The following is a 62032-nucleotide window of genomic DNA, read 5'->3' on the forward strand; positions in this document are numbered from 1 at the left end:
AAATTCAAACTGGGCCCTGACCCGGTTGGCGGTTGACCGTCCAAAGCTCGCGGTCGACCGCGATCCAGTGACAGAGACCAAAAAGTCCTACAGGGTCTCGCGGTCGACAGCGCCAAGTCCAGGCACAAACCCTGGATCGGCGCACGATCGCGGTCGACCGCGCAACACCCAAACAGATTTCTGCGCTATCCAAAACCTGTTCTGATCAAATCTCTTGCGGCGTGCTTCGAGAACCAAATCAAACAAACGTCGAGATAAAGGCCAAACAAATCAAAACAACGGCACAAATCCAAACACAATAGTTTTACGTGGTTCGGCAAATTGTCTACGTCCACGGGGCAAGAAGGGGATTGAGTTTTCACTAATAGAGAAGAAGAGTACAAACTGAGATTACAAAATGCTTAAACTAATCAACTAATCTCACCAACAAATCTCTTAATCTCTCCAAATAAACCCTCAAACAATTGCTCAGAAAAACTCTCCTTGTTCTGCGCTCCAATATCCCCAAACCAATCTCCAATCCAAGCCCAAAGAAACCCTAATTCGTATGTTGGTATTTATAGCAAACGCCAAACCCAAACTAAACAGGAAATTCAAACTGGGCCCTGACCCGGTTGGCGGTTGACCGCCCAAAGCTCGCGGTCGACCGCGATCCAGTGACAGAGACCAAAAAGTCCTACAGGGTCTCGCGGTCGACAGCGCCAAGTCCAGGCACAAACCCTGGATCGGCGCACGATCGCGGTCGACCGCGCAACACCCAAACAGATTTCTGCGCTATCCAAAACCTGTTCTGATCAAATCTCTTGCAGATTCTACAGAATCATGTGTTATAACTCACAAAATCATGAATTTTTAACTTTATAAAAATTATTTACCAATCGATAAAAATGACTAAAAACGGCCAAAAGTCGGGAGTTATAGCTCATGAAATCATAAAATTTTGACTCTACAAAATTATTTGTCAATTGATAGAAATGATAAAAATTAGCCAATAATCATGGGTTATTTCTCATGAAATTATAAGTTTTAGCCTCCAGGAAATTATTTGCTAATAGATAAAAGTGGCTAAATACGGCTCGCAATTATAGGTTATAGTTATGAAATCATGAATTTGGACTTTCAAAAATTATTTGCCCCTAGATAGAATTGACTAAAATTGCCTAAAATCATGGGTTATGGGTTAGAGTTTTATGAATTTTTGCATTTGCAAAATTATTTTCCAATGAATAGAAATGAGTAAAATGGCCAAAAATCGTGTGTTATACAGCTTATGAAATTATGAATTTTGGACTCCGCGTAATTATCTGTCGATGGGTAGAAACAACTAAAAATGACTAAAATTTGTGGGTTATACTTTATGAAATTATAAATTTTGGCCTCAGTGAAATTATTAGCCGATGGTTAAAATTAACTTAAAAATGCAACAAATTATGAGTTATATAGCTCATAAAATCATGAATTTTAGATTTTGTGAATTATTTTAGATTGATAGAAGCAATTAAAATAGCCTAAAATCATGGATTATAGCTTATGAAATCATGAATTTTGGATTCTAGAAAATTATTTGCGAAGCGTAGAAATGACTAAAAATAGCCAAAAATCAAGGGTTATAGCTCATAAAATCGTAAATTCTTACATCCTTAAAATTATTTGCAAATGTATAGAAATGACTAGGTTGGCTAAAATCCGTGGGTTATATAGTTTATAAAATCGTGAATTTTGGTCTCCACCAAATTATTTGCTGATGGGCAAAGACGACTAAAAATGGTTAAAAATATTAGGTTATAGATCATGAAATTATGAATTTTGGACTTCGTAATATTATTTTCAAATACATAGAATTGACAAAAATGACATAAATTATGAGTTATAGCTCAGGAAAGCGTGAATATTAGCATCTACAAAATTATTTGCTAGTGGGTACAATTGACTAGAAATAACCAAAAATTATGGGCTATAGGTCATGAAATCATGAATTTTGACCTTTGCAAAATTATTTGACTTTAGGTCAGAATGACTAAAAATAGCTAGAAATCGTGGGTTATAGCTCATGAAATCTTAAATTTTGGACTCTGTGAAATTATTTACCAATTGATAGAAACGACTAAAAATGGCCTAAAATCGTGCTTTATGTTTCATGGAATGCCAAAATCATGGATTATTACTCATGAAATTGTGAATTTTGACCTTCATAATTACTTATCGAATGTCATAAATGGCTAAAAATGGCAAAAAATTGTGGATTATAGCTAAAATCTTGAATTTTGGACTCCATAAAATTATTTGCTAATGGTCAGGAATGACTAAAATGGTGGGAAAAGACTAATGAAATCATGAATTTTGGCATCTATGAAATTATTTCCCGATATGTAGAAACAACCAAAAATGAAAAAGAATTGTGGGTTATAGCTCGTGAAGTCATGAATTTTGGATTCCACAAAATTATTTACTAATTGATCGGACCGCTAAAATGGGTAAAAATCAAGGGTAATAGCTTATGAAATTGTGAATTTTTTAACTCCGTGAAATTATTTACCGGGTGGGTAGAAACTAGTTTAAATGGCAAAAAAATCATGGATTATATCTCATGAAATTGTGAAATTTGTACTTTGTAAAATTATTTGCCAATGGTTAGAAACAACTTAAAATAGACAAATTTTATGGATTATTGCTCGTGAAATTATAAAAATTTTCATCTGCAAAGTTATTTGGTGATGGATAGAAATGACAAAATGACCTGAAATTATGGGTTATACCTCATGAAATTGTGATTTTTGACATTTAGTGAAGTTATTTGGCAATGAGTAGAAATGATTAAAATGGTCTAAAATCGTGGGTTATAGCTCTTGAAATCATGAATTTGGACTTCGTAAAATTATTTGCCGACCGATAAAGACGATTCAAATGGCCAAAAATCATGGGTTATAGCTCTTGAAATCGTAAAATTTGGACGCCATAAAATTATTTGTCGATGGATAGAAATGACTAAAAAAGGCCTAAACTTGTGAGTTATAGCTTAGGAAATCGTTAATTTTGGTCTCCGCTAAATTATTTGCCAATTGATAGAAAAGACTAAAAATGATCTAAAATTGTGAGTTTAAGCTCATAAATATTGAATTTGGCCTTAGGGTAATTATTCGGGTCAAAAATAATTTAAAATGACTAAAAATTATGGTTTATAGCTTATGAAATAGTAAAATTTAGCCTCAATAAAATTATTTGTCAATGGCCAGAAATGACCTAAAATAGCCAAAACTCATGGGCTATAACTCATGACATCGTGAATTTTGGACTCCACGAAATTTTTACCCAATTGATAAAAAATAATAATAATGACCTAAAACCATGGGTTATAACTCATTAAATTGTGAACTTTAGTTTCTATGAAATTATTTTCCAAATGTTAGAAATGACTAAAAATGGCAAAAAAATCATAAGTTATAGCTCTTGAAATCGTGAATTTTGGCATCTGCAAATTTTTTCCCTAATGGATGGAAATGAAAAAAGTGCTTAAAAATCGTGGGTTATGTCTCACAAAATAGTAAATTTTGGCAACCATGAAATTACTTGTCGATGGGAAAAAATACCTGAAAATGATAAAAAAAATGTAGGTTATATGTCATGAAACCATGAATTTTGGACTTCACAAAATTATTTAAAATGGATAAAAATGACATAAAATTGTGACTTATAGCTTAGGAAATCATGAATTTTAGCATCTATGAATTTATTTACCAATGGATAGAAAAGACTAAAAATGTCAAAAATTAAAGGTTATAGCTCATGAAATAGTAAATTGTTGGCTTATGAAATTATTTGCCAATGCTAAAAAATGACTTAAAATGGCTACAAATCATGGGTTATAGTTCATTAAATCATGAATTTTGGGTTCTATGTTCTTATTATTGAAGGTCATAAATGACTAAAAATGGCAAAAAATATGGGTTATAGTTCATAAAATCGTGAATTTTATCCCTATAAAATTATTTGTCAATGGTCAGAAAAAACTAAAAATTCCCAAAAATAATGGGTTATAGCCGTTATAGCACATAAAATTGTGAAATGTCGGCATCTGCTAAGTTATTTACCAAATGTTATAAACGACTAAAAATAGCAAAAAATCATGGGCTATAGCTCATAAAATCGTAAATTTTGATATCCATAACATTATTTGCTAATGGTTAGAAATGACTAAAAATAGCTAAACATCATTGGTTATGGCTCATAGAATTGTGCATTTTGACCTCCGTGAAATTATTTGCAAATATTTTATACGATTAAAAATGATAAGAAATAGAGGGTTAATCGTGAATTTTGGACTTACAAAATTGTTTGCCAATTGATGGAAACGAATAAAAATCATGAGTTATATCTTATCGTAGTGTGATTTTTTTGAACCATGAAATTATTAGTCAATGGGTAGAAATGATAAAAAAAAGTTTTAAAATAATGTGTTATAGCTCATGAAATCTTGAATTTTGGCCTCTGCAAAATTATTTGCCAACAGATATAAATGACCTAAAATTGCCACAATATGTGGGTTTAGCTCATAAAATCGTGAATTTTGGAATATGTGAAATTATTTGTCAATGGGTAAAAATAATAAAAAATGGTAAAAAATCATGAGATATAGCTATTGAAATTGTGAATTTTATCCTCCGTGAAATTATCTGTTGAGTAAAAATGGTAAAAACTCATGGGTTATAGTTCATAAAATCAACAAATTTCGACTACGCGAAGCTATTTTCCAATGGATTGAAATAACCAAAAATGACCTAAAATTATAAGTTATAGCTCATAAAATTATAAATTTTAGACTCTACGAAATTATTTGCTAATTGAATGAAATGATTAAAAATAGCCTAAAATCATGTGTTATATAGCTCATGCGATCGTAAATTTTGCCTCTGTAAAGTTATTTACCAATTGTAAAAAAGACTAAAAATGCCCACAAGTCGTAGGTTATAGCTCATGAAATCATAAATTTTAGTCATTGTATAATTAAATGTATAGCTCATGAAATCATAAATTTTAGTCTTTGTAAAATTAATTATCGATTGTCATAAATGACTAAAAATAGTACAAAATTATGGGTTATAGCTCACGAAATCATGAATTTTGGCCTTTATGAAATTATTCTCATTGGTTAGAAATGACTAAAAAATGATAAATATCATGGGTTATAGCTTATAAAATCACATTTTTTGGATTTTGCAAAATTATATACCAATTTATAAAAATTATAAAATTCAGTAAAAATCATGTGTTATAGCTTATACAATTGTGGATTTTGGACTCCCAAAATTATTTGCCATAGAAAGAAATGATTAAAAATATCCTAAAAGCATAGCTTAATTAATTTTACACTCTACAAAATTATTTGCCAATAGACAGCAATGACTTAAAATAGCCTAAAATTATGGGTTACGGGTCATGAAATCATGAATTTTGGACTTCGTAAAATTATTTGCCAGTAGATAGAAATGATTAAAAATGGCCTAAAACCATTAGTTATAGCTTAGAATGCCATGAATTTTAGCATCTATGAAATTATTTTCCGATGGGTAGAAAAGAGTCAAAAGTGCCAAAAATCACGAGTTAGGTTATGACATTGTTAATTTTGGCCGCCGTAAAATTATTTGCCAATAGGTAGACTTGACTAAATATGACAAAAAATCATGGGTTATAGCTAATGAAATCATGAATTTTAGACTCTACAAAATTATTTGTATATTTATAGAAATGACAAAAAATGGCCTAAAATTGTGAGTCATAACTCTTGAAATCAAGAGTTTTGGCCCTCCGAAATTATTTGACATTGGACAGAAGTGACTAAAAATGGCCTTAAATCATGGATTATAATTCATGAATTTGTGAATTTTGGCCTCCCAAAATTATTTTTCAATGGTTAGAAAAGACTAAAAATAACAAAAAATCATGAGTTATAGCTCATGAAATCGTGACTTTTAGACTTCGCTAAATTATTTGCCAAATGCCATAAACGGCTAAAAATAGCAATAAATCATGGGTTATAGCGCATGAAAACATGAATTTTTGCGTTTGAGAAATTACTTTCTGATGGTCAGAAACGATTAAAAATGGTCAAAAATCACGGGATATAGCTCACAACATCAAGAATTTTGACTTTTGAGAAATTATTTGTCGATAGTTAGATATGACTTAAAATGATAAAAAATAGGTTATAACCCATGAAATTATGAATTTTTGACTCGTAACAAATTATTTGCCAATAAGTAAAAATGACTAAAATGATAAAAATTTATGGATTATTTATAGCCCATGAAATCATGAATATATCACTAGTAGAAAATCAAGCATCCTAGACGTATTAACCTAAACGAAAATTTTCGTCTAGATTAATCTGTCTAGGTTGCTCAATCTAGACAGAAAATTCCGTCTAGATAGACAACCTAAACGGAAGGCCTTATTTTCGTTCTAGATTGTATCCTCCCCGACGGAAAATTTAGTCTTGGAATACAACGAGTTTTTCCGTGTAGGATGATAGGATCCCAAAATTTTCGTTCCCCGCCTCTCAAAATATTTCCGCCTTATTTTCCCCCTCATCTTTCAAACCCTTTAATTTTTCAATCCTTCGCCATCCTCCAATCCCTCCTTCGCCAAACCCTAGCTTCTCTCTCTCCTCTCAATATTATAAGGGAACAAAAAAGAAAGCCTCTCATCCACTACATTAGAAATCACTGTCTGATTTCATCTTCCTCGAACCAAGCATCAACACTGGCCCAGATAGTTTTTGAAGCATTTTCTCGAACAAGGAGTACATCCTTTGGGAGTGAAGCAGAAGACTACCAATATCTCTTATATACAGGACAATGGGAGCGGCTTTGGACACATGAACAAGAACCTGAACATCAATGTGCACATCATCTAGGGCTGAGCATGGTTCGGTCCAAACCGTAAAAACCGACCGAACCGACCCAAAAAAATCGGTTTTTTTTATGAGTAGGGTGGTTTGGGTCGGTTTGAAAAATTTTCAATCTGAACCGATCCGAACCGACCGAATATAGTGCAATACTACCCATTCTGATCTCAAACCCTACCCGACCTGTCCCCAAAGAGTCAAAGACTCAAACTCTAAACTCATTTTCTGGATCATTATGGGTTGAAAACAATATCAACTCAAACTCTAAACTCATTTTCTGGATCATTATGGGTTGAAAACAATATCATTATATCAGTGTTTAATGCTTCATAATCTCCTACTTTGTTGATATTTTTTTCTTTAACACAATTTGTTGTTTGATAAAAAGTTTGATGAAGTTAGAACCGAACAAACCGAACCGAACCGACTTGCGACAGTTCGGTTCGGTTTTGAATTATAGCGGTTCGGTTCGGTTGTTCAAATTTTGGTAAAAACCGAACCGAACCGACCGTTGCACACCCCTAACATCATCCCCATTATCAATGTGCACATCAATGTGCACATCATCCCCTGATTTCATGAACATATAAGATTCATCATGTTCAAGAGATGAACAGAAGAAATAAGTACCTTGTTCAAGAGACGCACTACAAGGTTATGATTCTTAGTTGTTTTTGATGGTTCTTGTTGCTTGGTTGCTGTTGAACTAGTATGAAATGGATGGGATATTATATTACTTGTGTTCTGGTTTTTTTTTCCTATGATTTTGTGTTGGCAATATTAAATGCTTACTTGGTTATTGAACTATTATGAAATGGATAGGATATATATTAACTTTTTTTTATTTTAATTATTTTGGGTTGGCGATATTAACTGCGTACTTAGCTGTTGAAGTATTATGAAATGGATGGGAATTATGGGATGTATATTGCTTCTGTTTTTTTTTTATGATTTGGGTTGGTAATGTTAAACGACAAAGAAAGTTGATAGAGTTTTCTTATACCTTCTTCTATTGTTTTGATTTTATATTCGTCTATTGTTTTGATTTTATCCTTGTGTAATTAGAATTTGTCTCATTGTCTTGAGTGTTTAAATTCTGTGTGTCCATCAAGAATCTTAAAACCGTAATCTCCCCTAGTTCCTAATCAGAAGGAAAATACCCCAAGTCCTTTCGATCAGAAGCAGCCTCAATTTTGCCCAAATCTCTGTGCAAAAATAACCCTGATCACCAAAATCTGCCAACCTGGATCTTCGCGGTCATCTTGAAGCCCAAAAAACAGATTTGGATTGTTTGAAGTTATGATTTGTGTCTCAGATTTGGCCAATGTTTGTTTGTATTTCTTTCTTTTCATCAAATTGTTATAGCTCGGAGACATGAACTCATAATGCCTTCTTCTTGTTTGAAGAAATTTCCTTAACCAATTTGAATTTGGGGCATGAATTGTTTGTTAATCCCCCCCCCCCCCCCCCCTCCCCGCCCCCCCCCCCTCCAAAAAAAAAAGATTCTTGGGCCAAATGACCTACAATTTTCCAACGCGCGCCTTGATTCTGACTGTGGGTTGAATGTTTACGAATCAAGACACATTTAGAGCTTTGAAATAAGCTTATGTAAATATGTGATAACTCAGCATGTCCAATTCTCTTACTATTTTATCGTGTTTCATTGTGCTAGTTATTTATATACCTTAAGATGAACACTTCAATATTTCGTGACTGCGTGTACAAGATCACTGTATTATGTGCATAGTACCTTGCAGGCTTCTTATGTGGTGTTATTCACGTGAATCTATTCATGTTCAGGAACACAGTGTGATCATAACTTATTGACATTAGTAGGTCTAATTCTTTAAGATTACCTTGTAGATTTTCGTTGTTGGTGAATTGAAGAATAGGCATGCCCATTATATTTCTCTTATAAGGGTAAATGGATGTGTTGCAGGCAGGTTTAACTGGCAATGTATGGGACATGTATGGATACTATGCCAGTCTTGTACCAATGGCCAGGGATGCTTTTCTGGTTGATGAATTGGTTAGAATAGACTGCCAGGGTAAGTATTATTTTGGTTTTGATAATTTTGCATGTATAGCCTCTAAAGCAGTAAACACTTATCAATTGATTTTGTTATGTTAAAAGCTAATAACATCATCATGCAAGCCTTTTAGAATCAAAATGGGTCAGCTATGCAGCACAACTTTATCTTCTTCTTAACCTGTCCAAGTTTATTTTCTTGCTACTATTGCCGTTCTTTTGGTAAACTAAGTGACTTGAGTAATTAATAGATTATAATTGAGGGGTTTACTTTGTATAATAGTATTAAATTAGTAGCGTGTATGGTCATTAAAACAATTGTGAATATGAAGTGTATTGAGCTATTAAATTGATTGGACATGCAGGACGACTGTTGATGATATCAGCTGGATTTTTATTGAAGGAACTTGCAGATGAATACAATTTATGTAAACAATTGTAAACAATTTATGTATCACTCGAATATTTTGGTGAATGTATTATTTGAATATAATTGGATTTGATATTGGAATATAATTAGATTGTGTTGGATATGAATATAATTTGGTGTTGTGTAATATTGTGCACATGCACATGTAATATTATATACCGTGCAAAGTAAATTCTGCAAAAAAAAAAACGTAGAATCCTAGACGGAATTTCCGTCTAGGATTATCCTAGACGGGTATTTTTTCCGTCTCGAAATATCCTAGACGGTATTTTGTTCCGTCTAGGTTAGCATCCTAGACGGAATTCCGTCTAGGATGATGCATTCTCGACGGAAACACACTAGACCAACATCCTAGACGGAATTCCGTCTAGGATAACTAATTTAGACGGAAATCTAGCTATCCTAGACAGAAAATTTCGTCTAGGATGCTTGATTTTCTACTAGTATATTGACTCTGCGAAATTATTTGCCTATGAGTAGAAATGACTAAAAATAGCCTAAAATATTGTATTATAGATCATGAAATTATGAATTTTGCCTCCTCGAAATTATTTGCGAATGGTTACGAATGGCTGAAAATGACTAAAAATTGTGGGTTATGGCTTATGAAATCATAAATTTTGGACTCAGTAAAGTTATTTGCTAATCGTTAGAAAAAATTAAAAATGACCTTAAATCGTGAATTATAGCTCATAAAATCATGAATTTTGGACATCACAAAATTATTTGCCAATGATCAGAAAAGACTAAAAATGGCCAAAAATCGTAGGTTAGCTCATAAAATCATAAATTTTGGCTTCTGCGGTATTATTTGCCAATGGTCCTAAATAAACTAAAAATAGCAAGAAATTGTGGGTTATATAGTTCATGAAATCATGAATTTTGATCTTCGCAAATTTATTTGTTAATGGTCAGATACAACTAAAAATAGTAAAAAATTATGAGCTATAGCTCATGAAAACAATACTTTTTTGACTCTGAGAAATTATTTGCTGATGAGTAGAACAACTAGAAATGACCAAAAACTATGAGTTATTGCTCATGTAATAGCGGAATTTGGATCCTGCAAATTTATTTACCAATGGATAGAACCGACTAAAAATGGCCTAATATCTTGAGTTTAATCTCATGAAATCTTGAATTTTGCACTCCACAAAATTATTTGCAAATTGATAGCAACGACTAAAAATGGCCTAAAATTATGGATAATTGCTCACGAAATCATATTTTCTAAAATCGTGAATTTTTGACTCCACGAAATTATTTCTCAATGTATCAGAACGACAAAATTAGCTAAAAATCATGGGTTATAGGTTGTGAAATTGTCAATTATTTACGTCATGCAATAATTTGCCATTGGATGGAAAGGAATACAAATGGAAAAGTCGTGAGGTAAAGCTCATGAAATCTTGAATTCAAGCCATCAAAAAATTATTTGCCAATGGACAGAAACTCATAAAATCATGAATTTAAGATTTCATGAAAATTATTTGCTAATGGATAGAAACAAAACTAAAAATGGCTTAAAATCGTGGATTATAGCTCATGAAATCATGAAATTTTAACTTTTATAAAATTATTTGTCGAAGATTATAAACGACTAAAAGCGGTAAATAATTTGTGTTATAGCTCATGATATCATGAATTTTGAGCTACGCGAAATTATTTAAAGTTGGTCAAAAAGACTAAAAATAATCTAAAATCGTGAGTTATAGCTCATAAAACAATAAAATTTAGCATCCGTAAAATAATTTGCTGATGATGAGAAAGGATTAAAACTTGACAAAAATCATGGGTTATAGTTCATGAAATAGTAAAATTTGGCCTCTACGGAATTATTTGCTGATTGGTAGAAGCAACTTAAAAAAAGCAAAAATCATGGGTTATAAAATCATAAATTTTGGACTTCGTGAAATTATTTGCTGAAGGGTAGAAACAACTAAAAATAGCTAAAAATCATGAGTTAGAACTCATGAAATCGTGAATTTTGGCCATCGTGAATATTTCAATGGATAAAAACGACTAAAATAGCCTAAAACTGTGGGTTATAGGCTATAGCTCATGAAATTTTTAATTTTAAACTTTGAGAAATTATTTATTGATGGGCAGTAACAACAAAAAATGACAAAAAACGTTGGTTATAGTTCATAAAATTGTAAATTTTAGAATGCGTAAAATTATTTGCGATGGATAAAAATGACTAAAAGTAGCCTAAAATCGTTGATTATAACTCATGAAATTGTAAATAATATTGCTAAAATTTTTGTAATTAATTATGAGTTGATAAATGACTATAACATGTAATTTTTTGCTAGTATTTTTAGGTGCAAGAGATTTTACCGGGCATCAAAGGAGAAGTTGATGGGTCACTCTTGCCGTTGATGTGGAGGATATTTTTGCCGCGGTGGGAGAACAATGTGGACTTTGCTATGCTTCGAAATTGCGCAGGTTGCGATCATTTGATGCCAACTTTATTCTTGGAGTGGTAAGTTAATAAAATTACTTGACATCTTTTTCTAGATAACTGTGCTGCTTTTCTTTTATTTTGTATTGATAACGTTAATTATTTTGATGTAACAGTAACATTGCTTAATTAGTCCTCTTATTATCCAATAAGAGATATTAGCATGTTAATTGTACAAGATTCAGTATCAAGAACTTATTTCAAATTCAATGAGACAAAGAGATGAACTGTAGATCAACAGGCTTAAAGTGAACTAAATGCATGGACACAGGCAAGATAATTGATTTTCAAGGAAGAACATATTACAAGGCTAAGGTTATAGATTTTTTTTTAACAGACATAGGTCAACTGCCACACAAACTCAACCCCTCGGATGTCATCTAACAAAATCTCATGGAGTTTTGTTGGCACGTCATCTATCAAGGAACAACACTTCTGCTGGATCCTAGTGAATTTGCTACAAAATTAGAAGCCATATTTCCTTCTCTAAAGGTATGAGAAACTTTAGTCAATTGAATAGAATTCAGCGTAGCGGGCACATCCTCGATCAAAATCATGGCGGTGTTGAGCTCGATACATCCAGTGATCGCCTGAATAACGGCTAAGGTGATAGTTGAAACTTGTATAACCTCTAGAGTACCAAACTGTTCATGAAATAACTGTGCCAACTCACATGCTTGGTTCCAGTCAAAAAATAAAATAAAAATTCCATACTATGCCATAACTCTTATTCCATTTTCATGCCATTATGTTCTTATTAATCTTGGCAAGTCGGCATTTGTTGCTAATTTTATCTCTTCTTTGATCAGGAAGACATCTACAACTTAACCAAGGGCTTTCTGGCCAGCAACATCAATGGGTGGCGGTCACCTTGCTTCAGCATATTTCCTGAACAAATTATCTTCTGGAGATGTTTCGATCAAAGAAAATGTGACAGGATGTGCAAGATCAGGCAATCCCATAATGAACAGTTGCTGTAAACATGTTATAGAATTGATAACGAGAAATTGGAAGAAGGAATGGGAGATTGAACCAAGAGTTCCCTGCGAGCATCAGAACTGTGGTAGAGTTGATTATGTTAGAATTATAAGCTACTGGGTAAACAATAATCAATTGCCGAGAGACTTCTGCAGTTCAATTTGTCGGTGGAGTTCTGAGCGCGACAGCGTCTTTGGAAAATTTTGAAGAGCATGTTTAGTTCACCGTCGTGGTTTTTCTTAAACTAAATATTTTCAGTAAAGCATTTGATGTCAAAGTTTCGGAGTAAGCAGTCATTTTGTGGTAGTTTATTTTTCTTGAGTTTGTAGGAGAGAAATCAGAATGTTTTGATAAATTAGTTATTCCAGGGTATGGTATTTCCCTTTTCATTTAATCTGACTTCAGTGTTTTGCTCTGATTTATGATTCTTCTTTATGCCTTGAGCACGCAAAAAACTTTTCTTCTTTTATTTTATGACGGTTGAAGGAGTTATTCATTTTATTTTATTTTATTTAGTTGAGAAAATGAAGGAGTATGTAGCTCTATATTTATCAATGTCATAAATCTTTATGATCTGTAATCAGTACTAGTTTGTAAAAAAAACAACCACCATGCTACTTAACAAGGACATGAAAAGGAAAAAACTATATTCACCCTTATTTTTAGTTTTTATGCCTTTTATAGATTTTAAATAAATAAATATATTTTTCTTTACTAAAAAATGTAATTTTCTAAATAAATATCGGAAAAAGCAGAAGATGGTTATCCTATATTTAAACTTATTTTAGAAAATCCTATGTGCAAATTCCCAAACTAATTTGGAGCGAAAAAATTGAGTTATTAATATATCGTTAAATAAAGTGTTGTATGCATTACATCTATAATGCAACTAGTATTTATATAGAAAGATTCACTATCCTAAATTTTAAATATCACCTTCGCATTAGAAAAAGTACAACATTACTTAATCTATGAAAAGACATCAAAACTAGGAGTTATAATTTGCTATCCATCTATATTATTATTTATTAGAAGAAATCTCCCTTTTAATTTGTCTGGACTATTTTTCAAATTCCGATAATGCCCTTGTATTTGGGACATTTGAATATGTCCTCACACGCTACAAAAACTAGCAGCAGTGCCCTTAATGTCTGAAAAAATCAATCGTAATGCTCTCAAACTTTAAAAAAGTTAACTAACTATCCCAGATTCTTTGTTATGTACGCATCATGTGCATCATAATACTAGTTTCCTACTAAGACAAGGCAGTCCTTAATGAGTATAATTTTTATTTGTCTGGTTTACTTGAAGTCATAATTCTTATTACCAGATTAGAACTTATATGGAAATGCATGTCATCCTTCCATATATACTTTTTGTTCAAATTAAAGTTTCATAAAATCATTTCAAGAACGAAACTCAAAATCTTTGTTTGTAAATACCCCCATATTGCTCATATTCCTCACAAACAATACTCAGTGCGAGAATCCAAAAACCCTCTTGTTCTTCTCCTTTTATTATTAACCGTCATCAAAGATGATGAAACTCAAGCTTAGTTCCAAGGGATGAAGAAGTCGGACAAGAAAAAAATCCATTGTTCTTTCTCTCCGTCAAGATCTCATTCTTAAAGTAGCAATGCAAGTTGCAGCGAAGTCCTCAAACCCTCTCGAGGATATCCGAAGCGTAAGAGCATCGTACATGGTAACTTTAAATTCTAAACATAATTAACAACATATCAAAAGTTTTTATTTATGAGTTGATGCATTGTTTTTTTTTTCGTTTTAGGTGCAAGAGCTTCTGGCGAGCATCGAAGGAGAAGTTGGTGTGTTGGTTCCTCGCCGTTGATAAGGAGAGTAGGATGCAGTGGTGGGAGAAGGATGCGTATCTGGCTCTGCTTCAAAATTGCACAAACTGCGACAACCTTAACACCAACTTTGTTCTTGGGATGGTAAGTAAATAAAATATTTTTACAATTATTTATTATTTAATCCTATAATTTGGTGACGGGTTTTCTTCTGACTGATATTTCCTTTCATCAGGAAGAGCCGTACAACTTAAATAGGGCGAATTCAGGCCTGCAACATCTCCACCACGCAATGGATGGCGGTCACCTCAATGCAGCCTATTTCATGGGGATGGTGCTGTTCCGTCATGGGGCTGGTACACGATCCGATGCTACGAAAATCCTAAACAAAGTCTCGTCTGGAGATCTTTCGAGCAGATACAATGATAGAAGTAGCGACGGCTGGGTCAAGGACGATCAACGGCCAAGAGCCTTCTGCAGTCAAGTTTGTCGATGGACTTATGAGTGTCACCTCTTCTTTCGGAATATTTAAAACGATTGCCTATTGGCAAGATTTTGATGTTTCTCTTGAGGTCGTAGAAAATAGAGACAGCAATTATGTAATTTGATTATTCTGATATATAGTAATTCCGTTTTCCTTTTGAAAGTTTATTCGACTTCGATGTTGATCAGTACTGAAGCTTTGCCTGCTGTTGTTCCTCCGACGTCTGAGCCTGTAGGAACCTTCATCCGTGCGTCGCTGAATTTTGTTAGTTTTGCAAGACTGACAACAAGCCCATCTATAATATAGCCTACATAACTGCAAACTTGCTTTCTGATAACTATAATAATCTATTTGTATGAGCAATCATTGAGTAAATAGCCAGGGAGCAGAAACTAGTGTACTTCTAATTTGAATAAAAACACGTTATAAAATTGAAGAGCAAAATACATTTTTTATAGCTACAGTAGAATCTCAGTTTTTCTATCAAATGGTACGAGGGTATACAAGAGCAAACAGAAAGAAAATAATCTTATAGTTGAATTTCATGAACATGCTACAGTAGAATCTCAAGCAACCTCAGAAAGAACAGATGCGGCGACTCTCTTCAATGATTCTGATGCTTTCATCAGATCAGATTCAGAATGACCCGCAGAAACAAACATCTTGATGCCTACTGGAAGTCGGCATTTGTCTAGCTTTGATCTCTTTGTGGACACAAGGAAAACTGAATCTTCATTTAAGACCTGCATTATGTTCAAGGCAACATTCAGTGTTCAGTCATTTAAACTAGCACTGAAAGTCACTTAAACCCCCTGAACTTGTGTGTTTGCGTGTGTTGCTTTGTGTTGGTGTTTTCAATAAACTCGGTCACATGCTTGGCAGCCGTCAAAGTTAGCAGTGTTACTTAGGTGTGCTTTTTTATGGTGGGCGCTTGGAGAGAGGGAGGGGGGTTAGTATGTGAGCAAGTTCAGGGAGGAGGTTAAGATGAAAAAAAAATAAAGTTCAAGGAGTCATATTGAAAAGCACCCAAAGTTCAGGAGGGGTCAGTGGAATAAACCCTCTAAATTATGACCTAGAAGCTTACCCTATCAACAATTTTCTCAAGGAGTTTTAGGTCGCTCTCGTGGGATCCTGTTGGTTTCTTCAGTTGTAGGAGCACAATGGGTGATTGAGGATCGCTTGTCAGAGTCAATCCTGGTACATCTGATAAACCTGCATTTTTTGTAGTCAATTAGAGGACAAGTGAGAGAAGTATTAAATTTTGATGTAAATGAGTAACAGTGATAAAAGATGCAGTGGCAAGTATATAATTAAAAGTAAAAATTTTAACTCATGGTACTTACCTTTCCGTAACAAGGCAATATTGTTTCTCAATGATGCAAGTATAGAAGGATTTTCCTCCAAGCGATCAACTGCAGCAATTGCAGCAGTAGCAAGATAAGGGGGTAAAGATGCAGAAAATACATAGCCAGAACTACTGAGCCGCTGCAAAGACAAAGAGCAATCGGTTAAGCTACCATCAATTATAAGCATGTAATAGTCCATTCAATAAAATCTGGAGTGAATGTCAAGAAATATACATAAGCATGTAATAGTCCATTCAATAAAATCTGGAGTGAAAGTAAAAAATATATCAATGAATTGTAATCATACTTGGTGGTCGACGACCCTGACACCTCCTGTGCAAAATCCTCCGTCAGTGGCCAGTGCATTTCCCATACCAGCAGTTATTATATCAATCTTCTCAATCTACAAGAACACAGTAGTCCCTCGAACATTAGGAATTTAAATTGAAAGCAAAGTGGCAGCAGTAAGTAGAGTTAAAATTGCAAGACCTACCGGCACCCCATAGTGTTCGGCAAGACCACGTCCAGAATTTCCAAGTACACCAAAGGAATTGCTCTCGTCCAAAATAACACGAAAACGGTATTTCTCTTTTAATCTGACAATCTCATCTAATGGGGCTACTTTACCCGAATTCTGCGTAAAGAACATTTATATTTGAAGTAAGAATATGGGTAGAAACAAATAAAATAAAATTGATACATAACTAAATTTTATCTATAAACAGATGCCAACTGTTTGATGAAGGTATACAATGAGATTAAAAAATTATACATCTGGTATGAATAATATAGGACACACTTTGATAAGTTTTTAGATTAACATCATTTGAACTTTAAACTAATATCAGTATACAAATTTTCTTTATATCATACATAGGTATAACCAAGTGCATTATCCATACTCCCTATGTACATACGGGCGAAATTAAGTTACATCCAGTTGATTATATAAATAAGTTCATTAGATGAAAGAGTAAACTGGAAATTGATAGGGGAACCAAGCTGGGGGTTTTGGGGCCATTAAAAGTGCAGCGCCTGAATAAGGAATGCCTATGTATTATTTGTTGGTTACTTACTGCCTGAACTTATTATGGCAGGTCTTATACATTTATTATGAGAAACTTAATGATTTGATGCATACTACTTTGATGATTTAATAAATCTACTCTATGTATAAAAAGAAGCTTACACAAAGATTGATACATAAAAGGAAATCTGTATGGGCCCATCAGTTTTATGTTTTCAGCAATAAAATTGTATTACTAACAAGCAGGAAGTTTGAAATTTTGCAATAACATAAATTCTAAAAGTTTAAAAGGTGGATTAGTTTGGGATCCAAAATCAGCACAAAAAACTGAATCTCTCAATTGCCTACACCAAACTTCATAAAAGAAACAAGTAGACACAACATGTACAACACTCCAATACCAATATACGACTAAACAGAACCAACAGAGGATGGAGCATGCACCAACTAAATTAACCTAAGGTTAATATTTAAAGGAGAAAAAGGGAAAGCATACTTTTGTCTATACCTACAGGAGAAGAATTGCTGAACATTACATGGATATTCATATTGATCCTTCTTAGAATATTTCCTTTCTAGGAGGGTAAAATTTTAAAATTAGCATTGCTTAAGAGAAGCAATAATGGACAAATCTATGGCTCCTCTGCACTAATCAATCAAAGCAAGACAGCATATACAAGAGGCCATTTCAATGCAAACATAATAACCCAATGTGTAAGATAATTCAGCGTCATGTTAGTAGCTTATGCAGTAAATCCTATACTTCAATTATTAGTTTTACACAAATAATGTTAAACTAATAAATGTACATATCAGCAGATTCAGCACTGTTGCGGAATTGTGCAGGAAAATATATCAAAGCAGAATTTGTGAAATATAACTTCACCCTATATGCAAAATCTCAAAAATATGACTGTTTCAATAAAATGAAAGAAAATATGTGAACATTTCTCTCTACAAACTTTTCATATTATAAAACATTCCCAAACCATTGAGATATTTAGGGGGAAAAACAAGGTGTGATTTGGGACAAATAGGAATCAATCATGAAGTGATAGGTTTCAACACCAGAAATGAATTTAATGAAGCTTTAAAACAAACTAGCAGAGGAAACTGATTGAGGCAGTTATGCTTTGACACCAATTCAATGGCTTCCAGTATAACTGTTCTCTTTACAAATAACAGTAGGAATAATCAGATTGGAAAAAACAAACAAAATTATTGTGTGAATTGCTAGTGTTATGAGCATAAAATGGTTCAATAGTCCCTGCAAAATAAAGAGGGGAGAAGTTTTCTGTTTGACATGCAACAATTAGGTGCCTCTTCATTACCTTTTAATAAAAATGGATGTTACCATATTACAAACATGTTTTACATTACAAGAAGTGAAGGTTATATAAGCAGAGTCATATTCAAAGCAGAGAAATGTTTTTTTTAAGCACTTGACTTAAATTTCGATATATTTTTATTTTGAACAATTTTTGCATACATATAACACTTTAGCTGCAGTAAGAAAATTTGGAACTTTTGTCTCATTCTTAGAATAGAAGGAAATGAGAAATGTGATAGTAAATTCCACCTGGTATATTCCTTCAATAACAAGGTAGCGTCGCATCTTTTCTGCTCTCTTGTTCCCTCTAGTAACCTTCTCTAGGGTGTTTGCAAGTGAGGCCATGTCATTGTGCTTGAAGTAAACAACAGTGCTTCTAGAAAGATGTAGCCCATTTTGCACTGCCCAGCTAACACCCTCATCTCTGAAAGAGAAAATAAAACAATTCAATATTTTCCAAACAAATCTCTTGTTTTGGTATATCTGATGCACAAAGATTAGCAGTACATGGGCATAAGCAATAAAAAGGACATGATATAGTGAGAAATGGATGGACTCAAGCACATGCCTCCTTACGAAACATGGATAATGATCATATGATTTTCTTTTCCAAAGCAATAATAAATCATGAGAAGTAGCACTGGTATTGGTATTACACAATAAATATGATAGCATCTTCTGATATATGAATTGTTACAACAAGACAGCAATTGCATTCATAAAGTAATAGCTGAAATAAGGAATCAAAGAAAGAGCAACTTATATGCATGCATCTCAATAAGTTTGGGGCTTGTCAAGTAGTCAATCTTATTTTTGGACTGTGAAATTCAGTTGAGGAGCAACAGACTGATATGGTTACACTACCAACTTAAGAAAGAGAAAAAAAAACACACAAATGGGTATGCACTGTAAGGAGAGAAAAAAACGTAGAAAAACATAATTGATGAGAGATCAAAACACTCAAAATAAAAAACATAAAAGATAAAATAATCCCAAATTATATATAAAATTTCGTGAATGTTTAAGATGAATTAAAAGGTTATGAGTTTTTAGGTTGAATTTCATAAAACCTCCCGTGACTAAAGTGAAAATGCGTTGAGCAATACAGACTATTTTTTTCCAACAATCAGATTTTTCATTTTTCTAGTAATTTTGCAGCCAAACTTTCTACATAGTTTGCAATAGAAAAATCTAGAACAATGTAATTCTTCAATTGAAAATATAATAGAGAAAAAGAATAGCCGTCCACTCAAAATTAAAGCAACATCAAACTCACGCAACAATGATATCTCCCTTCTTCGCAAAAGCTGGAATCACACTGAAAATTGTCGAGATGCCATAAGAGTAGAGGACAGCATCTGGGGTACCTATAAACTTCGAAATTCTGGATTCACAATCAAGGTGGACATCTGCAGAACAAAGTAGGCCATCAATAAACACTGGGTTTTGATGGAGCTTTACATTTCAAATAAACACAAATGCAAAAACGTAATAGGAGTGGAAAAATATCTTACCAATAGTCCCATAGAAACCCCGAGGACCACAAGATCCAACACCGTATTTCTCCAATGAAGCAATGCATGAATCCTGCAATGCATTGTATTAGGATACATCCTGAGAAGAAACAACACAAAGTAGCAGTTCAAATGGAGAAAGTTCTCCCTCACATTTATTTTTTCATTCCCTAGCAATCCAAGATAATTTCCTGATGCAAAATTCACAACTTCTTTCCCATCAATTATGGTATGAGGCCCTGCAGCACTGCATGAAACAACTCAATCAGTAATAACATAATACTGCCAATAATGCATGTTTCATAACAGGAATAAAATATGCTATCTATTTATCATCAGCAATTTGAATCCTAATGATGGTCAGTAATCAAACATATGCAATATGGCTGTCCTAGTTGATTACCTCAGTGGACACTATTGATTTTCAAGAGTCTGTCCCTTATCTAAGTCAAACAAATATTTAGAATCTTGAAGAAGTAGAGAGAATTCTATAAACATTCACCAAGAGAAACCCGCTAAAAGAAAGATGACTTAGTAAAAGAAAGGAACAAACTCAGGGATCATCTCATTCGAATATACAACAAAACTGTGTGTATAAAGTGCAAATGTTAGTTGATTATTGTTTTTTGACAGAAGCAATATCTTATTGCATACAACACCAGCTATCGTGCATAAATTGCATGCAAATACATGATTTCAGGAGATCGAATATGTGAGAGGCACGCGCATGCGTGCGCGCGCACACAGAGAATTCAGGGTCGTCTAAAGGACGCAATTTGTGACCACGCTTTTCCAGTCATAAACAATACAAGAAGACAAGCTCACTAGGACACACAGTATAAAACACTGTTGTTTTGTTACATAATCCAGCATGCACCCATCATGTTCAAATTGTACGCACAAGTGCCTAGTGATGATGAGTAGAAAGTTATTTCGTCAAGTATCTAAAACACCGGAACACTCAAAAGTCCAAACTTAATTCGAATCGTTTGTTCATGCAAGGATATCCTCCCATTTACAACTGATACAAACATTAGTGATAGCATACAATCCATTTTCCTGACTTTGGTTTAGGGAAGGCAAAAGTCATTTGAACTAATATATACATATATATGTGTGTGTGTGTGCGCGCGCGCGCATTAATTACTTATTTGCATATGTGTGTACATACATACATACATACATATACATTCACATGGTTAGAGAGTGCATGAGAATGAGACACATCACGACCAAGCACAAAACTTGTGCTTGGTACCAAGTTCCTCCATATAGCTCATATGTATGTATGCATGTATGTATATAACATGTAAATTACTTTATTTATAAAGAATGCATATTTGTTACTTAACAAGATAAATGCAATGGAGTTTAGTTATTTTTGCTGATCTTTTTTCCCTAATAAAGCTCTAAATGAAGAAAATATCAAAACCATAGAATTAGAACTTCGCATAGTAAAATTATATTTCACCTTTCCAAAATTGGAGGATCTGCCTCCATCTCTTCTGTGATAGGGGGATGAAGAGGTTCTGGTACCCACTCATCACAAAGATCATCTATTTCCTGCAAAACAATACAAGATTGAGTCTTAATTCCAACAAAATAATTTTAATGGTCAAAAATTGAGAAATCAATCAAAGCGTGAGCATGGCTAGCTATCAGATAACAACAAAACCAATAAACCTTCTCAGTCAATGGCTTCTTCGGGGGCTTGTAACTCTTCCTCGAGAGTTGGAACAATATAACAACAATCAGAAGCACTTCAACAACCAAATGCCCTTCAAATTCAAGAAAATCAAACAAATCTCAATATATAACTACTTCAAACAAAACAAAATCAAAGATAAACCATGACCAAACAAAATTCAAAGAACCCACCATCAATATGAACCCCAAAAACGACTGCACGCGCCATCGGAGCATTGATTTTCGCCGACACCCAATCCAACCCAGCTGCGGTCATGTTCATAACGCCGGAATCCATCGAATGTCGCGCCCAAAGACACCCCTTTTTCTTATTTTCGACACCTGGGTCGGAATTGGAATTGAAAAAAGCGGGGGAAACCCTAAATTCCTTCGATGGGTCAGATCGAATCGATTGGAGAAAGGGGGGGAGTGAAGTCTCTATATATAAATTTCAATATCAAAGAAAGAGGAAGATAGATTCAAATCTCAATCGATGGAAGAGAAAAACGAGAGGGTGGGTCAATTTTGGGGAGCGAGAAGGTGAAACGAGAAGTCAAACAGTGTGAGCTCATGAGAAAAGACGAAAATGCCCCTGAAGTTGGGACGGGGATACGGGGAAGTCGGAGGTGGTTAATGAGGGGGGAGAGGGGCTTTTGTGGAAGAGGGGGCGGAGATTAAGAGGTGATGAAGAGGTCTTTCATATTATATATTGTTTTTCTTTTCCTTTGGGAATTCATTCCGTTATTTAAACCACGCGCTTAGTTTTAGCCTTTTTGGGCTTGACCCGGCTTCATTTGACCCATGGAGAGGGACAGCATGATAAGGCCGAAATCGTCGTGGTTTTTTCTTTTTTCTTTTAAGCAACGAAATTGTGATGTAAAATAATAAAATAAGTATTCTGCTCGTCTAAGTTTTGTTATATTTTTAAGAGCACGATAAATTTCTCATTAGTTTTAAAAAGAATGGATTTAATCTGAAACTTTGATAGATTGATTTCAAAGATGCTTCTTCATCATCAAATATTATTAATTACATGCTATTGACAACTAACGCTATTAATGTGGAAAGAAAATAACTAGATATCTATATTTATTTGTTTTTCGTAGCACCTATATATCCTAAAGAAACTTATAGCCTATTTGTTTTCTTTTGCCCTTAGAAAGAAAACCCTTTTTCTAATGCACGAAGCACTTTTTAGTCACTTTCTTGATGTTTTCAACTTTTATATTGTTTGTTTCGTATTTTTTTCATGTGTGAATGACCATTTCTTATAAATTCAATATTTGGATGAACTTTTAAAAAGACGAAACAACCATTTATAAAAAAAAGTAGAGATAAAAAAATGAGTTGGCAAAAAGCTTACAAAGCTACTTATGAAATGATATTTCCAAGCCAAATTGCTCTGAAATGATATTTCCTTAAATGCAGGATACTTTTTGAGTTTTTTTTTTTTTTTTTTGGTGGGGGGGGCATCCTAAAATTTTTGTTAAACTAACACATGAAAAATGAAGCTTTTTCCTGGTGATACGTTTTAGGTTTTAGGGGAGGAAAAACATCCTATAAATTTTGTTAAACTAACACATGAAAAATGAAGCTTTTATAGAAAAAGGATAACTTTCGGTTAGGAGTCAATATCCAAGAGTTCACGCCTCAACCGGAGCGTGACAAGCCTAGAAGTCGTGTTTCCGCTCTTTGCCACTTAAAACAAACAGGCCCTTAAATAATCTTAAATTTGCATAACTGTGGGTATTTAATGGCAATTAAGTCAGCACAGAGGTTGTCGAAAAAATAGTGTTGGCGCTGAACAAACTCGGGTTGGACCGCGGATCCAGCAGAAGAGTACATGCATGGGCCAGGATTTAACTGGGCTTTCGATGGTAGCAGGCTGTGGCTCTTGTTATTAGCGTCTCATACTTTCCTTCAAAAATATCAACGATGTTTAAAGATCCTTTTGAGTTTTGCATACCATCAAACATGGTTACAATCTTGATACAGACACATGACAGAGAACCCTCTTCTCATAAACCATTGTTATTGTTATATGAGTAATATGGGTATGCTTGGTACCAAGCACAAACTTTGTGCTTGGTAATGATGTGGCATAATCTCCTCCATTCATTCAAATGGGGGACCACATTCACATGGGTTGAGGAGTGCATGGGGATATGCAATCATTTGAATGAGTTGAGGGGATTATGTCACATCACTTCCAAGCATAACTTTTGTGCTTGGTGTTGGGGATGCACAATCCCCCTGATGCGATTTGGAAATAGAGATTTAGGAGAGAAGAGAGAAAATCAAACAATCTCAAACACACAAGATTTACGTGGTTCGCTTCTCAATGTGAGAAACCACGTCCACGGCCGCCGCAGGAGAAAAATTCACTATTTTTCGTCACTTTACATCATGCCCTAATCAACCCTTTTATAGACTTAAGGGTTTAACCAATAAAAAAGGAAACAGAACAAAACAGATTAAAATTCGAAACTGAGCCAAAACCCGACTCCGGTCGACCGCCGCACCACGTGCGGTCGACCGCGACGAATCCTATTCCTGATCGAGCTCTCTGGACTTTGGGCGGTCGACCGCAGCGTCATGCTCGGTCGATCGCGATGAGCTCCTGGCCTGTGCACCCAGCTGTGCACGACGTCGGTCGACCGTCGCGCCATGCCCGGTCGACCGCGATGTAGAAAACTGTCTCCTTCGTCGTTTTTACTTGAACTTCTCCATCGTCGATCATGTTCCTCCTGTTCCAACTTTGTTCCTCCTCTCTTCTGAAGTATAGGGCATGCTTGATAGTTAGGCTTCACATATCCTAACACTTGGTACCAAGCATACCCATTTTTCTCTTGTTATATTAGTCGATATATTGGACCTAAACTGAGTATAACCAGATATATTTTCTCCCTGTCAGAAGCACCTCCTTGATTACTCTCCAATCCCTCATTCATCACACAAATACCTACAATTCGTCTGTTGATCTCCCTAAAAAGGATGACATATATAACACCGGCACACCTGAGCTCATACTCTCCAATATCGTAGAATTCCATCCACGATGTGCCAAGAATCCTCCAACAGATGAACGCTTAAGAACTTCATCTTGTGGGCACCAACTAGCGAGGAAACCTCTCCCTTCGACCTCACTCGAAAACTCTTTCAGTAAAACTGCTGGATCGCCATTCACAATATTGATGATGATTCGTTAAGAACTGCGGGTTCAAGTTCGTCGAATGTGTTTAGAATGATAGCAGACGCTCTAGAAGCTGCTCGAACCTCGGTTCTGAAGTGCGTGGAAGATTTTTTTTCGTGTTGAAGGATGTTTGGGAGGTCTTCGACTCGCATGCTTTTGATCATTCCAGGTATCCAGTCGATCGGAGTGCCAAGATATGCGTTGCTGAGATCGTGTTCACCTAGTTAACGATCACGAATGTAACAAAATTTAGGAGCACGATAAATTATTATTGATGTGCAAAGTAGAGGCAAATATCAATTTCATATTTGGCAAAAGATTGTCCTCCTATAGTTTTTACGAGTACTGATTTGTTTCTCCAGTAGCCATAGGAATAAAACCAAATTAAAACAAATTTGCCATCTTCTCTGTTTCTTCTTTGCAATTAAAGATACTACGCCTGTGAGTTTTGCTTATCATGATAATTGTCAGGTGATTTTTCATCAGTGATGGGTCCTAGTTTCAGTGGCCGGTCTGTCTTGCTAAATCTTTGCAAACTAGTTAAAGTAAGATCCCCCCCCACCCACACACACACACAATTTATCAGGGCCTAAGTCTTATTGCGATTATCATCACAGCAAATTTCAACAAGTATATGGTGAGAATTGAAGAATATATCAAATTCGAACCCGTTAAGGGATCAACTCTACAGTATGACTGAGCCGTGAACGTGTGATGATGTAACCTGCATCTTTCCTCCTTAACTGTGCACGTCATCTAAATAACAAAGAGAGAACTACTTGGCGTAAATTTGAACAAACAAACAAACAAATAAATAAATAAATAGTCTTCAACTACAAACAATAACCAATAAAAAGTTTCAATGCAAATGAAAACGAAAACTATTTCGTACATATTGTTTGGTGCTACTATCCGGCCTCGTCGGATGAACTCTTCATACCGAAGCACTCACAGAGCAAAAGGTAAAAAAAAAAAATCAAGTATTCCAAGCTCAGCTGCAACCCCAGTTGTGAAACTAGTGAAGCTATCAGAAAGAATACAAGTCACCGGAGGAACCCCAGACGAAGGCTCATTTAGCTTTCTCACAAGTTCACCAAAAGGCTCAGCAAAATCATTGTGAATATATAGATTCGATAAAGGAAAGAACATCGTCATACGATCAGGAATTATCTAAATTTTGAAATCATCGGAGCCTTGGAGAGAGGTCGGAGAGCTGCTGGTGAGTACTTTAGGGGCTGTTTGGTTGTATGTTTTTACCATGTAAAAGGATGGAAAGTGTAAAAAAGTGGGTCCCAATGTCAGCTTTCATCACTTTCAATTGTTTGTTTGTAGTTGTGAAAATAGTGTAAAATGATTTCATATGCTGATGTGGCTTGTAAAGTGATTTCATAAAAAAAAGACATGATTTTAGGAGAAAGCTGACATTGAAGTTAGAAAAAAATAATAAAAAATAATTTCAACCAATATGATCTTTTGAGTAGGGACCACTTTTTACACTTTCCAAACAAACAATTAAAGTTACATTTGCAAACCAAACAAGCAATTTATGATTCCAATGGAATCAAAAACAAACAAAGAAAAGTATAAAAGTAAAATTGATGAGGTGGACAACAACTTTCCAAGTTGCGTCATAAATACACAACTTTACCAACAACAACCAAACAGCCCCTTATGGTAGCCTAGGTGGATTCAGTGTAGATGAAGGTTACGTAAAAAAAAGAGTAAAAAAAAGGACTTTTCCTTAAATAGAGTAAAAAAGGACTTTTCCATAAGAAAGAATGCATGTGGAGATGAGCAGGATACGAGGACAATAAAACTTAGGACCGAAATATGAATGAAGTCAGAAGAATCTTTCTGGCGGAGACCCAAAAAAGATGGATGATCATAAAGTAATCAATCCCTCACTCGAAGAAAACTTCTAATAAAAGAGCACTTCTTTTAGTTCAGAATTCTATACAAAGAAAGAAATATAAATTTGGATAAGTTTTTTTTATCAGCCAGCATCTCCTTCAGTGTCAGTATTCCATAACCATTCCGTGTCAGTATTCCGTAGCAGGTTAATTGCAGATAGCCCCCTCTACTATCTCCCAGTTGCGGATAAAGCCCCTGCAGTTCTATTGTTACAGATAGATCCCGTGTGAATTTTTTGACACTTTTACCCTCAGGAGGTCTATTTGTCACAAAAAAATTATCTCTCTTAGGGTAAAAGAGTCGAAATTTTTTTCATTCATGGCGTCTACCTGCAACAATATACCTAAAGGGGGTCTATCTGCAAGAATATAAGGTCTATCCGCAATCGAGTCATAATGCAGGGCCTACCCGCGATTAACCCTTCTATATCAGAGACTGGTTTCTACCTCGAAGAGACAACTGCGCAGATGAGGAAATCATTTCTTGAACTGCACAATGAGTCTCACAAGACTGTACGTCTCGGCATCAGACCGTTGCTCCTCTTAAAATCATTTCCTCAGTAAATCAGTATCATAGGCCTTTGCCAGTCTTTGACCTTCCAAGGGCTTCTGTGTACATCTCACTTATTCTGTAAACTCAGCAACAAACAAAAAAGACACATTAGATCCTATTTGATGAACGGAATTTTTGTTCCTGTTACGCTTGAAGAAGAAGACGAAGTTTAAAAAAACCTTTTGAGTTTGCAAACAATCACATGTTCAATATCTATATAGAAGATACATGATAGGAAACCGTCCCTCCATCAAACCATCCTTATTATGATACTAGTCCGTGAATTGAACATAAACTAGGTAAAATCAGATGCAACTTCTCTCTTTCCCAAGCACCTCCTTGATTACTCTCTCCAAATTCAAAAACGAAGACCCGCCAACCTCGCTCGCCTTCGTAGCGTTCTCCTTCAATTTTGCTGCATTCCTCCTCATATCCTTCCCCTTTTCTCCTCCCATCAACTCCCTAATCTTTTCCGCCACCTCCTCTCTCCTCACATCATCACCAATCTCCAATCCAATCCCCCATTCATCACACAAATACCGGCAATTTGTCTGTTGATCTCCAAAATAAGGATAACATAACACTGGCACACCAAAGCTCATACTCTCCATCGTAGAATTCCATCCACAATGTGTCAGAAACCCTCCGATTGATGAATGCGTAAGCACTTCTTCTTGTGGACACCAACTAGTAAGAAAACCTCGCCCTTCGATCTCCCTTAAAAACCCTTTTGGTAAAATTGCAGAATCGCCGTCCACAATATCGGGTCTGATAACCCACAAGAAATCATGACCGCTATTTGCTATTCCCCATCCGAACTCTATCAACTGTTGGTTTTTGAAAACTGCAACACTCCCAAAGTTTATATATATCACCGATTGAGGCATTCTGTCACCTAGCCATTTTAAGCAATCATGGTCTTCTTTCCAAAAGCTAGACCTGACGTTTTTCAGTGATTTGTCAGGAATGTGATCATATAGCAAATTTAATGGGCCTAGGGTGTAGATAGGAGGAAATATTGCGGATAATCTGTTAAGAACTGGGAACTCCAGTTCGTCGAACGTGTTCATGATGATTGCTGTGGCTTGAAGAGCTGATTGCACTTCATCTTTGAAATATTTGAAGATTTTGTCTTGTTGAAGGAAGTTTGGGAGATCTTTGACTCGCATGCTTTTGATCATCCCAGGTATCCAATCAATTGAAGTTTCGAGATAGCTATTGCTAAGATCACGTTCACCTAGTTAACAATCATGAACATGATAAACTTTAGGAGCATGGTAAATTATTATTGACATGGAAAGTTGAGGCAGATATCAATTTCATATTTGACAAAGAAAAGCTTCTCGTATGGTTTTTGAGTACTAACCTATTTATCATAAGAACAAAACCAAAACTCTCTGTTTCTTATTTGAAAACGAAGAGACTACTTTTAAAAGCACAATCGTTCATCTGGGTCAAAATAATTATGAATCATTTCCGAATATAACTACCATACATGTGTCTGTGAATGGTGTTGACTTTTTCTTATAATAATCAATGATTAAGATATAATTTTTATCACTCCTAGTGCTAGAGAAAACCTGAATCCTGTTAGGTTGGGGGTGGATACCAACCTCCGGCGGCGGAGGAGCTCCGACGAGCTCCAGGATGACGCAAGCGAGCTCCGGTAGTCACAGGCGAAGCCACAGGCGGCGAGGTCCAGGCGATCTTCGGCAGCACAGGCGAGCTCTGCGTTCGCACAGCTCTGCGTTCGAGCCTCCCCCGAACTCTGCGTTCGCCTCCCCCGAGCTCTGCGTTCGCCTTCCCCGAGCTCTGCGTTCTTTTTGGCGAACCCGACCTTTGCGTCAGGGTTATTCGCTGGCGACAGGCTGTCGCCAGCCCCTCATCTCTGCCTATATAACCCCCCATCGCCTAGGGTTTTGTCGCTGCGATTCTCCCCCTTCCTCCGTTTTTCTCTCTGGCGGCTGCCCTAAAATCGCTGCTGCGATTTTGTTTTTAATCCCCAGCTCCAACAGTGATTGAAGGGGGATTTAAGAAGAGAGAGAACTAAAAAGGGTTTTATATTGTGGGGTTATTCATTTATTCTCAAGTGAGAATTGAAAGGGTTCATACCCTTTAATTATTAACACTGTAGCTACAGTGTTTATTTGAGAAATCTCAGTTTTGAGATCTGCTCCTAAATTGTAATTTCTTGTTTGATTAATAAGAAATTATCTGTGTGGCTCCCGAGGACGTAGGCAGTTGCCGAACCGCGTTAAAACTTGGTGTACTGTTCTCTATTCTGCGTTTCCGTTGCATTAGGGATTTCGGCGTTAAATTCCTAACAACTGGTATCAGAACGTGAAACGATCTAGAGAAAGTCAGATTCAAGTGAGAGCCATGGCCGCAGATGAGGCAAAAATGAGATTTGAGAAATTTGATGGAATAGATTTCGAATTCTGGAAAATGCAGATAGAGGATTATCTGTATCAGAAAAATCTGTATCAACCACTATCGGGGAAGAAGCCAGATTCTATGAAGGCAGATGAATGGAACCTTCTAGATAGACAAGTCCTCGGAGTTATCAGATTGACGCTGACTCGCAATGTTGCGTTCAACATAGCAAAGGAGAAGACCACGACAGGTCTTATGGCAGCTCTCTCAAATATGTATGAGAAGCCATCAGCCGCAAATAAAGTTCATTTAATGCGGCGGTTATTCAATCTGAAAATGGCGGAAGGCGCGTCAGTAGCACAACACCTCAATGAACTTAATACGGTTACAACCCAATTGAGTTCAGTTGAGATTGAGTTTGATGAGGAAGTTCGGGCGTTGATACTTTTGTCTTCCCTACCAGAGAGTTGGAACGCTACAGTCACAGCTGTGAGTAGCTCGTCGGGAAACAATAAGTTGAAGTTCGACGACGTTCGTGATTTGGTTCTCAGTGAGGAGATCCGACGGCGAGAGACTGGTGAAGCTACAACCTCTTCAGTATTGCATACAGAGTCAAGAGGTAAAAGTTCAACCAGAGGAAATGGATCAGATGATAGGAGATCCAAATCCAGAAATCCCAACAGCGAAGGCAGAGGTGAATGTCACCTCCACTTCAGGAGGAGACGACGCATTGATATGCTCTTTGGAGAGCAAGGAGGAATCTTGGGTGTTAGATCCAGGAGCGTCATTCCATGCTACCTCTCAGAAAGAATTCTTCGAGAAGTATACCCCCGGAAATCTTGGATACGTATATCTTGGTGATGATCAACCATGTGCTATTGTGGGTAAAGGCGTGGGAAAAATTAAGTTGAATGGGTCTGTATGGGAGCTGAAGGATGTCAGGCATATTCACGACCTGAGAAAGAATTTAATATCCGTAGGCCAGTTGGCTGACGAATGATATACCACGACCTTCCACGGAGATGATTGAAAGATCTCAAAGGGCGCAATGACGATTGCCCGAGGCAGGAAGACTGGTACCTTATATATGACAGCAGGTGCACGTTGTTCGATCTCAGTTACAGCAGGCAATGAGACTTCAAAGCTGTGGCACCAGAGACTCGGTCATATGAGTGAAAAGGGGATGAAAATCATGCACACAAAGGGAAAACTCCCAGGACTGCAGTCAGTAGAGATGGATATGTGTGAAGAATGCATACAGCTAGAGCTCGTTCACTCAGATGTTTGGGGACCAACAACCACCGCGTCCATTGGTGGAAAACACTACTTCGTGACTTTTATCGATGATCACTCTCGAAAAGTGTGGGTCTACTTTCTGAAGCATAAGTCAGAAGTATTTGAAGCTTTCAGGAGATGGAAAGTTATAGTCGAGAATGAGACCGGCCTGAGAATAAAGAAGCTCAGGACCGATAATGGCGGTGAATATGAAGACACTGGATTCAAGAAGTTCTGTTATGAGCACGGGATCAGAATGGAGAGAACCGTGCCCGGCACGCCTCAGCAAAATGGTGTAGCTGAGCGGATGAACCGAACATTGACAGAGAGAGCCAGAAGCATTCGGGTACAGTCAGGCCTACCGAAGCAGTTCTGGGCAGAAGCGGTCAACACAGCAGCTTACTTGATCAACCGAGGTCCATCGGTTCCATTGGAGCACAGAATACCAGAGGAGGTATGGTGCGGAAAGGAGGTAAAACTCTCACATCTAAAAGTTTTCGGTTGTGTAGCTTACGTGCATATTAGTGATCAAGGCAGGAATAAGCTTGATCCCAAGTCAAAGAAATGCACTTTCATCGGCTATGGTGAAGATGAGTTCGGCTACCGCATTTGGGACAACGAAAACAAGAAGGTGATCAGGAGCAGAGATGTGATATTTAACGAGAAGGTAATGTACAAGGACATGCACAAGACAGATGACTCAGAGAGCGAGTCAATATTTGTAGATGCAGATGATGTCCCGAGTAACCTCTCGGAAGAACCCAATGCAGAGGGTCCTCAGCAAGAAGAGCCTGTTGAACAAGATGGTGCGCAGGAGCCCGACGCACCAGCTCCGCTATTAAGAAGATCTTCTCGTCCTCCTGTACCCAACAGGAGATACATGAACTATCTGTTGTTGACAGATGGTGGGGAGCCTGAAAGCTTTGATGAAGCTTGTCAGTGTGGAGATGCGAGCAAGTGGGAGCTTGCAATGAAAGATGAGATGAAGTCTCTCATATCAAACCAGACGTGGGAACTAGCTGAGTTGCCCACGGGTAAGAAGGCACTCCACAACAAATGGGTGTACCGGGTGAAAGAGGAGCAAAATGGTTCCAGAAGATATAAGGCCCGGCTAGTTGTCAAAGGTTTCCAGCAGAAGGAAGGAATTGACTACACCGATATTTTCGCTCCCGTGGTGAAGCTAAATACTATCAGGACCGTGATGAGTATTGTAGCAATTGAAGATCTTCATCTCGAGCAGTTAGACGTGAAGACGGCGTTTCTTCACGGAGATCTAGAAGAGGAGATATACATGCACCAGCCAGAAGGTTTCTCAGAAGAAAAGAAGAAGAACCTGGTGTGCAGACTCAAGAAGAGCTTGTATGGCCTGAAACAAGACCCAAGACAGTGGTACAAGAAGTTTGACGGCTTCATGCACAAGAAAGGTTTCCAGAAGTGCAACGCCGACCACTGTTGCTACTTCAAAAATTATCAGTCCAGCTATATCATCCTACTGCTGTATGTTGATGATATGTTGGTTGCAGGAGCAGATATGGAGGATATCAAGAGTTTGAAGCAGCAGCTGTCAAAAGAGTTTGACATGAAGGACTTGGGTCCAGCGAAGAAGATCCTTGGAATGCAAATCACGAGAGATAAGAAGAGAGGTCTCTTGCAGTTATCTCAGACGGAGTACATCAACCGTGTTTTGCAGAGATTTAACATGGGCAACGCCAAGCCTGTGAGCACAACCTTGGCCAGTCATTTTCGTCTATCGAATGATCAGTCTCCTCAGTCAGAAGAAGAGAAAGAGAGTATGGCTCAGGTACCTTACGCCTCAGCTATCGGAAGTTTGATGTACGCAATGGTCTGTACGAGACCAGACATTGGCCATGCAGTGGGAGTGGTCAGCCGGTTTATGTCGAATCCAGGAAAAGCTCATTGGGAAGCGGTCAAGTGGATTCTGAGATATCTACGAGGCACCACACAGAAGTGTTTGCACTTTGGTAAGAGAGAGGTAGAAGTGCAAGGAACGTAGATGCAGACTTCGGTGGCGAAGTTGATCACCGAAGAAGCACCACCGGCTATATATTTACCGTTGAAACTACAGCTGTTAGTTGGATGTCACAGGTACAGAAGATCGTTACCCTATCCACTACGGAAGCTGAGTATGTTGCAGTGACTGAAGCCAGTAAAGAGATGATATGGCTTCAGGGGTTGTTTACAGAGCTGGGATTCAAACAGGAGAAGAATGTTTTGCACAGTGATAGCCAGAGTGCGATACACTTGGCGAAGAATTCAGCATTTCATCAGGGCTTATTGACAGAACTGGGATTCAAACAGGAGAAGAATGTTTTGCACAGTGATAGCCAGAGTGCGATACACTTGGCGAAGAATTCAGCATTTCATTCTAGAACGAAGCATATTGCGCTTCGGTACCACTTCATCAGATCCCTGTTGGAAGATGACGTGTTAAAATTGGAAAAGATTCCAGGAAGTAAGAATCCAGCAGACATGTTAACCAAGACGGTGACAGTTCAGAAACTGGAGTTATGCGCAACTTCAGTTGGCCTTCATGTATAGATGATGAGGGCGGAGCCACACAGGAGAGTGTAGACGTAAAAAAATGCTTACAGACATCCAAATATCACTCAAGACAAAGAGAAGGTGATAAACATCAGTATCTAAGTCATGGGAGATCATACAAGCCCAAAGGAAGCAAAAGGATCTGTGAATCAACACAAAACAATGTGAATTCACAGAACAATGCAAACTACAGCGTGTGGGCGCGGCAGCTCATGGTGCCGCGGCTACAGCGCGGCAGCTCATAGTGCCGCGGCTAAGACGCGGCAGTTCATAGTGCCACGGCTTGGGCGCGGCAATCCATGGTGCCGCGGCTACTATAGGGGATGCTACAGCGGTTACGAGGCAGTTATGTGATGATTATGTGAAGTCTACGTGGCGGCGTATCAGAAATAGAACGTGTGCTGACGTGGACAAGCAGTTAAACCACGAAAAAAGGTGGTTAAAAGTCGTGGGAGGACAGTTTCAAGCACGATGGAACGTGCTGGTAACTGCCCCTGTGGCCGCTGCAGTTCATGCTGCCGCGCCAATAGCCGCTGCAGTCCATGCTGCCGCGCCAATAGCCGCTGCAGTCCGGGATGTCGCGGTCAAAGGGATAGTCGTTGATCGGCTATTTCTTCAGTTATTGTCCAAGGAGGCTATAAATACCCCCCTATGGACATCATTGACGGGGGGCTGAGCATTTTCCAGAGAGATTAGAGCAGAGAGCCTTGAGTTTTGGTGAATTAGAGCAAGAGAGAGAGTCTTCCTTCTTCACAAACATCCTCAAGAAGCTTCTAGCGAGTCCTAGAGATCTAAGCTCAGACTTGATCTTTGGAAGAGTGAACATCTTACATCGATAAGATATTCGCTTCAAATTCTTACTTCGATAAACGAAGGAAGAATCATTAAACCCCTCACGGTTCAATCAGAATCTGTGATTTGGTGGTCCACGAGTCAAAGCGCTCCCGGCACAGGCAAAGATCCCACGCAAGCAGCGATCCAAACAACGGTCCTGCGTTTGTTTCTCAAGAGTTGTAATTTTCCTTTTGTTGTGTAAAAGAAGTCTTATAAAAAGACTATTTCTTTTGAATTTATTGTAATCGACCGAAGATATAATGAATTCCACAACGAAACCAACTTTTGACGCAAACAAGCTGGCGACCACAGTGGGAGCCAACGGTCTCGCTGCCGAGACCGTCGTGTCGCAGCCGATCAAGATTCCAGTTGAATCCATGGTCGAATACGAATTCGACCAGACCAAGTTTGAGGAATATCTCTCATCATCCTCTTCAAGATCTTCATTATCTCGCAAGTACAAGAGGATCTCACAATTGAGGAAGAGTTGCATGCCAAAGAAGGCACAAAATGAAGACTCTCGCTTGATTGTTGCTGAGAATTTCACTCGCAACACCTCTGCTCAAAATGGCTCTTATCTAATTGAAGAGTCATCGAATCAAAGCCCGACGACATTGACGAAAAGAGCTCGTCAGAGACAGCGTCAGCGTCTTGCTCGTCAAATAGCTAAGGCATTTGAACAAACCGACGGAGTTCGTTATTATGCGGACTTAGAGTCGAGGAAACAACAAGTGGTTCGTTCAACGCAACGACGAACTACTCACGTTTCTGCACAATTCACAACGGAGGAATGGACACTCATCAAAAGGGCTCGTTCGACCCTCCAAGAACGTATACAAAAACGTCGTGCAAACGTTGTTCATGCCCGTGCTCTCTTACAACAAAGACGAGAAAGGAGGAAGGAAACGGTGACCAAAGAATCACCAAAACTCCGCCAAGTTTGGATTCTGAAGTCTGGACTTATGCAAAATCAGCATTCGGAGCCCGTTAAGACTCCATACCCACAAGGGGGTGGTTCTAAACGTGCGACTCCCGACATAACCTTGGATCGCTTAAAGACAAAAATAAATTGTCCTGAGAATGCCAACAAGGTTTTATACTCCCAGAAGAAGACGCATTCACCAAATGATATCGTCATACCTGGGAGATCATACCAACAGACGATACGATTTTTTGGCAATCATACCGATGAATCGTATTATCAAGTTGAGGTTGTGAATAATTTTCGAAAGAGAGTTATTCGAGAGATAAACTCTCGTTGTTCCTGTGCACGACTCGTCAAAACAGCATTATCAGAATGTGACTGTTTCAAACGAGAAATCATCCCACGAAAAGTCTCTGCATTATCAAAGCCTAAGCTGAGACATTTCCGCAAAAGAAAATCAGCTGCCCAAAATGATGAATTCCCTGAAGTCACCATCAACGTAGCTGATAGAAGAAAGTCTAAACAGCATTCAAGTGACTCAAATCCCGACTTTTCCCCGAAAGGAAAAGTCAATCCAAGAATTGCTCAAAGGATGTCTCGACTCCAATTAGGAGCTATCAGACGCAGAGACTACAAGAGAATGCAAGAAGGAATGTCCTCGGAGGATGAATTCTCGGACACTTATTCTGCAATCGCTTCTGATGATACAATGTCTAGCACAGGACAAATCAGAGAAGTATTCACAATCACTGCTGATCAGTTCACTCAAATACTTCAGGAAGCTCTAGCCAAACAACGTGAAGAAATTAGAGCTGAAGTGAAGACAGAAATGAAGTTGGCTATCCAACAAATGAGAGAACTGTTAACTCAACAGCCTCAACCTCCTGAGTCCAATCAGCGACTTGAATCCAGCCACCACACTCGGAATGTTGTAGAGGACAGTGATCCAGAGGTGGATGAAGTCATTATGGCTGATACACCTCCCAATGACAATAACGCTGGGGGTGGTTTAACGGATCCTCCCAATAACGATATTGGGGGTGGTTCAATAGCACCTCTCACTGGGGGTGGTCCAATTATCTTTACTCGACATCATTCAGAAAGAAATGAAGACGATGACGGGAAAATGCAAAAACTTGAAGACAAAATCAATGCTTTGATGACGGCTCAAGAAGTTAAGAAGACGGGTATTCCATGTCCTTATCCGAGGGAATGGGATTCAATACCATACCCGACCAAATTCAATCTGATTAACTTCACACCGTTTGAAGGGAAGAGTTCGCCGATTCAACACTTGATTTATTTCAAGTCTCATTTGGGCATAATCTCTGGAAACGAGGCCTTAATGATCCGGTCATTCGTTGGCACCCTTCGTGGGCCCGCCTTCGATTGGTACCGACGGCTCAAGCCAGGGAGCATCAATTGCTGGGATGACATGGAAAGTTTGTTCCTCAGCAACTTCTTCGATGATGACACCGAAGTGTCAATCGGAACTCTTTTGGATGAGAAGCAAAAAGACGGAGAGTCAGTCGACAATTTTGTCAAGCGTTTCCGTAACATGGCGATGAATTGCAGAGATCCTATTACAGAGGAGTTCATCCTGCAAACATGCCACAATAACCTCTCCATCGATGTCCTGGAAGCTCTGGGGGTCGTGCCATCCACAACTTGGAAGGAGTTAAAATCTCGGGGTGAACAAGCTGAGCACTTTCTTAAAAGAAAGAAAGCTGAGAGAGGCCAACCAATGACATCTGCAATCATTGAGAATGCGACTCTCGATCCGAGGTTTCAAAAGGAATATTCTTTCGAAGATGATGAAGCTCCAGCCATCTTGGAATACCTCCTCGCTAATGACAAAATCGAGCTACCACCTATTAAAGATCAGGATGGTGCTAAAATGATTATGGATCCAAATTACTGTGCGTACCACAGAAGGGTTCTTCATCCCACTGAGATTTGCTTTGGACTCAAAAACAAGATCCAAGCCCTAATTGACTCCGGCGTCATAACGACGAAAGAAGTCGAGTAAAGACGACCATAAAACTCCATTGGGTACACGAGTATAAACTGTTTCCCCTCACTCCGAAAAGTATACGAGGCAGAGATCCTATCACGAAGGAGTTCATCCTGCAAACATGCCACAATAACCTCTCCATCGATGTCCTGGAAGCTCTGGGGGTTGTGCCATCCACAACTTGGAAGGAGTTAAAATCTCGGGGTGAACAAGCTGAGCACTTTCTTAAAAGAAAGAAAGCTGAGAGAGGCCAACCAATGACATCTGCAATCATTGAGAATGCGACTCTCGATCCGAGGTTTCAAAAAGAATATTCTTTCGAAGATGATGAAGCTCCAGCCATCTTGGAATACCTCCTCGCTAATGACAAAATCGAGCTACCACCTATTAAAGATCAGGATGGAGCTAAGATGATTACGGATCCAAATTACTGTGCGTACCACAGAAGGGTTCTTCATCCCACCGAGATTTGCTTTGGACTTAAAAACAGGATCCAAGCCCTAATTGACTCCGGCGTCATAACGACGAAAGAAGTCGAGTAAAGACGGCCAGAATACTCCATTGGGTACACGAGTATAAACTGTTTCCCCAAACTCCAGTGGGTGCACGAGTATAAACTGTTTCCCCACACTCCAAAGAGTATATGAGTATAAACTGCTTCTCGATTATCCAACTGAGTACAATGTTAAACCCGGTTTCGCAAAGGAAGCTGGGGGTGGATAAATCATATAACGGGAAGTTCCCGGAAGAATGTTAAATGTAATATTCTTAGGGATAACCCCGATCATTATGAACAAAGTGATAAACACTAAACTCCTACTATGACTTCCGAATACTCTTTTGCTGAGATGAGATTCGATCACCTCTTTAGATCAATCTTCCCTCACAAAATTCCCATATAACTTCTGAATACTCTTTTGCTGAGATGAGATTCGATCACCTCTTTAGATCAATCTTCCCTCACAAATTCCCATCTTGGTCAAACCTTTAAACAGTTAGGACCAAAACTAAAATCCCCTCTCGATTCCTTCCATGAACGAGAGGTCCACAAATTGAACGATCAAACCTTTAAACAGTTAAGATCGTCTCAAATTCTCATCTTGGTCAAACCTTTAAACAGTTAGGACCAAAACTAAAATCCCCTCTCGATTCGTTCCATGAACGAGAGGTCCTCAAATTGAACGATCAAACCTTTGAACAGTTAGGATCGTATCAAATTCCCATCTTGGTCAAACCTTTAAACAGTTAGGACCAAATCCAAAATCCCCTCTCGATTCGTTCCATGAACGAGAGGTCCACAAATTGAACGATCAAACCTTTTAAACAGTTAAGATCGTCTCGAACTCCCACTTGGTCAAACTTTACTACAGTTAGGACCAAAACCAAAATCCCCTCTCGATTCGTTCCATGAACGAGAGGTCCACAAATTGAACGATCAAACCTTTAAACAGTTAGGATCGTCTCAAAACTCCCAGGACCAAAGCCAAAAAAACAGTTAGGACCAAAGCCAAAATCCCCTCTCGATTCGTTCCATGAACGAGAGGTCCACAAATTGAACGATCAAACCTTTAAACAGTTAGGATCGTCTCAAATTCCCATCTTGGTCAAACCTTTAAACAGTTAGGACCAAAGCCAAAATCCCCTCTCGATTCGTTCCATGAACGAGAGGTCCACAAATTGAACGATCAAACCTTTAAACAGTTAGGATCGTCTCAAATTCCCATCTTGGTCAAACCTTTAAACAGTTAGGACCAAAGCCAAAATCCCCTCTCGATTCGTTCCATGAACGAGAGGTCCACAAATTGAACGATCAAACCTTTAAACAGTTAGGATCGTCTCAAATTCCCATCTTGGTCAAACCTTTAAACAGTTAGGACCAAAGCCAAAATCCCCTCTCGATTCGTTCCATGAACGAGAGGTCCATCCATCATCGGGTTCATCTCTACCAACAAACAAGAGACCAGGAGACAGAATATAAAATTCTTCCTCTCCATTATCGGGTTCATCTCTACCAACAAACAAGAGACCAGAATACTCCAATAGGTATACGAGTCTAAACTATTTCCCTAATCTCAACAGGAAGTTTCTGGAGAATATTACTCAAAATATTCTTAAGAATAACCTGGTTACCTCATAACGGGTATATGAGGTTAAACTACTTCCCGAACACTCCGATGAGTATATGAGTATAAACTGCATCTCCTTGAACCTCCCAACGAGTATATGAGGTTAAACTATTTCCCGAACACTCCAATATAGTATATGAGTATAAACTGTTTCTCAAATTCTTCAACAGCAGTTCTAATTCGAGATTTCGACAACGGCCACGCGATAAACACAGAACCGGAGGAATTTTAGCTATTCTACAAAGTACTGAATAGGCTAAAAGATGAAGAAATCAAGGATTGAAGCCATTCACAAACCATTCTGCACAATTTCCTCAACAAAGCACTGGAGAAATTGCAGGGAAAGCTTATCATATCCAAAGTATCCCAGACCCCTCTCTAAAAAAATGATGAGTCTGAGATACTTTGGAGGGGGTATCTGTAGACATCAAAAAATGCTTACAGACATTCAAACACCACTCAAGACGATATAGAAGAACAATATACACGTCATCAAGCAACACATGGCGGCGCGGCAAAACATGGTGTCGCGGCAAAGGCGTGACAGACCAAGGTGTCGCGGCTAAGGCGCGGCAGCCCAAGGTGTCGCGGCTAAGGCGCGGCAGCCTATGGTGTCGCGGCTTAAATCAGAATCTGTGATTTGGTGGTCCACGGGCTAACGCACCCCCGGCACAGGCAAAGATCCCACGCAAGCAGTGATCCAAACAACGATCCTGCGTTTGTTTCTCAAGAGTTGTAATTTTCCTTTTGTTGTGTAAAAGAAGTCTTATAAAAAGACTATTTCTTTTGAATTTATTGTAATCGACCGAAGATATAATGAATTCCATGACAAAACCAACTTTTGACGCAAACAGAGAGGAGCTTGATGAGATAGCCTGATTGACGTCGGTTTGGTCTCCAAGTGGGAGATTGTTAGGTTGGGGGTGGATACCAACCTAGCTCCGGTAGTCACAGGCGAAGCCACAGGCGGCGAGGTCCAGGCGATCTTCGGCAGCACAGGCGAGCTCTGCGTTCGCACAGCTCTGCGTTCGAGCCTCCCCCGAACTCTGCGTTCGCCTCCCCCGAGCTCTGCGTTCGCCTTCCCCGAGCTCTGCGTTCTTTTTGGCGAACCCGACCTTTGCGTCAGGGTTATTCGCTGGCGACAGGCTGTCGCCAGCCCCTCATCTCCGCCTATATAACCCCCCATCGCCTAGGGTTTTGCTGCTGCGATTTTCCCCCTTCCTCCGATTTTCTCTCTGGCGGCTGCCCTAAAATCGCTGCTGCGATTTTGTTTTTAATCCCCAACTTCAACAGTGATTGAAGGGGGATTTAAGAAGAGAGAGAGAGAACTAAAAGGGGTTTTATATTGTGGGGTTATTCATTTATTCTCAAGTGAGAATTGAAAGGGTTCATACCTTTTAATTATTAACACTGTAGCTACAGTGTTTATTTGAGAAATCTCAGTTTTGAGATCTGCTCCTAAATTGTAATTTCTTGTTTGATTAATAAGAAATTATCTGTGTGGCTCCCGAGGACGTAAGCAGTTACCGAACCTTGTTAAAACTTGGTGTACTGTTCTCTATTCTGCGTTTCCGTTGCATTAGGGATTTCGGCGTTAAATTCCTAACAAATCCAGTCAAAAGCAACATCATAATAACAATAAGGTGCTTTTTCTTCAGTGATTGTCCTAGTTTTGGTGGCCAGTCTGTCTTATTCAAGGTGCTTTTTCTTCAGTGATTGTCCTAGTTTTGGTGGCCAGTCTGTCTTGTTCTAGTGGGATAGTTACATCAAGTAAGTTTTCCCCCCATAGTTTCAAATGGCCGAAGAAGTCTTATTGCAGTTGTCATCACAGCAAAATTCAACAAGTACATGATGAGAATTGAAGAATATACTAAAACTCAAGCCCCCATTAAGGGACGAGATACAATATGCAACTTTTACCAACTCAACAGTATGATTGAATGAACTTGTGATGTAACTTGCATCTATCCTCCTTAATTTTGTATGTTATCTAAATAACAAAGAGAGATCTACTCGGTGCAAATTTGAATAAGTAAGGGTTGATTGCAGATAGACCCGCTGTACTATCATCAAATTGAACTTCTTACCCCTATAGTTACTATTGTTGCAGATAGACCCCCAGAGTGAAAAAAAATTATACTCTTTTGAGGGGGTCAATCTGCAACAAAAGGTTTTCACTCAGAGGGTTTACTGCAACAATAGAACCTTTTTAGGGGGTCTGTCTACACCAATAGAGCTACAAGGATAGTAAGTTCGATTTGGCGATAGTACACGGGGTTCTATCCACAATTAATCCAATAAATAAAGAACATTCTACTATGAACAGTAATGAAAAAAAGTTGATACGAAAATGAAAATGAGACATACTTTCGGGTGGTACGAGCCCTCTTCGGATGAGCTCATCATACTGAAGCATGCCCAAGTAGGAACAAGCACTCACAGAACAAAAGAAAACATCAGGTATTCCAAGCTCCGCAGCAACCCCAAGCGTGAAACTAGTAAAGCTATCAGAAATTATACAGCTCACCGGAGGAACTCCAGAGGAAGGCTCATTGAGTCTCTTAACAAGTTCACCAAAAGGATCAGCAAAATCATCACGAACAGACTCAAAAAAAGAAACCATATCACCCGCCATCATGCCATCAGGGATCGTCTCAAATTGGAAATCAGTGGAGCACGGAAGAGAGTCTGGAGAGCTGCTGGCAAGTATTCGATTGTAGATGGATTCAGTGTAGATGAAGGTTATGTGGAAGCCTTTGAAGTGGAGGAGCTTCGCTAACTTTATCATGGCGTTTATGTGGCCTTGAGCTGGGAGAGGCATGCACACAGCATGAGGCTTGGATCGTGTTGATGAGCCCATGAGTTTTTTTTATGGGTGGAGCATGAAGGGTCAATTGTTTTCTGCTATTTGTAGTGGTGGTGGTATAGAATAGTCTCAGCAGTGATTTCTTGACTGGAGTTACACATCATAGAGGAGAGGAACAGGGATTTGAATAGCGGTAAAAGAGAGGACTTTTCAAGATGGAGAACGTACATGGAGATGAGTAGTATATTTGGAATTGTAATGAATTCAAAAGGATCTTATTGGAGGGAACTTTTCTTGAAAAAGATGGATGGTCAAAAAGTAATTGATCAACTTCAAATAATTCCGCAATTGCAGTCAACACTCGTGTAGGATATAAGCCTGTGTCCCTCAAATTCCTTGGTCAAAACTTACATATAAATTTCGATTGAGCTTCATAAAAACTTCTTTACTCCTAAAACTGCCATAAAAATCCAAAAAGGAAAAGCAAGATAAATTTTCTACTCATCAGCGTATCTTTTAGTATAGTAGTATTGAAGACTTGGGTTTCTGCCTTGAAGAGACAACGAATATTCGTTAAAATGGTTTCTGGTAAAAGAGCTCCATTTCCCTTTTTCTCTATACGATAATACCCAAATGATGCAACAAGGAAATCATTTCTTGAACTGTTCAATTAGTCTCACAAGACTGTATGTCTCGGCATCAGGCGTTGCTCCTCTTAGAATCATTTTCCTCAATAAATCAGGATCATAAACATTTGCCTTCACATGAGCCCTTAGAAAGCTATTGTATACAAAGGTATATCTACTATACTTCGTCTCTTTAAATTCCTGAAATAATTTCTTGGCATTCTCTAAATCACCGACATCAGCGAAACATTCCAGTAGCATATGAGTAGTTTCAGACCATGGTACAGATCTTCTTACTTGAAAGCTCAAACCTTCATTCTCTCCCATCTCAATAGTCTTCAATGCTTCAGTTACTAAACCTGCTTTTAAACAACACAACGCAAGGTGACGGTAAGTTATAGAATTTGGCTTGCATCCATTTGCTTCCATTTCTTTGAACATCTCAGATGCTTTGTCCACAAGTCCATGCCTACTATACACTGATATAATTGCATTGAAATGCTGTGGTAATTTTATTTCTTCCTTCGATTTCATCTCTGCCCAAATTTCTTCAGCTCTATGTATGGAACCTATCCTTCCGAATGCTTCGACTGCTAACACAAAGCTTTTGGATCTAATATGAGGAAGTTCCTCAACTGACTTCCACGTCCTCTCCAATTCTTTTTCCTTCCCCAAGTAACCATACAATATAATAAGAACATCAAATGTAGACCAATTTTTGCCAGTCTTCGACCTTTCAAGTGCCTCTGTGTACATCTCAGATACCGTGTAAAGTCTTGCCACAGCATGTGCTTTTGCTAGAATTCCATAGGTGATTTCATTTGGTTCAATTTTCAATCGCTTCATATCATTGAACACTTTAGATAAACCTTCAATGTTATGGTCACTAGCTTCGATATCCAAAAGAATGTTATAAGTGGATACATGTGGACAAACACCATCAGCCTTCATTTGTGTGAGGATTTTAGGGATAGATTTCTTGCGACCAGAAGAAGAATGGAGTTCAATCAAACGGTTATATACATGATAAGAAATAGGGAAGGACAGTTCTCTCATCTTTCTCATGTAATCAAGAGAAAGCCTGATTTTACCCTGATCCAGGCATGAAATTACTAGGTTGTTGTAGAGCAATTCATTCTGATGCTCATGAGGGACACGAAGAAAGAGGCTTTCACCATGTGATACACCATGAAGTTTAGTTGTGAATTCCAGAAGAAAAGAATAGTCTAGCTCTTTCACTTTATACGGTCTCTCTCTGATCACCCACTCCATAACCTGTCAGAAGAATGCAGTAAAAATGTCATATAACCGGGCAAACAGAGTTAGAAAAGTTTATAGAACTACAAATTTAGGGTTTCTTTCTCTTCTTCATTGAAGTATCAAGCAAGAAGTAGCTCGAAGGTGGCATGAAATATTAATCTAAGTTAATAGTTTGAGCTTAACGAAAAAGATTTGTCCTGAAAAGAAAATTTCAATGTTCAACAGAATAAGATTGCAATAGGAAAATGATGATTTGCTTAACATCCGAACGAAAACAAAAACCTGTTAGTCAAAGAATGTGTGCAGACCACCGAAAGCACACAAAAGAAAGTTTTTTTTTTCAAACTTCTCATGCCACCGAAAGAGCCTTTGGCTCTTTCGGCTTTGTCAAAATTCTCATGCCACCGGAAAATCAGAAGAGGATAGGTGAGCGGGTCCCAGAGCAAGAAAAAATTATACGTGGGCCCCACCGCGGGCCTCACCACTAATAAAATATTAGTGCATAGTGTTTTTCCAAACACTATAAATAGGCCCCCAAACTCTTAAGGAAAAATCATCCCAGAAACAACTCCTCTTATAGAAGAGCAAGAGAGAGAAAAGAGAGGCTTAGAGAAAAGTCTTTGTGAGAGAAAATTGTGAGCAATTTTCAGAGTGAGATTGAGTTGTGAGAAAATTAAGAGTGTTATAAAATTTCTCTTCATAGTGAAAGATCTGCAGCAGCCCGTGGACGTAGGCAATTTTGTGCTGAACCACGTAAATCTTGCGTGTCCCCCATTTTGCGCATTTTATTTTTTCGCTTCCTCTCAAATCTGGCAATAGGAGAATCCGAGTAATTTCCCAACAACTGGTATCAGAGCTCTGGTTGTGACAACTGTCAAATTTCTGTAAGATTACTATTCACGTGAATAGTAAATTTCGTGAATAGTAGAATTTTGCCGGTGATACTGACTTGTCGGCAGAGGTGTCTTAATACACGGTGGTTCGCAGAAATTATCAGAAACGATCCAGAGGAAGTCATATTCGAGTGGGAGCGATGGCTGCAGATGAAGGGAAGGTGAAAATTGAGAAGTTTGATGGTGCGGACTTCGGCTTTTGGAAGATGCAGATCGAAGACTATCTGTACCAGAAGAAGCTGTATCAACCTCTCTCGGGAAAGAAGCCAGATGATATGAAGGATGAAGAGTGGGCTCTCCTCGACAGACAAGCCCTTGGAGTTATCCGATTGACGCTATCCCGCAACGTTGCCTTCAACATAGCAAAGGAAAAGACCACGGCGGGTCTTATGGCGGCTCTCTGCAGCATGTACGAGAAGCCCTCTGCCTCAAACAAAGTTCACTTGATGAGGCGGCTGTTCAATTTGCGAATGACGGAAGGCGCATCGACAGCTCAACATCTCAATGAACTCAACATAGTCACAACCCAGTTGAGTTCAGTTGGGATTGAATTTGATGAAGAAGTACGAGCATTGATACTTCTTTCTTCTCTACCAGAAAGCTGGAACGCTACAGTCACGGCTGTGAGTAGCTCATCGGGAAGCAACAAGTTGAAGTTCGATGATATTCGTGATCTGGTTCTTAGTGAAGAGATCCGACGGAGAGAATCGGGTAAAGCTTCAACCTCCTCAGCTTTACACACGGAGTCTAGGGGAAGAACTTCAGAAAGAAGTTCAAATCACGGCAGATCAAAATCTAGAAGGAGCAAATCTAGATCAGGAAAGAAAGACTTCAAGTGCTACAATTGTGGCAAGAAGGGTCATTGTAGGCTGTCTAAAAATCACAATAGATAGTTTATCCCCCATCAACCACCGATGATGAAAGTTACAATCTGACGACTTCCAGAAGGCTGTAATCTGAAGACTTTCGCGTAGATTGCTGAAGGTTACAATCTGACGACCTTCACGACAACTGATGGAAGCTCTACTTCAACAGCCTTCACAATCAACATCGGGAGGGTCGAACCCCGCGTCACAACATCAAAACGCCAGGGTCGAACCCCACGTCACAACATCAAAACGCCAGGTCGAACCCCGCGTCTCAACATCAAAACGCCAGGGTCGAACCCCGCGTCACAACATCAAAACGCTGGAGTCGGACCCGCGTTACAACAGGCGAAACGTGAGCGACCCTCGCGTTCGTAGGGGTCCAGCCAACACCGACCCCCGCGTTTCTAAGCTACAACAAACCAAAACGCGAGCGACCCTCGCGTTCATCAATGTTCAGCCAATACCCAACCTCGCGTCTCAATCCTAAGACGTGAGGTTAGGGTCCTGAACGCCAACGTGGGCGTTTGACTCATTCAACATGAGTTGAACGGTTCTAAAACCGTTTCCCACGATTTGGGGGCGGTTACACCCCACTTAGGAGAGATTTAAGGGGCGGGTTTCACCCCCCTTAATCCTCTATAAATAACTGAAGATCAATTCAGTTCAGGGGGGCTTCTTTTTTTTCGGTTGGATCTTCTTGGCTTGGATCGACCACTGAAGACAGGCTTTTGAGGAGATCGGCATCATCTCCCAACGAAGATCATCTTCAACTTCAGCAACAGAGAGCCTCTGTCCTTGGCTTATAACCGACTTTCGGTTCAAATCAACTCTTTTTCAAGAGTTAAAACTCGTTCAGAGTTATCAACTCATCAAGAGTTTTAAACTTGCCACGCAAGTTCTCCACAACGTCAAATCGTGAGGAGAAGATATCGTTCCAGTGAAGCAAAACAGCGGATCGTCAACGGAGAGCAATTTCGACGCGAGCAATCGAAGGAGGCATTCCATCGCCACCGTGAAGAACCCAGTTTTAAACAAAGGAGAGAATCAAATCCGTTCTCTCCTCTTTTGTAATCAAGTTGTAACCGAGATCAAAGGAATATAAATCAATTTTCTTTATTCTCTTCTTTGTAATTTTTCCAACATACAGTCATTTCAAGAGGGAGTGTCGGGCACCGAAGAAAAATACCGGCGCACAGGAGTCTACCAACGTAACCGAGGAAGGAGATGATGCTATGATTCTAAGCGTCAACAGTCCGATTGAATCATGGATTCTTGATTCAGGGGCATCATTTCATTCCACCCCATGCCGAGAAATCATGGAGAACTACGTCAGCGGTGATTTCGGAAAGGTACATCTAGCATATGATGAAACCTTGAAGATTGTTGGCAAGGGAGACATTCGATTAAAATTGCCAAATCAGACCACATGGAAGCTGCAAGGAGTAAGACATATTCCTGGTCTTAGAAGGAATTTGATCTCTGTGGGACAACTTGATGGAGAGGGTTATTGTACAACCTTCTCGGGTCATGAATGGAAGATTACCAAAGGAGCACTCGTCATTGCTCGAGGTAAGAAAAATGGTACTCTCTATATAACCTCTAACTTAGAGAATATCATTGCAGTAACAGATGCAGATGAAAAATCAAACCTATGGCACCAAAGGCTTGGCCATATGAGCGAGAAAGGGATGAAGACACTTCTGTCAAAAGGGAAGCTACCAGATCTGAAGAATGTAGATGTCGGCCTATGCGAGGATTGTATCTTTGGCAAACAGAAGAAAGTCAGTTTTGCAAAAATTGGCAAGACACCCAAGACAGAAAGGTTAGAATTAATTCATACCGACGTATGGGGACCATCTCCAGTTTCATCTCTTGCAGGCTCACTGTACTATGTCACCTTCATTGATGATTCTACAAGGAAGGTGTGTGTTTATTTTCTGAAGAAGAAATCAGAAGTCTTTGATACCTTCAGAAAATGGAAGGCCATGGTGGAAAATGAAACTGGTTTGAAGATAAAGAAGTTGAGGTCAGACAATGGAGGAGAGTACAAAGATAGTAGATTCAAAGAGTTTTGCGCAAACAGCGGGATCAAGATGGAGAAAACAGTTCCCATGACACCGCAGCAGAATGGCGTAGCAGAGCGCATGAACAGAACTTTGAATGAACGTGCCAGAAGCATGAGGTTACATGTCGGCTTGCCCAAGTTCCTATGGGCTGAAGCTATCAATACCGCAGCCTATCTAATCAACCGCGCCGCGGACCCTCAGTTCCCTTGGATGGTGGAATACCGGAAGAAGCTTGGAGCAAAAAAGAGATAAACCTTTCATATTTAAGAATTTTTGGTTGTATCTCTTATGTACACATAGATTCTGCTGAAAGAAGTAAACTTGATGCCAAATCTAACAAATGTGTTTTTGTTGGTTATGGTGGTGATGAGTTTGGTTACCGATTTTGGGATTATGAAAATCGGAAGATCATCAGAAGCAGAGATATCATATTCAATGAGAATGTGATGTACAAAGACAGATCAACTGCAGAATCAAGTAGCTCCAGTACAAAAGCTGAAACAAAGGAATTTGCTGAATTTGAGGAGATTTCTGAAAAAGATGTTCAGACTAGCCCTGAAGCAGTTCAAGAAGAACCAAGCACGCCAGAAGTGAGACGCTCCTCCAGAATTCCTAAGCCAACCCAGCGTTATTCGCCTTCTTTGCACTACTTGTTGCTGACTGACAGTGGTGAACCGGAGTGTTATGACGAAACAATACAGATGAAAGATTCAGTCAAGTAGGAGTCTGTTATGCAAGATGAGATGGACTCGCTCATGTCAAATCAGACATGAGACTTAGCTGAATTACCACAAGGTAATATGCAAGATGAGATGGACTCGCTCATGTCAAATCAGACATGAGACTTAGCTGAATTACCACAAGGTAAGAAAGCTCTTCATAACAAATGGATTTACAGGATCAAAGAAGAACATGATGGGAACAAACGCTACAAGGCAAGGTTGGTTGTCAAAGGCTTTCAGCAAAAGGAAGGTATCGATTACAATGAAATTTTTTCCCCGGTTGTGAAACTAACTACAATCAGATTAGTGTTGAAAATTGTAGCTGCTGAGAATTTACATCTTGAGCAGTTAGATGTAAAAACAGCTTTCCTTCATGGTGATTTGGAGGAGGAGATTTATATGAAGCAACCAGAAGGCTTCATAAAGGCAGGCAAGGAAAATCTAGTATGTCGTTTGAAGAAGAGCTTGTATGGATTGAAACAAGCTCCCAGGCAGTGGTACAAGAAGTTTGACAGCTTTATGAACAGCAACGGTTTCACTAGATGCCAAGCAGATCATTGTTGCTATATCAAGAGGTTTGACAATAGCTTCATTATTTTATTGTTATACGTTGATGACATGCTCGTTGCAGGATCAGATCTGCAAGAGATTATAAATTTGAAGCAGAAATTGTCAAAACAGTTCGCGATGAAAGATCTTGGTGCGGCAAAACAGATTCTTGGAATGAGGATCAAGAGAGACACGAAGTCTAGAATCTTGATGTTATCACAGGCTGAGTACATCAACAAAGTACTCTCCAGGTTCAACATGCAAGATGCAAAACCAGTGGGTACACCTTTAGGTGTTCATTTCAGACTTTCTAAAGAACAGTCACCGAAGACAGATGGCGAAGGTCCCGTACGCCTCAGCAATTGGAAGTCTGATGTATGCCATGGTTTGTACAAGACCAGATATTTCTCAAGCAGTGGGAGCTGTTAGCAGGTATATGAATGATCCAGGCAAGGTACATTGGGAAGCAGTCAAATGGATCCTCAGATATCTACGGGGCACCACAGGTAAAGCACTTTGTTTCAAAGGTGGAGATACAATACTAACAGGCTATGTAGATGCTGATCTAGCAGGAAATGTTGATATCAGAAAGAACACTACAGGGTATGTATATACTCTAGGAGGTACTGCAGTGAGTTGGGCTTCTCAACTGCAGAAGATAGTTGCTCTCTCCACAACTGAAACAGAATATGTCGCTGTTACAGAAGCCAGCAAGGAAATGGTGTGGCTTCAAATTTTCTTGGATGGATTAGGCAAGAAACAAGAAGACAATGTCTTATACTGCGACAGTCAAAGTGCTATTCATCTAGCGAAGAATGAAACAAGAAGACAATGTCTTATACTGCGACAGTCAAAGTGCTATTCATCTAGCGAAGAATCCGTCTTTCCATTCCAGAACGAGACAGTCAAAGTGCTATTCATCTAGCGAAGAATCCGTCTTTCCATTCCAGAACGAAGCACATACAGATGTGATATCATTTTATCCGGTCACTTCTGAAAGATGGAATTTTGAAGCTTGAAAAAATCAGTGGAGCTCAAAATCCGACAGACATGCTGACAAAGACGGTGACTATTGACAAACTGAAGCTGTGTTCAGCTTCAGTTGGCCTGCAATAGTATGAAGACCGGGAAGAACCGCGGGCCCCACCACTAATAAAATATTAGTGCATAGTATTTTCCCAAACACTATAAATAGGCCCCCAAACTCTTAAGGAAAAATCATCCCAGAAACAACTCCTCTTATAGAAGAGCAAGAGAGAGAAAAGAGAGGCTTAGAGAAAAGTCTTTGTGAGAGAAAATTGTGAGCAATTTTCAGAGTGAGATTGAGTTGTGAGAAAATTAAGAGTGTTATAAAATTTCTCTTCATAGTGAAAGATCTGCAGCAGCCCGTGGACGTAGGCAATTTTGTGCTGAACCACGTAAATCTTGCGTGTCCCCCATTTTGCGCATTTTATTTTTTCGCTTCCTCTCAAATCTGGCAATAGGGGAATCCGAGTAATTTCCCAACAAAACCAAGCTTTATCCCAAATCTTTAGAGTGATACATGATCCCCCACCCCACCCCACCCCACATTTTCCCCTCCAAATTTAACTCCGTCAACAGCCAACTATTATATTATGATTAAGAGGTATTATATAAGGATTTTCCTTTAAAAAAATCATATTATAATAAGGATAAATAAATATCCAACTTTTAATCAATCTAACCCCGTGTGGACATCTACAGCGCAAAATCAAAGTTTTCAACCCATGTAAAAAAATTCAGCACACCCCCCTCAGACCAAAACCTTATATATTCTCAATTCCCACACACCCATAACTAAAATATAAAAAAAAACCGAATGAAGAAAGATTAAAAAAACAACTACATTTGTGTCTCTTCTCTTTGTCATTTTATCAAACAATGAATGGGCTTAGCTCACCTCGAGCGCTCTCTTATTCTTCTTGAGCTTCCTCAGTCGGTTGATGGCATGGAAAACATCCCCGCGATGGATTGAGAATCCCTCGCCCATCCAGCTCTGAAACGCTGCGACGACGGATTCGCACCTGCGGAGACTCTCAACTCGAGAGCAGAGCGTATCTCTGGGTTCGTCATCGTCGACGACTTGGACTCCTTGGGCAAAGGTTCGAACTTGTGAGGAATTGGTGAGAGAAAATGTGGGCAAGCTTTTGAGAGGGATTCTTCTGTGAATGAATTTGGAGAACATGGCATAGCACGCGCGAGAGAGAGAGAGAGAGAGAGAGAGAGAGAGCGAGAGTGGGAGAGAGGAATCTCGTGAGGGAATCGAGTCGAGTGCTTTAGGAACAGGGTTAATAACTTAATACTAGTCTTTTAGCCCATGCACGGTCTTATTACATTTCATCACTATTTCGTTTTATTTTAATTACTAGTAACTAAATATAATTTAAAAGATTTAATGACTCACCCCCATCGAAGCACGTGAACCCTACCCACCTCCCACCTTCTCTTTAATGCGAGTTTACTAAGGGGTTAGTCACCTAGAACTTAAAAATAAAACTAAGATAATCTGTGGGATAAATTTTTAAGGTGACATAAAATTAAGAAATGAGATATTTTTTTAAAGTGTTAGTCAAGTAAAACTTTTGTAGAATTAGAACTATGTTATTTTTTTTGTGCGTTAGTCAAGTAGAATTCTACTATAATTAGAATTTGGATAATTTGTCATAATTATCTCACTAATTATGTTACCTACATATGTAGCCATCAGTTCACCTCTCTCAAATTATCCTACAGATTGAAAAGAATCAACAATTGGGGAAAAAAGTGAAACGTCGCCCTTTCAAAGAACATCGCTTCCGCCTCCCTCCCTCTCGGTTAATTTCTCCGCCCCATAAAATTTCTCCGCCTCTCTTCTCTTGATCCTCTTCATCAACCCCTCCGACTTCATCAACTCTGTCGTCTCCGCTGTGTCATCTTCTCCGACTTCATCAACTCCTCCGGCGCCGTCCACGAACTCAGGTATCATTGTAAATTTAGAGTAATAATTATAAATTTTAAATTGTGGTAAGTATTATTGTACGATAATTAAGTGAAACTAATATATGATTTTGACAAGATTAATTTGGATATCTTATGGTTAAACAACGATCATGTTTAGCTAGATTTATAATGGTTAGATACGCATTAAAATTAACTCAAAAAGTATGTGTACATAGTATAATTTGGTGATCATTCTTCATATGTATTTTAATATTTGTTGTTCTTTTTGAAAGTTCAGTTTGAGTCATAGAGTTAAGATGTAACTTTGTTAAAGATATATAAATAAAAATCTAGTTAATGTGAATTGTGACGCTATGTATTTATAGTTTTCTTTTTTATTTATTTCTTTCTTTTTTGCTGAAATAATAACTCTATTTTGAATCTGGATCATTCTTATTAGCGAAGCAACATTTTGGCATCGTTCTATAATCATTATCTTGTATGTTGACATGCAATGACTATAATAATGGTTATATAAGGCCGTCATTATAAAGAAGGAAGCTAGATAATATATTGACAGATCTAAAGTTTGCTTTGACCATTTTGTCAGGATTTTAATGGAATGCTAGACCTCAGGAGAACTTAATATGGTGTCTCAATTTGTCTAAATGGTGAAGTATGAGATAGAAACGCAAAAACGCTGCCTTGACAGAGTAATTATGTCTGGAAGCCATCACATATTTTGCTTAATCAAAGTCTCACTTAAACGCTTTCGCGTCTTTACATGAATAACATGATAATTGTCTTTAGACTTTTAGACAAACTACCGTTGATTATTTCATTAGCGAGGGCATAAGTGTTTGGGATTCGAAATAATCAAATCGAACCATTGCCCTTCCAGACCTTGTTAGAAAGTTGAGCAAGAAAGAAATTCACCACAAATCAAAGATAAAAACTTACAGAAATAAGAACAAGGGAGAACACACGAATTTAACAAGGTTCGGCAACGTGCCTACATCCTCGGGAACCACACGAATTTTTATAGTTTGAGTGACTGACATACTATTTTTTTCTCATTATAAGTAATTAATAAGATTATATAAATGTATACTATGATATTTTATTAATTATGATCACTAATTTTATTAACTCTCATTATCCTGATAATTTAAAATTAAATTCATATTAAATTAATTTGTGGATATTTTATCAGGATATTAGGATAAAATAATAATATTGCAACATACAGACCATTAAATGAACTTCAAACAGATCAAAATAATGTCATCTTGAAAGGAAGAATCACTTGAACATGGGAAGGACAAAACACAAACACTAAAATCTTATCTAGAATTAACTTTTATTCTCCTTGCTAACGAGGTACATTTAAAATTTTATATATACTGATAATTATAATTTTAAATAATATAAATTTACTTTAATATGATGTGTTTTATTTAATTTTTAACAGAACACTCGTGTACATTATTTTTACCATAAGAGTGATGCATTACGATTGAGAAAATTAATACAAAAAGAAAAAATTCATATTTTCACAAATTTAAAGGTTATTACCCCAAAAAAGATGTACAAACGAGTAAGCACTCCAATATCTATTCATTTTTGTTATCGCACAAATATCAAGGTTTTAGAGGAGGATGACGGTGATATAGAAAAATACAAATTTGAATTTCTTCCTTACATAGAGATTGAATCAAGAATCGATTCAAAAAAATTTCTCATATGTATGTATTAAATTTACATTCCTTATAGATTATAATGTATGTCAAATTATACTAAAATTTAATTATTTTTTATATAAATATGATTGGAATAGTTGATGAAATTTATGCGATTAATAGCATGGACATGAATGGAAAAAAAAGTTTTGTTTAGAAGCTTTATAATGCATGATAATGAGTAAGTTACAATTTTATTATTGTTTAGATGAAAAACACAGAAATATATTTTATAACATAGATATTAAATATATATATTTTATTCTTTTATCGGGTTCAACACAATAGCCATCACTTTGTGGGAAGATTTAGCATGTGCTCTGAAGAAAAAACCGAAACGGGAGAATCAAATCTCAGTAGTCATTATTGTGACCAATTTGTTGTACTCTAGATTTAAAGATGGGTATATACATACACACACACACTATGGGTATCTGTATTTAGATGTCTAATTATAAAGTTTTGAGAGGGATTCTTTTGTGAATGAATTTGGAGAACATGGCATAGCACGCGAGAGAGAGCGAGAGCGAGAGCGGGAGAGAGGAATAAGGAAGAGTCGAGGGACTTACGAGCAGGGTTAATAACTGAATATATTTAGTTGTTGCTTCGATGGTTTAAAATGTTATCTCATTATTATAAGTGCGAGGATTATCACCATTTATGTGATAATTAGGAGTTACGAGTAAGCCTCTCATTTTAACTCTTTATAGCGCTTTAATTTATCTTTTTTGTATTTTCATGTTTGATAAATTATGGAAAATTAATTCACTCTGCTCCTGGTGTAGATTTTTTTGTGTTTGGATGGTTAATAAGAGGTTTATTCCGTTTAGTCCCTCATTGAACATGCTGTCAAAGGAACACCATAGAGATTAATTTATTGGTCACGCGTTATGCACTGGTAACAAAAAGATATGCAGTCCGTAAACTAAATGTTAGTTGTCGTGTATGAGATACATAAATGGATTAATTGTAGATAGACTTCATGTACTATCATTTAATTACGGATGGATCTAGACCTCTTTGTTACTTGCCCAAGTGCAAACAGACCTTCTAAAAAAAGCTAAAAAGACTTATCAGGGGATAAAAACGGTTGGAAAATTCCAATATGACTCTCCCGATCTTAGATTCGATTATGGACTAGGTTATCTTAAAAACAACCAAAAAGGTTCATAGGCTTGTTCGCAATTGGAATATAGTATGTGGAGTCCATCCACAATTAATCTTGTATCCAACAACTTCAAAATAGAATTGAGCTACACTAAAACTAGAGTTGAACCATATAAGAGTTGGTCCAAAAAAACGGGTTTAAGGGCTAGATTTTAAACTAGAAAAAAGTAGTCCAAATTGGGTCCAACTTTTTCCAAACTTAAAAAATGTAGTGAACAAAGGTTGTATCATCTAAAACAAATTTTGTGAAGGTCTCAAACGCATCCTTACTATTTTACTTTGTTCGCTCAAAGGGAGAGCTTTTGGTGGGAGACATTGATTTAAAGTCGGTTCGGTCCGTTGTACCCGACCCGCTTTCAGCCCCCGACTTCTTCTCCAAGCCAAGTGAAGTGACCAAACAAGCCCCTCTCTTTCTCCATTTCCTCTCTCAAACAAAACCCTAATCGAGAGCCCATCTCCACAGAGAACAAAAGAATCTCGCCATGGCTCGCTACGATCGCGCGATCACCGTCTTCTCTGCCCGACGGCCACCTCTTCCAAGTAAATACCGATCGAGGGCGCGTCCGCAAGGGCAACGCCGGGACCGTCGGCCGTTCGCGGCACCGACAACGTCGTCCTCGGCGTCGAGAAGAAGTCCACCGCCAAACTCCAAGACTCCAGGTAACCAAACTATAAAAAAAACCCTCCCGAAACTAAAAGACTAGGGTTAGGGTTAGGGTTAGGGTTTCTGATCTCGATTTCAATCTCAGATCGGTCCGCAAGATCGTCAACCTCGACGACCACATCGCCCTCGCCTGCGCCGGGCTCAAGGCCGACGCCAGGGTTCTGATCAATCGAGCGAGGATCGAGTGCCAGAGCCATAAGCTGACGGTGGAGGATCCGGTCACTGTGGAGTATATTACGAGGTATATTGCTGGGATGCAGCAGAAGTACACGCAGAGCGGTGGGGTTCGGCCGTTTGGGCTATCGACGTTGATCGTTGGGTTTGATCCGTATAAGGGAGTGCCGGCGCTGTACCAGACTGATCCCTCGGGGACTTTCTCGGCTTGGAAGGCGAATGCTACAGGGAGAAACTCGAATTCGATGAGGGAGTTCTTGGAGAAGAACTATAAGGAGGTTTCGGGACAGGAGACAGTGAAGCTTGCCATCAGGGCATTGCTTGAGGTGAATTTTCTATTGTAGTATGGATGATGTTTTAATTGGTTATTTTGCAGTTAGTTTTGTTATGGCTTTAGGATGGAAACATATCGTAGATAATAACAGTTAGATGGAAGAGCTGTAACCTGTAGGAATCATAGAGTAGAATATCGAGGCAGTGTACTGCTGTTGAGGAATGAAGATTGAAATAGAAGTGAGTTGGGAACATTACTTTGTTAATAGCGAAATAAAGTGTAGCGAGCTCACTTAGAGGTGGCAAAAGGCAATGAGAAAGAATTTCTCCTTCTGATACATCGGAGGTTTATTAGGAGCGCTTATGTTTTAGTCGCCATGTTTTTTCGTCGGTGCTCATGTGTTTAATCTTTGAGAAGGGGGTAGTGGTAGGTTCTGTATGAAACCATCACCGCTATAATCTGCCATCTCTACAGTCATTGGCATCATTGCTAACTAAGATGAAGTCCTTTGTGCTTTCCCCATGAAATTGAAGTCGTGAAACCATATTTATGTTAATACAGAGCAGCCAACTTAGACCACTTTCATCCCTATTCAATTGAATGATTGATAGAAATATATATCCTATTATCACCTCCGGTTTTGTCACCCCTCCACAAACTATAGATAACATAACCCAATATTGAAGTCCCATTTCAAATATGCAATTCACGTATTTTGCCTTGTAACGCCATAGTTTGTTTATTAAATAGATTCCACAATTGGAAATGGAAGAGATAAGAATGTAATGGATATAATCGTACAATCTGGTTTTTCTATCTCATATATGAAGTTAATGATGATGAACTTGGCAGTGTGTCTTGCCTACCAAAGAGAAACATAGACAGTCATCCATGACTGCGTCAAATATGAAGGAAGACGGGAAAAAAGAAAAGAAGAGTTACAACTGTTATTTTATAGTAATTGTAAATCATATGAGTGTTAGTTCTAATATTTGTAGTACATCATGAGGTTTCTTTGTGTCTATGCCAATTATTGATAAGACCTTGATAATTAATGCAAAAGAAACTAGTTGAGGGGAGTTATGCAGAGAAAAGTTGAATGTGATAACTATAAGATTCTTGAAGATGATGATAGTGATAGATATTGATGTTAAGTTGGATTGCTTTGTTAATTTTGGGACGATTATGGACTTGGTTTAGGAACTTTTTATTCATTGAAATATTGATGTTTTTACATTTTGTTGAATTGTGTTTTGTCATTTAATTAAAGGCCTTGTACTCATTGAACTTTTATTCTTTTTTGTTATTTACATTCTTGTCATTTTCCTTGTAAGCTCTTAACATTTCTATTTGGTTATTCAACTTAAATTTGTCCATCCTCTTGTGAGTCGTGAATATATGGCTCTACACAATACACCTAATTATTTAACTGCCGCACGTCTATAAATTATCTTACAGTATTACATCATTGATAAATACATATGGAAAGTGATATGATTCATATCATGATTTGAAGCTTTGATATGAAAAATTTAGAAAAAAAGAAGTGATATTTGGCTCAGGTATCTGGTGCCCATGTTTATAAAAACTTGTATGTCGTCCGCCTGGGCCTAAGTGGTACCTAGGCTGCCCACAAAATTTTTGAGAATGCCTAGGTGAACATGGCCCATTTATGTGGACTCACTGCGACAAAAAGGGGTTTCTTGCCCTCTTAATAATGGATAAAGAGAACATGTTGTTAAAATAGATCAGATCAGACTCAATCCAGATTTATCTCAGCTAAAATGGTGAGGATAGGATTTTGAATTTTTGAAAACAAAAAATCCTTTCTCTTCTGGTGCTAAAAATGCAAACATGCTGCTTAGGCGTCCATCAAGGTGCCTGAATGCTATGTCTGGTCCCAGAAGCACCTAACACTTTCTAAAACATTGTCTGGTGCTTTTGGAAACATAAATACTCATCAAGTTAGATTAGTTTTTGGTATATAGCTTTTATGTGCAAGAAAATGTTAGTTAGAGAAACACTTGACTTGAATGAGGGAGAAAATTGAAGATGAGAGATTCAAACATGTGCTAGGACATTAGGCCTCACAAGATATTATCTAATAGAAAGTAAAAAATGAAAGGACATAATATGGTGGACTTTTTGCTTTTTGTAGTTGAGAGAACTAGAAAATCCCTCTTCTGCAAACAAACAGTTATATGAACTTGTTCATGAAGATTCTAGCACCAACAAGATTTTAGCAAACGACCTTACATATAATAAGATAGGATGTTCAAATGTTGTAGGCTATAAGCTATTGCCTCATAACTTTTAGGGTAGCTTTGTTTAAAGTAGCAAGTGGATTTGGTGGAATTTGATTTCAGACTTTAGAGCCTAAGATTTATGCCTACTTGTCCTTGTTGTTTTGTAATTTAAGTGTCCGAAACAGGAACCTGTAAATATGGAGTCTCCATCTGTTACTTCTACATAATTTGACAAAGTTTCCCTTCTATTTATCATGTAGTAATAAGTCATGGTTTATCTGCTCATTTACTTTTCACATTACTGTTTTGTGTTTTTCCTCCTCCCTGTAAACGAATTTGGCTAAGCTGTGGTATATCTCATGAACTTTCACCTCTATTGTAGAAAACTACCATATAGTCTCTTTGTTAAGAAAACTGCCATGGGTCTATGAAGAGAAGAGAACTAATAGGAACTTTTGAGGAGTTTTCATAGATAGCCTGATCTTTCTTTCTTTGTTTATGCTAATGGCCATCCCATTCAGAATAGCATGTTCTCTCACCAACGATCTACATTGCACCTCAATTGCTAGTTGACTTCTGCGGGTGAAAGTAAAATATCGCAATTTACTAACTTTTTGTTTGTGAAAAACTTCATCTTAGTTTCTGAAATAATTTAATTTTAAGACATTTTCTACAGAAGAACTGAACGTTAATTATCGACACTTTAGCAATGTGTTTTCGCACTTAATGGGCAAATTGTTTTTTTGGAGAGAGTGACCTGCTATATGGCTTTGATTTGTTATTTTTAGGTCGTTGAGAGTGGGGGAAAGAACATTGAAATTGCAGTTATGACAAAAGATGAAGGTCTCAAACAACTCGAGGAAGCCGAGATTGATGCCATTGTTGCAGAAATAGAGGCGGAGAAAGCTGCTGCTGAGGCTGCAAAGAAGGCTCCTAAAGAAACATGATTCTAGGTATAATCCAAGCACATCTTAGCAGTTTAGGTTGTATTGTAGAAACTTCTATATAACTGATTGATTTCCTTTGCTGATAAGAAGAAAGATATTTGGTTTTCAGCTTTGCTACTGGTGTGTTTGTATTCCATTGTGTTTATTTGCCAGACTCTTTTAAGATCTTTATGTGCGAAATTGCTGCTCATGTGTTTATTTGCTAGAAATTTCAAATGTCAGGATCATCTATTGTTACCTGTCCTTGTGGGTTACTGCTCATCTAAGCGTTGATAAAAACTTCGAGTTCCAAATTTTCTGTAAATATTGTCATATTTGCGTACCACAAGATACAAAATTACAAATATGAAATGTGTGAAATCTTTACTTTTGAAACTCTTGTAGTATCAGAATAGCATGAGATTAGTATTGTAGTAACAAAATAGTATGAGATTAATATAGCAGTATCAAAATACTGAGAATGATATGAGATCAGCACTATAGTATAGTTACCGCAGATAATATCTGTTCTATAGTGGTAATTGGAGGCAGCTTGTGGGAGAAGTATTTCAGCTGCAGGATGTATTTCCTTCCCGGTCACAGGAACTACACTGAAACAATCCACCGCGGAGCTACGTCTTGCTCGCCTCCCTAATCATGGGCCAGATTCGGATCCTCTCCACGACAAAAAGAAAAAGAAAAAGATAGTGGTCTCTACACTACTCTCATCACAATCGTTGTATTTAATGGTTGTGATTGTCTTTGAATATAAATTAGAAAATGAATACAATTCATAGGGAGGGTCCAATTTCGGGCGGATTTGTTCCTTTGGGCCAAGCCGATCTTGCAATATTTTCTACTGCTCGGCTTCTCAATTTGTGCTTCGATATTCAGCCCTGAGAAATCAGTGTCAACGTTCCTCCCATCTATGCATCGATGATGAGTCCTAAAATATTCACCATATCTACTTCACTTACTGAGAATGTCAAGTCGCAATAACCTGTTGATGAGTCTGGGAAACAAAAAAAAATTCTTCTTTTTCTGTTGGATCTTTATACGAGTTTCAATGTGATAAGCACCTCTCCTCCTCTTTCTACGCGGTGGAGAAAGAAGTTGTGTTCAGTTATTCTCAGGCTCAACGTATGTCTTCAGTCGAGATCTTGCTTTGGCTAATTAAAATATGCTGGTAGATAAGTCTTAACACAGGGCGTTGCGTGATCTTATCTGTACGAAAGGGGAAGCTGCTATTTGTAGCTATTTCTACAAATGAGGTGGGCTTGTGTCTTGAAAAACTAGAAATGGAAAATAGATCATGAACCCTGGGAAGTAGGGACTAAAATGATCCATGCTGCAACCAACGGCGAACTTACCAGTAGAAGAAACAATAAAAAGGATGTGTGACCGTGAGGCGAAGGTAGTAAGTTTGGAACCTGATGGATCCATAATTCTCTTCTACATGAAATTTTGATATCTTATCAAAACATATGTTTACTTAATAGCGTAAAATCGAATCTTGAGAAATACTCTTAAGTAGTGCTTGTTACAAAAAGTTGAGGCCCGAGGAAGCATCAGTCCTCGACTACTCTCAGGCTTGGTTTGGTAGGAGGTAGGAGGTACAGGAAGAGAATGTAAGATAAGTTTGAGGTTCAATAGAGTGCGAGGAAGGATATAACTTTTGTGCCGCTTATTTAGTTAGAAGGGAAACGAGGGGAGGTACGTGATTTAGTAATTCATTTTTTCATTTCCCCTCGTCTCACTCTTGTATCTCTTTAAATTGGAGGTATTTTCTCTTTTCACTTTCTAGTTCATTTTTGTGTGTCTCTCTCTCCCCACCCTACTCTACTACCCCACACATTCCATTCCCCTCTAAAAACCCTCTACCAAAGAGCATTCTACCTTACCTCCCCACCTACGAAACCAACCCTCAATTTGTGATTGCATGAAATCAAATGACATTTTCACATCATTAATAGCAATTGCATACATTTCTTCTAGAGACAATATTCAAAGAGAGAATAAATTTATTAGTCCAATTCTTTCTGCTTCTGTATACACATGCTCCCACTGGAGTTCCTCGTATTACCTAACAATAACAGCTACACAAAAAGAATTAAATTACAAGGAAAATCCGTTAAAAACAAGAAAAGCGGGTTGGGGGAAAAAAAAAAACACCCCCCTTCTCCTGTTTCTGTACAAAAAAATAGAATCAAGTTGAGCCCCTCAGAAGGAGAAGCTCCATAGCGAAATATCAGCTACGCCTTCAATACTATCATCCCAGCTATCTCCACCGACACCGAAGTTCAGCGCCTCCCAGTAACAATCTCTCTCGAACTCCATTGCATCCCACAAACCA

The 62032-nt window shown here is 38.1% G+C and overlaps 4 protein-coding genes across 5 annotated transcripts; 1 reads left to right on the top strand and 3 right to left on the bottom strand.

The window, feature by feature from the left end:
- LOC109820550 (long chain base biosynthesis protein 1b) lies at nt 15517–22643 on the bottom strand. Its single transcript, XM_020386709.1, has 12 exons — nt 22186–22643; nt 21991–22085; nt 21779–21870; nt 20461–20554; nt 20308–20380; nt 20070–20202; nt 19043–19217; nt 16930–17070; nt 16744–16839; nt 16434–16575; nt 16175–16302; nt 15517–15833 (listed from the first exon to the last, which is right to left on the bottom strand). The coding sequence occupies exons 1-12, from the start codon at nt 22289–22291 to the stop codon at nt 15657–15659; spliced, it is 1452 nt and encodes a 483-aa protein (XP_020242298.1). The 5' UTR covers nt 22292–22643; the 3' UTR covers nt 15517–15656.
- Nucleotides 24857–42633, bottom strand: LOC109819881 (7-deoxyloganetin glucosyltransferase-like). Of its 2 annotated transcripts, XM_020385842.1 has the most exons (4): nt 42126–42633; nt 27829–28886; nt 27544–27725; nt 24857–25406 (listed from the first exon to the last, which is right to left on the bottom strand). In XM_020385842.1, the coding sequence occupies exons 1-2, from the start codon at nt 42616–42618 to the stop codon at nt 27955–27957; spliced, it is 1425 nt and encodes a 474-aa protein (XP_020241431.1). In that variant the 5' UTR covers nt 42619–42633; the 3' UTR covers nt 24857–25406; nt 27544–27725; nt 27829–27954. The 2 variants fall into 2 exon arrangements, with proteins under 2 accessions (XP_020241431.1, XP_020241430.1); XM_020385841.1 differs by lacking the exon at nt 24857–25406 and having other exon boundaries at nt 27072–27725.
- On the bottom strand, nt 43199–51857 carry LOC109819880 (pentatricopeptide repeat-containing protein At1g07590, mitochondrial). Its single transcript, XM_020385840.1, has 2 exons — nt 51471–51857; nt 43199–44465 (listed from the first exon to the last, which is right to left on the bottom strand). Exons 1-2 carry the CDS (start codon nt 51753–51755, stop codon nt 43215–43217), a joined length of 1536 nt encoding a protein of 511 aa, XP_020241429.1. The 5' UTR covers nt 51756–51857; the 3' UTR covers nt 43199–43214.
- On the top strand, nt 55761–59939 carry LOC109819943 (proteasome subunit alpha type-7-like). Its single transcript, XM_020385941.1, is given in 5 exon segments — nt 55761–55913; nt 55915–55980; nt 55982–56055; nt 56145–56559; nt 59542–59939. Coding segments are annotated over 5 exon segments (750 nt in total). The 5' UTR covers nt 55761–55877; the 3' UTR covers nt 59701–59939.

The sequence above is a fragment of the Asparagus officinalis genome, chromosome 8, assembly GCF_001876935.1.
Source record: "Asparagus officinalis chromosome 8, Aspof.V1, whole genome shotgun sequence".
NCBI lineage: Eukaryota > Viridiplantae > Streptophyta > Magnoliopsida > Asparagales > Asparagaceae > Asparagus > Asparagus officinalis.

What these genes read in the sequence shown, in the direction of transcription:
- LOC109820550 (XM_020386709.1), bottom strand. Translation starts at nt 22,291, where the DNA reads ATGGATTCCGGCGTTATGAACATGACCGCAGCTGGGTTGGATTGGGTG. An exon ending in TAGGGAATGAAAAAATAAAT is followed by an intron (nt 20,381 to 20,460) that starts GTGAGGGAGAAC and finishes AATGCATTGCAG; the next exon opens with GATTCATGCATTGCTTCATT. An exon ending in TTGAGAAAATTGTTGATAGG is followed by an intron (nt 15,834 to 16,174) that starts GTAAGCTTCTAG and finishes AACATAATGCAG; the next exon opens with GTCTTAAATGAAGATTCAGT.
- LOC109819881 (XM_020385842.1), bottom strand. Translation starts at nt 42,618, where the DNA reads ATGGGCTCATCAACACGATCCAAGCCTCATGCTGTGTGCATGCCTCTC. An exon ending in AGGGCTCGTACCACCCGAAA is followed by an intron (nt 28,887 to 42,125) that starts GTATGTCTCATT and finishes ATTGTTAACTAG; the next exon opens with GTGAACGTGATCTTAGCAAT.
- LOC109819880 (XM_020385840.1), bottom strand. Translation starts at nt 51,755, where the DNA reads ATGTTCTCCAAATTCATTCACAGAAGAATCCCTCTCAAAAGCTTGCCC. An exon ending in AGAATAAGAGAGCGCTCGAG is followed by an intron (nt 44,466 to 51,470) that starts GTGAGCTAAGCC and finishes TTCTTCTGACAG; the next exon opens with GTTATGGAGTGGGTGATCAG.